The sequence below is a fragment of the Simochromis diagramma genome, unplaced genomic scaffold (genome assembly GCF_900408965.1).
Source record: "Simochromis diagramma unplaced genomic scaffold, fSimDia1.1 OVJJ01000640.1, whole genome shotgun sequence".
In the NCBI taxonomy this organism is placed as follows: domain Eukaryota; kingdom Metazoa; phylum Chordata; class Actinopteri; order Cichliformes; family Cichlidae; genus Simochromis; species Simochromis diagramma.
The window spans coordinates 393,491-465,579 of NW_024387439.1; the positions used below are offsets into that span (position 1 = coordinate 393,491).

Sequence of the window (72,089 nt, forward strand, 5' to 3'; positions counted from 1 at the left end):
ACTAACTTAAAAAACAAAGACAAAGAAAAAGTGGTCGGAGCAGTCGTGACGGCAGCCGACCTCACCGGCGCCATCTTTGGACATTTAGGAGGTGCGCTTGCTGCTTACTGCACATGGAGTAGACGGGCGGGATGGCGGGGGATTCTCTGGCTGGATCAGCACCTAATAACCAGGTCGCAAAATAAAAATAAATAAAAAACAAACGTACAAAGTAGGGCTGTCAACGCTAACGCCAACATCACGATTAAAATTTTTAATGCAATTAATCCATCTGGACAAAATCCCTGAACTGTCTCTGTCAACCCATTTTGGGCAGTTTGTCCAAAGTTCGTCCATTTGCTGCTCCAGATCCTAAATTTGAAAAGAATAAGTGAAAGAGAATGAATGGATTAATATTCTTTGATTTAGTGTCATTTGTGGTTCAGCTTCTCTTAGTTGTTTTCTACTCATGTTATATTTACAGATTCTAGTCTTTAGTTTCTCTTACGGTGCAGTGTGTTCAGCGTTTCTCATTTAGTTACTCTTGTCTCCATAATCCGTATTCCGTCTGTCTCCCCATTTTGTTGTCCTCATATCTCCGTCTGCATGTTTGTCATACTTCCTGCTTTATCTCTCACCCTCAACCCTGTTCATTGTGTTCAGTTTTGCTTCCTCTATATGTCTGATTCTGTGTTCCCCAGCCAAGGCTGGACTGGGACAAAAAATCGGCCCGGGCATTTTGACTAGAGACCGGCCCACCAGGATAAAGATTGAAAATGTGACGTCATTCAGGGGTAAAACCGCAAAGGATTCTGGGAACTTGTGGCAAGAGGTACTAGCGCACGCAGGCTTTCAATTGAACTCAGTTACACAGCGATAAAAAGAAAGACAAAAAATGGCAAGAAGCTGTTGTATTATTAACTGCAACAGTCGCTCGCATGACAGCCACGGGAAGCCGATCGTTTTTTTTTATCGGATTACGTCGTTGAAGAGAAATGTTTTAAGCCATGTTTCCGAAGTAAGAGCCGACGGATGGTCTGGATATACCAAATATAAGTCCCAGAACACTCCAGCTCACATGTTAGTCTGCTCCAAGCATTCCCACAAAGGTCAGTGTTTTGTAGTAGTTAATACGTCATTTTTCTTAACATAATTGGTGATATAGGTTACAAGCAAGTCTGGCGCTGAACAGGAATTGTCGCACTATGCTCCTTTGTTTATTGTGCATAAATAGTGAATTGTCCTGACACAATATTGCGTTTCGCTTCTGTTATTATGGTACATTGACAAAAACATATACTTTTATTCACAGGATAAAACAGTTGTTTTGTATCACTAATTGTCCAGTACGATTACAGCATACAATATTATTGTCACTGCTACATTTCTGTGATGAACCAGAAATTATTTCCACTACTAATTAATTACCGTTGAGCTGAAAGGTTATATTAATAAACGGTTAACAAATGTGTATTTATGACGACGATTTGTGAGACTGGTAAACTTACCTCTGTTCGTACGATGGTCTTTCGTTCTACACGGTGCATTTCAAGGTGCATTTCAAGGTCCTGTACCCATCCGTCGGTAAACTGTACCTGGGCTTGTTGCAGTGACCTGAAGTTACTAAACTTCATGAGTGTATGCACTCACTCCAAGAACCGTGTAATTATAAATATGAGCGTGGTGAAAGTTGGGCAGCACGCTAACGTCTTTTGTCCCTCTGTGTGCTCGTAAGGGTCTGACCCTTTCACTGGTTTGATTTTTTCCTCGTATCTTTTCTTTGTCTTTTCGTCGAGTCTGTCTTTGTACGGACCGGCATTGTTCTCCTTTTGTTTTGTACATTCCTTTTTTGTGCGGCAAAGAAAAAACAAGAAGGTATTGGAACCGGAGAATGAACGTTTTGCGTGCTGCAAATGCTTGCATTTGATGCGGTACTTGGATTGTTTTGCCACGAGTCCCCGGCATGCAATGCGCGAACATCACGTGATTGCTAAACAAGGGGGCGGGTGCATTCGGCCTCCTCGGCTGTAATTGGTCCAGCCCAGAGTCGATCATGACCAATTGGCCAATCCAACACCTTTCATTATATATACCCTTCCTAAAAAAAAAAAAAAAAAAAAAATCCATCGGCCCATAAAAACAAAAAATCGCCAGCGGCCCACCGGGCAAATGCCCGGTATGCCCGATGGCCAGCCCAGCTATGTCCCCAGCTGCCTGCACTTCTCTGAGTGTGAGTTTCCCTTTGTCCCTTGTTGGTTTGTCGGTTTATTTATATGCTCTTCAATATATATTGAGTTACAGCAAAATAAAATTTCTGACAATATCAGACAAGAGGGAGTTTATGATGGAATGCTAGATACACAATATCTATCAGAATTTATTGCTGTATCTCAATATGATAATAATAATAGGATCTTCGTATAGATGCTTTTGCAGCTTACTACATGAATATGATGTTAGACAGAGATCGGCTATATAGCTATATATATTATATATATATTTCACATGCCAACAAACCTCACGTTACAAAGCATCTCGCATTGTGTAGCAGTACCCACTGCTTTGGATTAGCCATACGATCAGTCAGGGGACCGACTGGTCACGCGTGTGTTTTTCTCACTGAAGCAAGGTTTGAGTGGTTCAGAAATTTTTTTACATCGAGCTTGAAGCTTGCATCTGTGTCATATCGGCCATCATTAGCCTTAAAAAAAACTTATGAAGGAATGGTGCAGATACGGCAACATTAGCCCAACCCACAACTCTATTTTGCTCACGAAATAATTTCTAATTAAACAATAGAAATTGGCATTCTGGTACGTTTTGGACCATGTGCAGTTTTAGTCCTCTAGAGGGCACAGTTACCCCATGACAGGCCATAACAAATATGTTTTCCTAAATGTGCCACCATCTGATCTTAATCTGTTACATACATGGTGGCAAAATTACAGAAACCTGTGTTTCTGGCTGACTTTTTACTAAAGGTATTTCAAAGACGTAAACAAGAAGAAAATTTGTAGGAAAGAACCTTAAAAGAATTTTTTTTTGGCATGTAAAATACTTTTTTTTAAAGTTCTGGTTTTCAAGAAGTGCTGTCTGACTAACAACCTGACTAAAGGTCAGGGCCTAAATGACAGCTGAACCTGCTAAATCACTTACACTTTCACTTACTTGCTTCCGTTAATTGCATCTCTCTCTTTTTTCCGTTTATCTCTTTGGTTCAGATTCTTTGTCTTTCCTATAGAATAGCGACATTCTTAAAAACTGTATCGATATTCTTATAATTTTCCCACTGTGCACCTCATGTAGTGGTGGGAGAAAACCACACTACACTGTAAATCTCAAAGAGGAAGGAGGTGGGCTTAACTGGTGTAAGAAATAGTCTGAACCTCATGTGACTTAACGATACGATGGGACAAACCACTCTGCTTTGCCTGCTCTGTAAGTATAGACAATTTTTTTTTGCCTATATTATAAAATAATTAATTATTAAACATTGTCTACATTATAAAAATTACGTTACTAATGTCAAAGTTGTACAAAATGGACAGTAAGCTTTTACTTATTTGCCAGACAAATTGAACCATAAAAATGTGAGCTTGTAGATCAGCATGAGGGAAACAAATGTGATGGTCAAACTTGAAAGTTAATACATGTTTAGCATTTTAATTGTTAATTAAATGTTAAAACTAAAGTCCAAATCGAATGAACCAAATCTGAGCAAGGTTTGCTCAGCAAAAGTTTCAAAAGTGTATGTCATCAAATCAAGGTCAAATGTGCAAAGAAAATAAGTGGTTTAAACGCTGGTGTATTCTATAAATTTTGTAGATACAGATGAATACATTCTTTTGTGTGTGTGTGTGTGTTTTTTTTACTGTTGTTATGTCTTTTTCACAAATTGAATGAAAGGCATAAACTTTAAGAAAGAAGAAAAGAGCTCTCAGGATAAAAACAAAGTGGAAATGTCCAGAAGAGGTCAGCTATAAAACAAAACACTAAAAATTCACTGGTTACAACTTTTTTTTGAATGTGATGATTTGAAGAAGAAATGTAACTGTGAGGATGTCCAAACTGCACAGAGATGACTTCATGGATTTGAACAGGACACACAGACAACTTCCTCTGTGTTAAAAAGAGAAAGAAGGAAAAGAGACAGATACAAATGCAAGAGGCAGGCCATGAAATGTCAAAACAATGAAATTAAATTAGAGTCGAGTGTGCAAATAAAATATGAAGTGGTTTAAAAGCTGCTATTAATTACAGCATTTGAGGTGTATTTCTGTCTTTAACCTGTTCCAAAATCCTACATGTTGTATGTTACAAGACAAAACTAGATAGAAAGGAGATGGATGCAGTTTTGTTTTGTTTAATATCCAGCTGAATGAAAAGAAAACAAAGGAATTGCATGTTGAAGTGTTTCAAGATTGTCTCCTATCTGTCTGTGAAGTTTCTCAGTCATCCAGGTCATCATAGTTAACGAGCTTGGAGAGAAAAGCGTCTGGACTTCTTTAAGTTGCTTTAAGACGTTTCGCCTCTCATCCGAGAAGCTCCTATAGAGCTTGAATCTTTGACTCTCTACTAGGGTACCGGTATCCGGTGCCATGATAGCACCGGTTCTGACATAAACGGTAGTAACCAGACCGAAAAGCAGCACACATTTCGGTGCTTTTTTTTTCCTGAGCTGTGATACACTTCTAGCCAATCATTTTACGTTTCCGAGGATAGTAGGCGGGTCCAGGTACGTACGTTCTTTTAGAGCAGAGCTACAGATTAAAAATGCCCAAGGCAAAGCGGTCAAAAGTCTGGCTGTACTTCACAGCAAAATATGCAAACTCAGCAGCCTGCAACAAGTGCTTTAAGCTGATACTGTGATACTGTGCAAAGGAGGTAACACCTCAAATCCGATGAAACACCTGGCGACGCATAGCGTTTTTTTTAAAAAGCCGAAAAATACGCCGTATTTGATAGCTTGCTGCGAGACCTCACACCGAGCACATCTACTGCGGGTGGGTTGCCTGTTATCGGATCCGGAGTTTGCAACAGTTTCCCCCAAAAACCCAAAGAGGAGAGTCCTGGCCCCTAGCCCTGCCAGTGTAGCAGAAATGATGATGCAGCAGCAGCCGTTCTTCTCTGCGTGAGTAGCTTAATGTTGTTCGTGTGTAATTTATGTTGAGTAGGCTAACCACGTTATTACATTAATGCAGGTAAGGTGAACTAGCAAACATCATCATAGCTACATGCGGCTGTCTTCTTGTTTGATGGCAGATGCTCCCTTCACCCTGGCCAAAAAGGCTAAAATGACCAAAGAAAAAGTGGAAAACAGTTAAACATGAGAGGTTTAGGACAAAGTTTGTGTTTTTTTCCATTGTTTAAGCACTGCTTCCAGCCAAGAGTGATGCCATATATGCCCTATAGCTTCAGAAAAGGCTAACATTGTTATCCTTTTACAAAAAAAACAGCTGAACATGAGAGGTTTTTGGACCAATTTTGTTTTCTCCATTCTTTAAGCACCGGTTTGAGCACCGTTTAACCACCGGCACCGTTTCAAAAGTACCGGTTTGGCACCGGTATCGGATAAAACCTAAACGATACCCATCCCTACTCTCTACCTTTTGATCCTAGAACTGAAGAAGCTTCTCGGATGAGAGGTGGAAACGTCTTTTTCTGCAATTATTTCCTGCATATAAATGGCCTTTGATGAGCTCCACTGTATCCTTAATGACCAGTTTAGACACCTCAATATATAGCATGGTTTGATAACCAAGTGTAGCCGTAGTGAAATAAAGGCACAGATGAGACTTAATCATTTTTTAATGGAAAATGAAATGTCTGAAATAAAATAGAAAGCACTCATTTCAGAAAGGAGAAATAAAGGTTATTAGACATCCAAGGGGGAAATAGCTATTGTCATTGTAATTTATGAATGCATCTTGTTAACTGAGCTACCTAGCAAATCCCACAAAAACTCATTGGTTCTACCAGCTTCTCCAAATATGCAAATTGTGGTCCAGTTTAAAGAAAGTTCTACACAAGGTGTTATCCTGTTTTTAAAATATGGTATCTGATCTTAACCAGAGTTAAAACTAACAGACTCATTTCTCTGCAGTGCAGACATCTTTGCTCATCAGCAGATCAACACAAGGTAAGTAAACCTCTTGGAAAAAACAGAAAATTTTCAGTGTATGTGAGTGTTTCTATGTTTTTCTGCTACATTATTAAGGAAATATTCACATTTAATACAAGGACTTGCACGTCCTGCACATGATGCAATAACAGTGAGTGCAATAAATTCTCCCACAGCTCGTCTGACTGTGAGTCACAGCAGCTCTCAGTTGTTTGAGAACGAGTTTGTGTCTCTGAACTGTGAGGAGGACGACAGCTCTGCTGGATGGACTCTGAGGAGAAACACAAGTCAAGACATCAGTAGTGAGTGTGGACCTGGGTGGGGAAAACCAGCTGGTTCTTCCTGTAACATCAGCTACACTGACACAGTTGACAGTGGAGTTTACTGGTGTGAGTCCAGAGAGGGTCCCATCAGTAACATGGTTAACCTGACAGTCACTGGTAAGCTGAGTGTGTGGAGTTAGTGTTGATGAAGCTGTGTGTAAATGGATGAAATGCTGTAGTTTGTCTCTGTGTTGAGGTGGATCAGTGATCCTGCAGAGTCCTGTCCTCCCTGTGATGGAGGGAGATGACGTCACTCTGCTCTGTAAAACAAAGACCACTCCCTCCAACCTCCCAGCTGCTTTCTATAAAGATGGCTCCCTCATCAGGAAGCAGCCTACAGGTCACATGACCCTCCAGCATGTTTCCAGGTCTGATGAAGGCCTCTACAAGTGTGACATCAGCGGTCATGGAGAGTCTCCATCCAGCTGGATCACTGTCACAGGTGACACACTCACCTGTCTGTGTTTCTGCAGGTTTCAACATTCACAATGTGACGACAACTTAATGACTGTGTTTGCTTTATTTTAGGGGAAGACACCACCACACCTCCACCTACATCCACACCTCCACCTACATCCACACCTCCACCTCGTTCTACTTCTCTTCCTCCATCACTTGCTCCTCCAGTTCTCTTTGTGTTGTCATTTGTTGGATCAGTCTGTGTTGTGACTTTACTGGTGGTACTGGTTCTGCTGGTGAGACGACTAGTTAACAGGAAACTTAAAGGTGAGGAGATTTCAGGGTTTCTCTCTTTTCAGCTTCAAATTTTAGTCTTACTTCATTCACAGAGTAAGCATATATAGCAGCTGGATAGCGTATTCAGCTTTGGAACTTCAGGTCAGGGGTTTGACTCCCCCCCCAGGATGTCTAGATCCAGTAAGGGTCCCCAGGCTAATCAAGCCTAGCCTACCTTGAACATAAGCAAGCAAGAGCAATAACTGGTGTCATATACTGCCCTTTACTTTCAGTGACAAACAACAATGGAGCCGAAATCAAGCCAATATCAGTCACCATCTAATGCGGGATTTCCCAAGGTGCCCTGTCCACACTGCTGTTATAACTTTGTGTGATTATCAACAAGACTGGCTACAGATCCCGACTAAGGAAAGGAGCAAATCTGAACTACCTCTTCTATATGAATGGCATCAAGCCGTATGCCAAGAGTGATTGATAAAACCTCCAGTTCAGTGGAAGGCTCTAACCTATACTGCCCAAATGAAACATCTTTTGCCTGGCTTTGTATTTGACATCAGTAGTGGCTCATCCTGCAGCATTATTTGTCCTTGAGATGCTTTCAAAGAGTTGAGACATACTTCAAGATGACAAACTGATTTCAGGTCACAGACAGGAAGGCAGAGACAAGGAGACAGGGCCTGCTATTACAAGACAAAGATCAACACAGCACTAGCGTAACATCACAAAGTGTTCTGGTTATTGTAGGGACCACAGACCTGTTTTGATGATTGTGGGCCATAGATTGCAGAAGCTGCATGCTTCCACTACCCATATGGCCTACTTTTAATCCTTTGGGGGGCGGGGGTTCAGCTCTGTGTTCAGTTTCAAAACAAGACATTTCTGTATGAAAAAAACTGTCTGGTTCTTGTATCCTGTCTTATTTGTACCTGGGATAAGGTGCCTGCATCATCTGCACAGTTACGTCCTCCCTAAAGCAGCTGTTTCACTGCTAGTCGCTGATTTAAGAAATTTATTTTTTCATTATGTCCATTTGAATTTGAATACTGGAGACAAAAGAAGGGGATCAAATAATTTTGCATCATAATCAAAATATTAACAGCAGTACTTAAATGACTGTCTGCAGTGATGTCCTCTGTGTTTTATTGTGCAGAGACTGAATCAGCTGCAGGCTACTCAGCAGTGAAAACAGAAGAGCTCAGTTATGGATGAATCATCATCAAAGAGAAGAAAAGAAAATCAAAGAAAAGAGGTACAGCTGCGCTTCTTTGTCTTCATCATGGATAAAAAATGAGAAAGAGAATCCAGCAGGTGTTGAGATTACTGTCTGCATGAATGTGACACTGTTTACTAATTACTGTTGAGCAAAGCATCTTTATTTAAACAGGGCTGAAGTCAGTGTGAGATCATCACAGTTTTTTCACAGGACGCAGACACGTTTCTTTCATCAGATTCATAAAGCTGTGTGCATGCATGCCTCGGCTTTAATTACATTTCCACTCTCATCTGTAGAAGTGAAAGCTCCCGCAATACTTGAAGCAGAGACACCAAGTTAATTGTCCGTTTAGGCTTGTAAGGCCATCGCCTTCAGACTTTTTCATCTTTTCTGTGCATCATGGAAGATGCATGATGTGAAGTTATGGCAGAAGTCTTGACTAATATCTTTAATCATGTGTGGGTGTAGTCATTGCAATATTCTTTTTTTTTTCTTTGCATAGAGAATCACTATTTGCACCAAATGTTATAAGACATGTAACTATCAAAGAAGTGCAAAGAAGTGCAGCTCAGTTAAAAATATTGCAGTTAGTGTGACGTACATGCATCCTATGATTTTAGCATGTTTTCATGAAAACAGTGCTTTGATCAGTTGTTTGGTTTAATAATAACCTTCAGTTCCAGTTCTGTTTTCTTCTTTCATGACAGTAAAGAAAAGGGTCAAATACTATATAAATACATAATAAACCTATAAATGCCAGCAGTTTCAGTTTAACATTTTTGTTTGATGTTTGCTGCTGGAGCACTAAACAGATGTGTGTCTGTCTTATTCCTGTTCATACAACATAAAAAAAGAAGTGTAAATAATCTAAATAGTTTTTTGTCATATTGAATGTAATGGTAAGTGCCAGTATGAATGTAGAACTGCACTGATGTCTTCTTTGTGTGTTTTATTGTGCAGAGTGTGATCCAGCTGGAGTCTACTCATCAGTGCGAACTGGAGACGTCAGTTATGGACAAATCACCATCAGAGACAAGGAAAACAGATCAAAGACCAGAGGTACAGCTGCTCTTCTTTGTCTCCATCATGGTTCAGAACAAGTGTTTTTGTCCTTCATAAGGACGATATTTGTTGTAAATATTGAGACGCTATTTGATTATCTGTTTATCTATCATCTATCTATCTATCATTCATTACCTTTATGCTAACCATCATTTCAAAGAATTTGAAGTGTGCACTTTGTTTGGAAAACTAAAAAAATACTGTGTTAGTGCAGTTTTGCAGTTTTTTAAAAACTCAGTTTGCTTTAAAATCATTGTAACTCTCTGAGGATTTTTAGATGTGTTTGCACTTTTTTGTCTCCATAGAAATGCAGGGCTTAGTCTACCTTAGCTTACTAAAGACAGTACTATACCATGTAGGGTATATTTTGTCACAAAGTGCTGGTGTTTGGGTTTGGAGTGATAGGATCAACTTTTCTAGCTTCAGTAAGAAGGCAAGCCACAGCATTCAGAATTTAATACAATTGCACATAGCTCAACATCAGACATGACCAAAAAATGGTCAGAAATACCAGCATTGTCAGAAATACCAGCATTGTCGATGTTCATATTACAAATACCCAGAGAAAATGAGAGGACCAAATCCAAAGTATGTCCTTTTAAAAATTGTTAGGCGAAATTATAATGATGTAAATGTTTCCAGTCTCCTGGTCACATTGGTGTACAAGACAGCCCATTGACTTCAAATATATGAACACTTCAGAAAAGGAAAAACATTCCCACTATGAAGATGTCATAGTGAGTGATCCAAACAACACAGCAATGTATTAATGATTAACTGCGTTTGAGATTTTGAGATTTCCCTTATTCTTGTGTCACACTGTACTAAGCAATTTGTGGACTCAAATAGAGAACTCAGGACTACAAGGTGAAACAAAAAAGCTTTTATTGTTGGCTATTCAACAAGTTCAAAGCAAACCACAGAAAAAGACTTCTAGGGGAAACTCAGAACAAGGAGCAGACAGCTGTGAAAGTAGAACCGACGACTCAACATGAAAGCAGTGGGAGACAGACAATAAATACACAGCAGGTGATTGAACTGGTAGAAAACACAGAAGGAACAAATTAATGTGACAGAGGACGTTAAATTAAACATGATGTACATGAGTCAAGAGCCCTAACAAAATAAAACAGGAAACAGAACAGTGGGACAGAAAATAAAAATAAAACTCAGAGCAGAACAAGATGAGACAGTAGATCAATATATTATGTATGTTTTTTTTTCAGAGTGGTCGCCTAATCCTTGCTGAAGTCCAACCGCTGGAATCCAGCTGCTGTTCCACGTGACCTGAGGACATTCATTACAAATTAGATCTGTATATATTGTCTTTAATCTTTTCATTAAATTCAAGGCCACATACTGATGGACCAAAAACCCAAAGAGAAATTAATGTTTTTGGTAAAATAAAAGCTAAACTTCTTTAACGACTTTAAAGAAAAAAAAAATACATGTATATTTTCATCACCCTGTCTTTCAGCATCTCAGTATGGCCATAACAGCAAAATGTATCTGTATAATACATGTTATATGAACAATAAATAACAATACTATCTAGTATATATCTAATATATACATGTAAAGTAATATATTTAACATACTTAGTTACTTGTAGAACCCTGCTGTTGTCTCCACTGCAGTGATCTGTACTCTCTGCAGGACTTTGGTTGGACTTGTTCTTCTCGTGTTGTTCTGTGGGTTTCATGAAGATGTCTGATGGAAAATGTGAACTGTTGTTGCTAACACATGCACATGTCTTCAGTGCAGCTCAACACAAGCTTAAGAACAAAGTGTGGATGTGGTTAATGAGTTTTGATTTAAGGAAATGAATTATGTGAGACTTTAGATGCTGTTTAAACTAAAAACTTCTCCATCAGTAGATAAGCGTGTGCATGTGCATCTTAGTTACAGTGTTGTTGATATCTGTGGTTGTCCTTGCACAGGACAGTGAGGACATATGTGCTGTCTATACTCATTCAGTCTGATATGATCTCAGTTTCCATTCAGTCAAAATCGGGGTCAGATTATGCTGCAAAAACAAATGCTCAGAGAAAGACTGATATACTAAGAGATATACTCAAGTAGAGTTACCAGAACCACCAGGATCTTTCCAGCCACTTTAATTATATGCATAATTAGTCAGTTCACAGCCAACTATAGGTGCATTCCAGCAGCATCCACAGACAGCAAAAAGCACTAACCACAGTTTAAAGCACAGTCTGGTGCTGCCATCTAGTGACACTGAAGAGCTCTAACGACTGATTTTAGGATCATTCTGGGTCACTTTAACTGCTGCACGTATTTTTGATTTCTTCTATCTATGTTTACAAAATGTATAGCGCACAGGGAACACAGAAAGACACATCTATACTACAATCATTATAGTATATTGTTGTGGACATTATAGTGTGACTGATCATTTTAATCTGACATTTCATTCTTTGCTCAACTGCACTGTGAAAAGCACAGATGTTTACAGTATTTGTATAAGTTATATACATGCTGCCACTCACAGTGTCTGTGTAATGTTAATGCAAAGTTTCATCAAGCTCAGCCCACTCACCTTAGGGAGCACACAGTCACACATGCATGTCTATGCTGCAGTTAACACAGTATGATACACACAGCAGTCATGCAGTAATGCAGAGTCTTTGTCATTCTCCCAACTCCTTCAGTTCATCATCTCTCACTCACTGCCATCTACATATAGACCTGATCAGGTACCCTGCTGGGGTAATAGGCTGGCCAAAGGAGGAGATATAAGCCACTGACATAAAGACAAGAAAGCTCCTTACCATGCATGGAGGGTTTCACCCCAAGTCCAGCACCCTGAGGCTGTACGCTAAGCGGAAGGAAGGGGGCCGGGGACTGGTGAGTGTCAGCACCACAGTCCAGGATGAGACAACGAACATCCAAGAATACATTGGGAAGATGGCCCCAACTGACCGAGTGCTCAGTGAATACCTCAGGCAGCAGAAACCCAAGAAAGAGGAGGGAGACGAGGAACCATCATGGAAGGACAGGCCCCTGCACAGTATGTACCACCGGCAGATAGAGGAGGTGGCTGATATCCAGAAATCCTACCAGTGGCTGGACAAAGCTGGACTGAAAGACAGCACAGAGGCACTAATCATGGCAGCACAAGAACAAGCTCTGAGTACAAGATCCATAGAGGCTGGGGTCTATCACACCAGGCAAGACCCCAGGTGCAGGCTGTGTAAAGATGCCCCAGAGACAATCCAGCACATAACAGCAGGGTGCAAGATGCTAGCAGGCAAGGCATACATGGAACGCCATAACCAAGTGGCCGGCATAGTGTACAGGAACATCTGTGCCGAGTATAACCTGGAAGTTCCGAGGTCAAAATGGGAGACGCCCCCGAGGGTGGTGGAGAATGACCGAGCTAAGATCCTGTGGGACTTCCAGATACAGACGGACAAAATGGTGGTGGCTAACCAACCGGACATAGTGGTGGTAGACAAACAGAAGAAGACGGCCGTAGTGATCGATGTAGCGGTTCCGAATGACAGCAATATCAGGAAGAAGGAACACGAGAAGCATATGATCTGTTTCTTAATGTATTTTCTTTAAAATACGGTGTGTTTTTAATATCTTAATTATATTAATCCATAATTATGTGATATGGATATTAAATACTTTTAGTGGAACATAAGCCCTCCAGAAAGGCAGGAAAAGCCCTGTAACTTACTTTAAAACTAAATATGTTCCCTAAAACGGTGGACAGAGCTACAGACCCATGACACCGTTACCCAGTTAGCTAGCAGCTAATGACCACCACTATTTGTGCAGTTATTGAAAATATAGGTGATGTTTGTTGTGGTGTCGCCAACACAGCACACTCATTTGTTTCAATTCGTCAGTCTAACACGCACACACATTGGGGTATAATCTTGGCCAAAGATATTTGCCACGCATGCTGGAATTTAACCACCAACATTGCCACTTTATTGGGTACACCTGTTCAACTGCTTGTTAATGGAAATATTTAATCAACCAATCACATGGCATTAAGTCAATGTATTTAGACATGTATCATTTTATGATGCTTCATGCTACATGTTGATTCCTAAGTGCTTAGTTTCAATTTGATCCCGGTTATAATATAATATAATATTATTTGTAAACTTTTCATGGGAATCATTCAACACAACAAAGACAACAAAGACAATAAAAACCTGGCCTGAAGGAGCCCTTTCTCAACTGCAAGACTGCTTCTCAACCACTGTATGGGATTTATTCTACAGCCACAACCTCCAGGAGTACACGGACACTGTACTCTCGTACATCAGGAACTGTGTTGACAAAGTCGCCGTCAACAAAAGGGTCAGGGTGTTTCCAAATCAAAAACCCTGGATGAATAGCGAAGTGCAATCCCTCCTAAAAAGCCACAACACTGCCTTCAAGTCAGGGGACAGGGCTGCGTATAGGGCGGCCAGGGCAGACCTGAGTAGAGGCATCAGGAAAGCTAAGGCTGCCTATAGGAGGAGGATTGAAGATCACTTTGCTGACGACCCCAGAAAAATGTGGCAGGGGATCAATCACATTACCAACTACAGAAGCAATAACCAGGCAACATCTAGGACTGATGCCTCACTGGCTGAGGATCTAAACCGTTTCTTCGCCCGCTTTGAGACGACCAGGCCCCCAGCTGCCACACCACTTCCACCCGCCCCCAGCACTGGCACACTAACACTCAGGGAGCATCAAGTGAGGTGTGTTCTAAGGTCAGTGAATCCCAGGAAGGCGGCAGGTCCTGATGGAATACATGGAAAGGTTCTCAGAGCATGTGCTGACGAACTGACCGGAGTCTTCACTAAAATCTTCAACCTTTCCTTGTCATCAAACACCGTCCCGCCCTGCCTCAAAACCTCCACCATCATCCCCATCGCCAAGAAGACAGCTGTGGCCAGCCCAAATGACTACAGGCCTGTTGTACTTACGCCTGTAGTGATGAAGTGCTTTGAGAGACTGGTCTGTCAGCACATCAGGGCCGGTCTGCCTCCCACTCTGGACCCCCACCAATTTGCCTACAGGATAAATCGTTCCACCGAGGACGCTATCACCATAGCGCTCCACACTGCGCTGAGTCACCTGGAGCACCGAGGAAGCTATGTGAGAATGCTCTTTCTGGACTTCAGCTCAGCATTCAATCATATCATCCCGGAGATCCTGGTCCAGAAACTGTCTCACCTGGGACTCTCCACCCCCATCTGCCTCTGGATCAAGGACTTCCTGACAAATAGACCACAGTCTGTCAGACTCGGCCCCCACCTGTCCAGCACCATCACACTCAGCACCGGGTCTCCACAAGGATGTGTTTTGAGTCCCCTCCTGTTTACGCTCTACACATCCGACTGCTCCCCTACCCATCTCTCAAACACCATCATAAAGTTCGCGGATGACACCACAGTGGTTGGACTCATCTCAAGGGGGGATGAGTCGGACTACAGAGATGAGGTCAACAGACTGACTGAGTGGTGTTCAGTTAACAACCTCCAACTGAACACCACGAAAACTAAAGAACTTATCTTGGACTTCAGGAAGGGCAGAGCAGACCCGGCCCCACTTTACATTCACGGGAACTGTGTGGAGAGGGTACACTCCATGAGGTTTCTGGGCGTGCAGATCTCTGATGACCTCTCCTGGACTGCAAATACCACGGCGGTGGTTAAAAAGGCCCAGCAGCGTCTCCACTTTCTGAGAGTGCTCAGGAGGAACAACCTGGAGGAGAGGCTGCTGGTGACATTTTACAGAGCCACCATAGAGAGCATCCTAACGTACGGCATAACAACATGGTATGCAGGGTGCTCAGCTGCGGACAGGAAAGTACTGCAGAGGGTCATCAACACAGCCCAGAAGATCACTGGCTGCTCTCTGCCCAGCCTGGAGGTCACTGCAAACTCTCGGTACCTCAGCAGAGCTGGCAATATCATCAAGGACCACTCTCACCCCAGCAACCAACTGTTTGAACTACAGGTCACATAAAACCAGGACAAACAGATTCAGGGATAGCTTCTTTCCCAGAGCTATCACCGTAGTAAATAAGCACAAAAACAATTGAACCTATTCTATACCGTCACTGTCATTATATTATGCTGCTATTCATACTGTCATTATATTAATGCTGCTATCCTGTATATATTGTACATACTATTGTTTGAGTACTTACGATTGTTTTTTTGTACTTTTTATATTTTACATTTATATTTATTATTGAAACTTGCACCAAGGGAGTGGCACTCCAATTTCGTTGTACTCTGTACAATGACAATAAAGGCTTTTCTATTCTATTCAGTCTAAGTCATCAGTCATGCAGGTCTTTCCACACAGCAGCTGTTTCTATGCAGTTTGTTTTCCTTAAATGGAAAGAACTGCTGACCTCCCTGGGGACATAATTAGACAGTGTTTACAAATTTCAGTTGTTCATTGAGTCATCAAGTGTGATCTGTCAGGGGAGTGTGAGACAGTCCAGGTGGAGAAAATCACAATCATGCTCAGTATGTTTGTGATGTCATGAGTATGACTAAAATACTTATTGATCATTATTGATGTAGGTCATTCATTTTTTTAGGAAAAAAGTATTTATTTTGCTGCTTCTTGGCAAAAGAAGAAGACTTTGTTCATGGATGAAGATTAGATATGATATGAAGGATAACCTGAGACAGGTCTGTAGTCTTAAAAACATCTTCAGCACAGAGGATCATTGGCTGTGCTCTTCTCTCCCTGGAGGTGCTGTAGGGGTCCTGCTGCCACAGGAAAGCCTGCAGCATCCTGAAGGACACATCCCACCCATCACCTGTCAGAGCTGTTACCATCAGGAAGGTGGTACAGGACCATTAAAGCCAAAACAAACAGACTGAGAAACAGCACATACGCCAGGGCCGTTGCATTAATAAATACAACCGGGGGATAAATCGCTGTGAAAACACAACATTCAACTGTGCAATATTTTCTTTTTAACTGTGCAACATTCTAAGGACTAAATCACAGTGCTCCAACCGTATCCCCACTTGTTTGTATTCTCACTTGTTCATATATAGTCTTGTATATACTATATTTATTTATTTTATTTATTTATTTATATTTATTTTTAATTTTTTGTACATTTATGTTTCCTCCTCTTAAAAGTGCCCTCTTTCAAATGTATTGAATGGGTCTGCATACAATTTTGGTTGATTCTGATTCTGATTTAACAAATATCCAGTTAATCACCACACAGACCCGTGAAACTTAAGAGTCTGTCAGAGTCCTGCGTTCAGATTCAAAAGAGGTGATTTTTTTTTCTGATGCAGAATCACCGTATGTCTGTGCCTGCAGGTCTTATCTCTGAAAACAAACAAATGTTTAATCTCTTTCACAGATCAGAACTGTTTTGTTGTGACAGCTTTGTCACAGTGATGATGATGAAAATAAACTGCAAACAAAGAACACACATTTTATCTAAGAGCAGCATTTAGCTGCGTGTCATACCACAGTTTTCTTTTCTGAAAAAGCGGCTCACAGAAAGTGAAAACTGCACGCAATGAAAAGGTAAATATTTATTTCAGTTTTAAGTGCTTTCATAAAACTTTATATTTGCTGCTCATCTCAGTGTCGTCTTCACACTCTTTAAGATGAATCGACAGACAAGAATACATGAAAATATGAAGCCCATCACATTCAATCTCAGTAGTAATAATTCATGTGACGTTACTTCCTACTCAATTAATGAACATTTTTAGAAGAAAAAAATCAAATGTCCCTTCTGTGCAGCTTCTTTGCAACATATACAAACCTGGTCATGAAAGGAGGCTCTGTGTTTGAGCATTGTGAGGGGGGATGTTACTCAGGTAAAGGGACCAGGTGAGCTACAATGAGGCCCTCAGGTATTCTTCCGTTTTCTGGTATGTTATTATTCCCGATGAGTCAACACACATCCAGACATGATGCAATCGTGTTGTGTTAGTCTGAGTCCAGAACTCAGAGTCAGAGAGTAACAGATGGCATCTCAGTCTGACATCAGGTTTGTTTCTTTGAATATGCATGCTCACCTGGTCATCAGTGGATTTCTGTCTCCCTGCTGGACTTGACACCTGAGGTGTGTTTCAGCGAGATCTCTGCTCATATCCTTGTTCTGATAAGCTTAAAGAAATCTTGTTCATCTTGGATGTGTTATTAAATCTACTGAGTTACTGAGGCAGCATCACCTGAAGCAAATATGTGTGACATCAGAGGTATGAGTTCACATCACCTCTGAAACTGATACTGTCAGCCTGCAGTATCACAGAGACAAAATGCATGACGAATACATCATAGAAGATCATAGAAGACCCACTGTTTTAAAAAAAATAAAGACACGCCTGTGTCCCATTGTTGGCTTTTAGAATACAACAGGTTTTCAGTAACTTGTCTGATTCTTTTGTAAGAGAAAAATGCATGACGTTGAACCACCGGATGAAACTGAAATACGTATAATACACAAACAGGTTAAAAATGAACAAAATACATCACAGAGCTTCAGATTCTGCCCACATGTCAAGTGTACAGCACTTTGTGTTCAGCTGGTGGCTGATCTGAAAGCGCTATATAAATAAATTGCTTGCTTGCTTGCACATGATGTCAGCAGTAATAACTTTCCATTCAGTAAAACAAGTCCTTGACATCTTTCAAACCCCTTTCATATTCATGTAGGAGTTTTGTTTTGTTTTTCTGTTGTGTGTGTGTGTGTGTGTAGTTTACGTCATCAAGGTTATAATTTAATAACATGCTTATAGTGATTGGTGTATGAAGCCCTCTGACAGTTCTTCACCAGCAGGTGGCAGCACAGGAGATTCTGTCAACCCAACAACACATGGAGGCTTTCACTGTGACCTCTGACCTTTAAGCCTGAAAACTTTTGAATTAACGAAGCGTGGTGCTGCTCTCTGTTTTCCTCCATGTTCCTCCAGCGGAGCGGACGGAGGCAGCTACACCCCGCTGCCTCCGTCCGCTCTGCTGAGAGGGAAAAAAGAGAAAAGAAAACGAGGAAAACTGTAAATATGAGCTGATAGAGAGCAAAAAAATCTTCACTCAAAAAAATGAATTTGGGTGGTTGTTACATGTACAAGATTCAAACTTGTAATTTGAACGAAATAATTTCATGTTTCTATGGCGAACGTAATTAAATCATGTAGCATCTGCATGAAATTCGGCAACTTAATTTGTTCTTGTTGAGATGACATGATACAGTCTAGTGAGAGTGGTTAGTTGCCTGGACCCACGAAATTCACAAGATCACATTAGATGTCAAACTGCAGAAAATCACTGGAGTTTTAAGAGGCAGACAATTACACCCACATCATGTGTTTGCTATTTATTGTGGTTTAACCTGTCAAGGATAAAAACGCACAAAAAATGCTGCATCAAGGCTTGTAAGCATAGCTTTCATAGTTTTGTTAAGCCTGGATTGACAGCTTGGTGGCGTGTTGGTTAGCGCTGTTTCCTCACAGTAAGAAGGGTAAAACAGATAATATAAAACAGGCAAAAACAGTTTAAAAAGGTGAGTTTTGAGTTGTTTTTTAAAAACAAAACTGATTCCACAGTTCTTAATGTATGAGGGAGCGAGTTCCACAGTCTCGGAGCCACAGTGGCAAAAGCTCTGTAACCCTTAGTTCTCATCTTAGTCTGTTTTATAGCAAGTAAGCCCTGATCAGATGACTTCAGGGACCTGCTAGGGACTTAGGGCTGTAGCAAATAACTGCAACATGAAAATTATTGTCAGATTTATAAAATGTGTACCAACCTGTTTTGTTCTTTCCTTGGTGCATGTTAATGAATCCAAATGAGTGAAAATCAGTGGGCACGTGGTCACCATCTGTAACCTGCACACTGTCACACACTGTTATAAATTCTTTATTCTCCAAATAAAGAATCATGCTTACCTCATGGTAAGATGGGTACATGGTGAGGATACCGTAAGAGAGCGTGGTTAAGAGAGGGAAAATGAATGAGTAAATAATAAGCTAGGCTTGGCTTCAAATAACATCGGTCTAAATATTGTTTTCCCTGAGACACGCTGGCTCAATTAAACTAGCAAATAAATAAAAAAGAAAAAAAAAATCATTTCAATTCAATGTTATTTATATAGCACCAAATCAAAACAGCAGCTGCCTCAAGGTGCTTTATATTGTAAGGTAAAGACTGTACAACAATACTGGGAAACAGAGAAAACTCCAACTATCATATGACCCCCTATGAGCAAGCACTTTGGCAAGAGTGGGAAGGAAAAACTCCCTTTTAACAGGAAGAAACCTCCAGCATAACCAGGCTTATGGAGGGAAAACCATCTAACAGTCAAATGTTTGATCATTTCTGAGACAGTCCTACACTGTACGGACAAATTCAGGTATGAAAGTATGAATGTTTTGTGTGTGAAATTCACTGTTCACGAACGAGGCACTTAGACTGTAAACAGCATTTTAATGTCACAGTTATTTGAGCTGAGGGTAACTCTATCAGATGGAAGCAAATACTATTTTTATAATGGGTCCATCTGATGATTATTTATTCATCTTTCAACAGTCCAATACTAGAAAACATTAAAACTATTACAAATACACAAAGAAAATGGTGATCACAGTTGTGGAGAGAGAATCGTGTGAATGGGGGAAATTTTGGTTGTGTTGTTCTGGATGTTCTTCAGTTTATTTCATATAAAGGATGAATAATAAAGAAAAACAATCTAGATTTTTGCATTTTTATTGTTAAAAACTGCTCAAGATGTTGCTCAGTCACATTTCCATAACAGATGATGTCAAATCTTTATGCAGTGTCGGTGAGACGATCTTGCAACAGATCAGTCAGGCAAAACACTCCTGCGGACACTCCTCTGTAGAAGGAAAAATGGAAAGTGTAAGGTAATCAGTGCACATCAATTTGTATTTCAGGCTATTTTTATATAGAACTTCACCACCAATGTAAAAGTACCAGTTTTAGGAAGATGAACAATATTTTCAGGAAGGATGCCGGACTGCAAGCAGAGCTGGTTGAACTTCTCCTTCACCTCAGCGCTGAGGTCCAGACTACGTCCTGTGAAACCACATGATGTAAATCTGCTGCAGTGGCTGCAACTTTACTTCACAGTTTACTGAACACAGCTAAATGCAACTTTACCATATAAGTTGTTTTCAACATAGGTTTCATTCCGTCCGGTGTTGATGTAATGATTCAAGGAGTACTCGTCAGGCTTCTCATCGACCACACGCATTTCAGTCGTTAACCCCGTGACTGACAAAAAGGGAAACAGCAGAAGAAAAGATGTGGGGGAAAAAGTAATACTCAATGATGATGATGATGGAGCATTAACCGTGGTGGTTAAAATGTTTCCTGGCCTTGTGGGCGTACTCACAGGGAATGCTGTATGTGAATTTTCCAGGCACGTCAGTCTTGGATGCCACCACGTCTATTTTCCAACACGTATCGCTACGGGTGCAAAGACATAACATTAATCATCAGTGTAAATATTTTAATGCTCTCCAAATGGCATTTGCTTTGTCTGTCCTCTCGCACTCACGTAGGAAATGAGAAAGCCGCCTTAAAACCCCCATCTTCAGTTGGCTCAACCGTGGCCGTGCCAGACTTCATATTGGCTTTGCGACAGACGAACCACTTGGAGTTAGAGCACATTCCAGTCAAGTACCACTTACCTGCAGTCTGTGGACACACAAATGGAAAGCATTGAGAATTATAGAGAAGCACAAGAGCTGTTTATTGTAACACTTTGTGGTGTGTGTGTGTGTGTGTGTGTGTGTGTGTGTGCGCGCATTTGTAATACACTGATGTATATTAGCTTTATTCATGCTATATCTTGAGAAAACATTTGCAGAATTTTACATCAAAGTTTGCAATGCTTATGTTTTGTTGTTCACACTCTGTTTTATATTTATATAGTTTTTTTTGTTTGTTTGTTTTTAAAGCAATGGACAAAATAAATATTATCACGCAAAATCCAGGGTGAAAAATAACCAATTAACTTAAATGGTGAAGTCATTATAGAAGTAAATTTTGCAAAGGTCAGCCTCCTGTAAAGACTGCTAAACTGTCTGGGGGGTGCCCTGCCTATCCTTGTTGGATAAGCTCCAGCACCCCTTTTCCATAAGATGGAGATATTTGTATGAAAACAGATGGGCGGTGAAATAAAAAATAAAAAGTATTATGGATGACTCTTACCGCCTGTAAATCAAAGTCCGCCTGAGGTAGGATTTCAGAAGCAGAAACCATGAGGGAGCACAGTACCACTCCCAGAAGGGCGCGAAGTGAAGCCATAGCTGCTGAAGAGTGAAGAAATGATGATGGGGGAGTTCACAAATGAAGATCTGGAAGTTGCTGCCTGGTGACTCTTTATATAGAAGAGTGAGATTATCTCCCCGCCAACCGGTTCACAGTTTTTTTCTAAAGCTGACTGATTAGGAATCTCAAAGTTGGCTTTCCTTATAAGTAATACATGGTCTCAGTCAGACTGGACATGATCACTCCTACAGGAAGCAAAGTAAATGTACTATGATTTTATTTCACCCGTGAAATGATGAAAAACAGCAGAGTAGCTTACGCTAACAAAAGCGTGTTGAAATGTTTCATTTTCTGCTGTTTCATAGGTCAAAAGGGCGTAGAACCAAACTGAACCTGAACTGCTGCTACTGTTGTCGTGCAGCATCTGCTGTGTGGTTAATCATATAACATTTTGTACACAGCAGACAGAGGCTACTGGCACTTAAGTCCATCTGCTAAAATTGGTTAGGGAAGTGGCTTTGATAATACTGATACACGTCCTTTGCTACTGTGACAGGACAGGGATCCACCAGGGAATAGTTGTGAGGATAAAGAGCCTTCAGTTCTCTAAATATAAACTGGGTACTTGTAGGAAACTTTGGGAAGCGGCATTTTTCCTCATATCGTCTAAATTTAAGTTAGCTCAGGTACTTCTTACATACTTGCTCTACAGAAAGCCCAAATAAAGCCAAGGAGATATGTGAAAATAGCAATAGTAAAATATGCATCATAATCAGTTGTATGTGTCAACTATGTGGGCACCTCAGTCTTGTTGGCATGAAGAAAAGTTGTGTAATGTGTGCCATAAGAGCTGCAAAGACATCATTTAAACAGTAGTCGTCTATTAGTCATAACGTATCTCCTGTTAAATAGTTAAATGTCCGTTCTCCATCTCTGTCCTCTCACAGCTCGGCGTATACCAACTCCAGGTCCCCACCAGCAACTGTGGTAATGATGGCTGTGCCCATCAACACACTGAAGCTGAGAAGCCACCGGTTACTATTGGCGGCTCAGAAGTTAAACAGAAACACAAGACAAGTTTACTGGAACATTTCCTATTGATAGCTTTATGGAAAAGTGTGTTTAAACAATTTTCTATTTTTTATTTTGTTTATGATTAGATTTATTGTGAAAGGAATTTCAAACTTTTACATTTAATTTGACCTTTCCCCTGTTTTTCATACAGAGTGAAGACGAATGGATGGTGCTTTCTTTGTTTGTTTAAAGATAATGAATAAAACTCTAAAGACGTCTTAAACCACCCCTCGTTTCTATATATTTTGTTATATAAATGGAAATACAGTATATAAGACAAAAACTGAGCTTATATGATACTAAGGACCCTGTAAGTCAGTCCACCTTTATTATTCAGCACAGCCTTAAGTCTCTTAGTCAAGCTTTTTTGTATTTTCTGTAAAGAAGTATTCAGGAGCAGTTCTTTTCTTGGATGTTGGTTCCCTTTTATTCCATTCTCTGTTAAGATGTTTCAGTTATGTTGAGGTCTGGGGAGGCTAATCCATGACTGAAGTCCTGTGACGCTTCATACTGCATTAGCAGTTTGTTGTCATAGTGAAAAATGAAGCCACTGCCAATCAGACATTTGCATAGTGGATCAACTTCTGATGGTACTTTCCTGAATTCCATACCTATGATATGTTTGCACATGCTGATGAATATTTGCAACTGATTTTCCCGTCCAGTTCCTGTGTAATGTGACATACGCCAGTCTTTCTCCCTGTGTCCCTTCCTTAAGAATAGAGCCATCCTTCCATTGAGACTGTTTCTGATGAGGCTTCATTGAGCAGTAGATGGATCCCTCAGCTCATCTAATCGTCCTATTTCTTAACACGTGACTTTCAGACACTGTTAATCTGCTGTAGCTCGTTAACTCTTCCACTTCTTTTTTTTGTAATCTCTTAGTTTCCTCATTTTGTTAAGGTGGCACTGCACACCAAATCCAAAGTCAACATACTTTTATGTAATGGAGTTGAACCTGTAACTGAGTTTGATTTAAACCAACCTAAGCAATTAAGTGAATGATGATGAGTAAAGGCGGAGGTCGTGGATGAAGACAGCTGTTGGCTTCTCGTATATTGCAGAGTGAGGTTGTGTTTGCGCATTATTATAAAACCATGTTCACTATATATTTTAGCTGCAGACAATAACATTATTTGTTCTGCTGTGCTGATGTTATTCCACTTTTTATTCCAAGACCCTCAACACAAGCCTTGTAGTCCAACCATATACAGACAAATAAATGGTTGTGGTTGTAACAGCTCATGAACATGAATCATTCCACATTACTTTAAAAATCATTGTAAACTAAAATGGAATAAATGAGTGTTTATATATAGTTTTGTCTCAGCTGTTTATACACAGTGTTTCAGTTCTTATCAGAGAGTCCCACCGTCTCACATGTGATGAACCTTTAGCTCTGTTGTAAGCGTTTTCTTAGACCAGGTTTCCCTCATTTAAAAAATAATCTCTCATTAGAAATGGATATGATGTCTAAGACATAGAAATGCTTATTATGGGTTCACTTGATGCCATTGAAAAGAGAGATGCACATAGGTAACGCGCAGGCCATCCAGTTTCGAGGTTTATCTTCTCACCTCGAGTTTGCGACACTCTCAGATAAGGGCGCGCACTTTTCTGCGTGATCTTCTAAATTAGAAAAAGCATTTCACAAAACAGAAGCTGACCATCACAAAACACTCATCACAAACCAAATATGGCTCCACTGAGTGTCAAATTATCACCAGAATTTACTGATAATCTAAAGACTCACAGAACTAATTTTGTCTCATTTTGTCTTAGTTTGAGACATAGGTGCATGATTATAATACTGTGTAGTTAGATGAGACAGAACTGATGGTTCCTCTTAATTATCCTCTTCATTTTTCCTGAGCCTCAGTAGTGGTAGCTACCATGGGTAGAAAAACAATGACTCATCTTGAATCTACCCACAGACTCCAAATCTAAACAAACAAACAAACGGTGAAAGAAAACAGGGACTTTAACCAGAGAAGTACTCACTCAGACACTGTTGACTTAATGGTATTCCTTATCTGCAGCTGGACTTTAGTCTGAATTACACTGAAACTGGCAATTTCACTTACGTTTACTGTTTTTAAAGCTATTAGGCTGCTTTGTGGCTCACTTAATACTAAACTAAGATACTTTCAGTGTGAATCATTTGCATGAAGCAGGATTTAAAGTGGCCTGCAGAACTTTACAGTCTCTGTGTCAAAACATGCTAACAGGTCTTTGTTTGTTTTGTTTTCAATTTTCACTGGTTTGATGTAATAAAAGAAATTTTAAAGAAGCAGACAATTTTTGTTATTTTAGTTAGCATTTTAGTTTAGTATTTTATAATTTCATAAATCACGGTATGGATCTAAGTCAACATTAAAAAGAAATGAGATAATACAGCACTTTTGATGTTTGCCTTTTTATTTTCCCAGCAGTACTCAAGTTGGTTCTCGGCTACGTTTACATAACAGATTTTAATGTCTTCAGCAGCTGGACACTCATCTGAGGAAGGAACATTGGAAAGGTGGTCAGTGCACAACTGCATTACAAATTTTATGTACGACCCTGTATTTTATTGCATTTATATATTTTTAACATTTTACTTAATAGCTAACCTAGTATTGTGGATAGATGATCTCAGATGTTCTCCTGACTGAAGTTTAGTCCGTTTACAGCATCCTGCCATGAAATTGCATTGCATTACATTACAGTACCACTTTTGGGAAGGATGAAAATATTTTCAGGAAGGAAGTCAGTCTGCAAGGAGAACTGCCTGAACTTCTCCTGCACATCAGCACTGAGGTCCACACTGCACCCTGTGAAAACATTAGATGTTTCAGCTAGACGTTTTAATAATAATAATGGACTGGATTCATATAGCACTTTTCTAGGCACCCAAAGCGCTTCACAATACCACTATTCATTCACTCTCACATTCACACACTGGTGGAGGCAGCTACAGGTGTAGCCACAGCTGCCCTGGGGCAGACTGACTGAAGCGAGGCTGCCATATTAAGATAAGATAAGATAAGATAAGATAGAACTTTATTAATCCCTCGGGTGGGTTCCTCTGGGAAATTCGATTTCCAAAAAGCACAGCACCGACAGAAGTTACAGGGTTACAGAATATTATATATATATATACACACACACACATACACACACACACATTTCACTTCATCACTTAAATCACTTTAAGCATATTTGCACTGCACAAGACATAATGTGGATTGCACAACACTGGACATTATATTCTTCATTTCCAGTTAATATTTGTACAGCTGCTGTTATTGTGTATATATTTATTTATATTTCTTCATACATTCTTATATAGTTCTATATTGTGTATTTTGTTGTACAGTTATTTTATTTTCAACTTTAATTTATATATTTTATCTTATTCCTTCCTAGTTAAATTTACCCTTTTTAATTTTTCATATTTATTTCCTATCTTATTCATAGCCTTTTCCTTTTTTGTTTTCTTTAGGTCACGAGCAGTTGTCCAAGCAATTCACTGCATATCGTACTGTGTATGACTGTGTACGTGACAAATAAAATTTGAATTTGAATTTGAATTTGAAACATACACACACATATATAAATACAGAGACAAATATAAATAAAATATACGAAGGGGATAAACAGAATAAATAGGAATAAAAATAAAAATAAAAATACAAGTGAATTGCACATTTCAAGTATTGAGGTCTATTGCACCATTGACTATTTACAAAAAGTATTGCACAAGGTATTGTACAGTGAGGTGAAGAGGCACTACAGCTTAGTTGTTATATTGCGCCATCGGCCCCTCTGGCCAACACCCGTAGGCGGTAGGTGAAGTGTCTTGACCAAGGACACAACGACCAGGACAGAGAGAGCAGGGGGATCAAACCGGCAACCTTCCTCCCCTGAGCCACGGTCGCCCGAACCCTTAAAAAAAAGGGTTCGTCAGAGTGTGAAATTATGCCTAAATACTGTTACTGTCTAGTTTGTTAACAGATAGGTTTCATTCCCCTTGGTGTTGATGGAGTAAGTCAGGGTGTATTCATCATACTTCACATCAACAATGAGCAACTCGCTCAAATGCCCAAAGCCTGACAGAAGAATATAACTGAAATAATGACAATTCTAAAAGGTGAAACTATTAATATCTTTCTCCCAGTGTGGGCGCACCCACTCTGACTTATGTGTCTCAACTTTCCAGGAACGTCGGTCTTATTGGCCACTTTTTCCATTCTCCGACATGTGCCATTATAGCTGAAAAGACATCATTGAAACCTGATTAATCTTCATTTTAAATTATTTATTTATATGTAAATGCCCATTCTCTCTGCCTGTCCACTCAGACTTACACACTGGTGTATGATAAATCCAAATTCCCATTGAGTAGCAGGGTAATCACATACGTGCCCATGTTGATTCTGTCTTTGCGTCAATAATCCGCTCAGCATTCGTGGCAAGTCCAATGTGATATCACTTACCAGCAATCTGAGGGCACGCACAAGGAAAGCAGCAGGTAATTATGCAGAAACACAAGAGCAGCTTTATTTAAAAAAAAAAAAAAAAAACTATTTTAAAACTCCCGTTAGGCTTTGGAAGACTACCAGTTTAACTTCACATAATTATATGTTAATTGTTACACTGAAAAATGCTGTAGCTGGCATTTGTAACCAGTTCTGTTTAGAAACTCGTGGGTTGTTTTTGCAGTGTGCTATGGGTCACTATTCATTTGAAATGGGAAGTGCTGTTCAGTTTTGTGATGGCTGCTGAAGGTGGCTGCTGTGAAGGCCTAGCAGAGCATCTCAAGGGAGGAAACACAGCATTTGGCAATGTCCATGAATTCTGTGCTTCAGAATTTCACCCAAGCAATATAATCAGTTGTTAAAAATGGCACATTATGTGCAAAATTGCTGTAATTAATAACTTGTTAGTGAATATAGTCAGGGGCGAGTCTAGGATCAGAGCTTTGGGGGTGCTGAGCACCAGGAGAGCTGCCCAGTCAGGCAGGGTAAACTTTACTCGTCACGATGAGACTTCTTCCCCGTCTCTGTCAGTCCCTGCATCCTTAAATGTCTCCAGTTGTGCCGGGTTCTCTCTGACTGTCTCCTTGGTGCATTTAAACCCCTGTTCCTCCCTGTCCCCATCGTCTGTTGTCTTCGTCTCCGTTATCAGTCATCATAATTTTACCATCTCTGTGCAAGTCTGCAAATTTCTTTATTAAATCATAAGATTCTTAAATTCATCAAGTCTCAAAACATGACATCATTGTTTTGTACATTTTGACACAATTTAATAAGCACATGCTTCAGCCAGTACCTTTTGATTAGCCTTGTCTCGGTTTCTTGCTTTGTGGTAGATCTTTATTCTGTTTTCACTGAGATATTTGAATGCTAATGAATAAATCAATATTCAATTCTAAAAAAAAATAGAATCCCCACATTTGTGAAAGAAAAGCAAAACACTTTTTTTGAAAAGTCTGTAACAAAACCATCAAATCTGATAAAGGTTATTTAAATGCTGCCAAAGAAGAATGGATTGGAATAAAAAAAAAAAAAAGACATATCCTAACCTTACTTACTGTGGGAGAATAATCAATGATGCTCACTGTGAGTAAAAAGTAAACTGAGTGCAGTTTTTGGACAGAGATTCACTTTTAAATGTGTATGTATAATATAATACAGATACATAGATAATAAACTGCAAAAATAGAAGAGCCCTTGAAATGTACAAATGTACAAAATCTTAATTAAAAAAATTATAAAAATGTGCCTATGGTACGATGTATGAAAGGATCTTTACTGCAGATGCTGCTACCATGGCTCTGCAGAATCTTTCTTTTATTTTAACCTATGTCACCTCACCTTGAGGTTGGCAAATCTGTCACTGTTTGGTGATCAACTCTCTCAAGCAGTTTAACAGTTTGTGTTGTGCCTGTCACTGTTCCCTGTCTGTTTCCTTACCTGATTCTTCCTGATCTTGCACTTTCCTCTCTTTCCTCTCTCCCTCTTTGGACTGACAATCATATGCAAATAGATTGTATTAGATGAAAAAATTAAATTAATATGAAAAAAATTACTATTGAAATCACTAATAATAAAGTCCTCTCTCAGTGTACTTTCAACCAGAAGGCAAATAACCAAAGATTAAATATTGAAACACTGATCCAACATTATGCTTTATTGACGGATCATCTGATCTTACAATTTTACCTGAATGTGGCTCCTGTTTTTGAAAAAACGTCCTTATATCCATTATGAACCTGGCTGTCTCTCTGTACACACACAGACACACACAGACACACACACACACACACAGTAACAGGACGGTCAAATATCGCTGATTTTACTACAGAACAGGACGGATTGTAGGGTAGCAAACATGGTTGGAAAACACGTTTTCAACACTGCAGGTTACCTGGTGTAATGTTTTTCAGCTAAAAAGAAACATGGTCTGACTCCTACTAACTATATAAAGAGTAACTGAAGGTTAAATGCAGCTATTATGTCCTGTTTTAAGCCAGGCACTTACACCTCCGCTCCACTGGGTCTCAGCCACGATCGCTCTGGCACAAAGGGCACCAGAGCCAGAGATGGGGAGAGGCGAGCTGGAACAAACCATTTTGGGACTGGGGGTAACTATGCTTTTGTTGTTAAAATATTACATCTCAACCAAGTACTATATGCTTTCTATATTTTTTGTAGTGTGTCACACAAACACCAAATATTGTCAAAAAAGTAAGAAATCTTTGGGGGTGCTTTGATTTACCCCCAACAAATGGGCTAAAAACGGCCCTTCTTACTAAGAAGGGCCTGGGTTCAAATCCACAATCTGGCTGGTTTGCAGTGTGTAATTAGAGTTAGGTTAATTGGTGATTCTAAATTACCCATGAATGTAAGTGAAAATGGGTGTTTGTCTCTATAAAACCATCAACCCCCATATTGGTTCATTAAGGAAGACTAGCAGTAATTGCCTCGATTAACAAAGTAGTTCTTCAAACAACAAGATTTCATTGTGTTTTCTAAAGTTTTTAACTTGTGTAGAATGAATTAAAACAAATTTTACTCTACACACTTAAATAAATCACTTCAAGTCAATGTATGTATACTACGTTGATCCAACGTAATCTGATTACATTAAACCACCAAATGCCAAATGTGTTGGTTTGATACTGTCAAAAATAGGTTGTACTTGGTTAAATCACGTGGAAAAAGGTGCCATGATTAAATTGTGTTCATCCAACAACAGATTTTTTTGAGTGTACGTTACAGTAGATCAGAGAAGTTAAACAATCAGTGAATATTAAACAGAAAATGGGCTTCTTCTGCCACCACCAGACACTAAATATTCTAAACAGCCAATTATATAATAATAATAATCCAGATTAGCAGTAATGTGGGGGATAAGAGTTTCTCAGTTCTTTGAATTCCAGCTAAACGCTCCCACAGTAACAGCTCAGCCAGCTTCAGCTCCTGCTGTAGATGAATCCAGGAACGTGTTTAAAGCTGTTTTTCTATATCTGCTCTGACTGTTAGGGACAAACATACAAATGAAGGTTATATATTTATATACAGAGGAGGAAGGAGGCAGTCAAAGGAGAGATCAGATGTAAACAGGACGCTCAGACTGAAGGTCAACCAGTGCCAACATGTTTTCTTTTGAAACATCATGACCTCAGAAGTTTCTAAGAAACGGCTGAACTGCATTCCAGACATGATGAGACACGATTACAGGTGTGTCAGTGCTGATGAATAAACATGTTCAGACACTCCTGTAAGTCAAAACTCTGGGTTTATAAATATGATTAAAGAGAATTTCTAACATAAATATTAGAGGTCCATGAATAAATATGTGTCATGTTCATAAGAGCAGCCTCTGTGTTTAAATCTGACCTCCAGAGGGCCCCAAAGCTCCTGCTGGCTCATCTATAATGAGGTCATTTGTTTTAAGTGATTCTTTTTTTCTGCATATTAAAAAACCTGCAGCGAAGCTTCTGTTCATCCATCTGAGTCATGCACAATGTTCCTTATATCATTAAAATGTCTAAAACGAGTAAAATCACAGAATAAATGTTGGAAACTTTCCACTGATAAACAAAATGCTGGTGGGTGTGGCCTTCTCTCTCTCTCTCACTTTCATTTCTTCTAAAACGAAGCTCAGTGCGTAACTTTCTTTTTCTCTCTTTTGGAATTTTATTTTTTATGAATTCATAATAACTGATAATAACCAGTGAAATTCCCTGACTCCCAAACAGCTTCAGTTTAACTCATTTGTTTGTTTGATTTTTGCTCAGACTTCACAGAGCCATCACACTGAGGACAGGGTACAGCGATAACGATAACAGAAACGTTGCACATTTGACATTCAAATCAGCCACAGCGCAGGGCCTGTTCTAAAAAGATATCTGTGTGCTGAGTCTGCTCTGGTGTCCGGTTTATGTCTGTGAATAGTTGCTGTTATAGCGCTGATATGACTCAATTTCCTTTAACAGCAACAGCAGATTTTCCCCCTTTATTGATTACAGAAACTTTTACTTCCCTGTTCTGACAGGAATAAAGTTTCAAACTTACAGTATGATAAACTTCCTCCTCTATCTTTGGGTTATGTTTACTCTAAATTGAAGGAAAACATCACGAGGAGAAGGAATGATGTGAAGTTTTCTTACTGTCTCCCTTCATAAAGGATGCTCCAGTGGTCAGTCATATATCAGTATATATATATATATATATGTATATATATATATATATATATATATATATATATATATATATATATATATATATATATATATATATATATATATATATATATATATATATATATATATATGTATACATTGGGTGAATGTGCAGTAGTAGCAGCAAGCAGGTGAATTCTGTACATTAATAAGAATAGACATCTGACTATTTTACAGGATAGACAATATAAACATATTTAAAATCAAAGGGATTTGAAATGTATAGTCCCATATGGAAAAGAAATAGTAAAAACATACATGGTTTACTCATGAAAGTGGCCACTTTCTCATTACTTTCATATATTTTTTTAGTAAATATATAAAACATACAAGTTTCATTATATAATTTTTCAAGGGATCTTATATCTGTTTTCACTTCTGTATGCTTTTCATACAAGTTTCACACAAGACAGATAAAAACTTTATAAGATTTATATATATCTTTTCCATATGGGTTGTGCCTGGGTTTAGAGTGTTTGGAAGAGAAATTCTCAGAGAAACAGACAAAACAGACTCCCTGACATGCGAGACTGTTGGTATTTGATCCTGGAGACAGATCCCATTGTTTGCCCATCAAACAGAAGCAGGTGAGCTGAACAGGTGACACCTTATACACACAATTCTTGTCCTGTTGTTCTCCTGCTCACCTTTAAAAGCTCACAGCAGATGACCACCCGTCCATTAATGTGATTCTAAGGTTTCTTTTTGCTAAATGGGAGTTTTTTCTTCCAACCGTCACCAAGTGCTCGCTGTGTTATTGTACGGTCTTTATCTTACAGTGTAAAGCACCTTGAGGTGACTGTTCTTGTGATCTGGGGCTATAGAAATCGAACTGTACTGACACCAAATTGTAAAATAACTGAAGAATTATGAATAACCTTTAGACACATGGTTGAAATAGACACACCTCACTTCCGATGTTTCCGGCTGTCTGTGGACCGAAGCCCTCAGAGTCTGTGTTTTGTACACACACACACAGTCAGGGTTACTGTACACTTTGTCCTTCTGAGGTATTAACACACACTCACATTCTACCAAGCTGAACCTTCTTCTCCTAATTATACACCATTTAATATTAAAAACATTGTTAGAAATTATAAATCTCATCTCTCTTTATGTCTTGTGTCACCAGCTTCTCCTGCTATGCTGAGCAGAAAGATGAGTGATGCATGAGCTGAGGCTCTTTTAACAGACAGACTTTGATGTAAGGAAAGGATGGAGGCGCCCGGGTGTGCGACTGTTTCAGAGGACTCCACAAAGAGCATCCCACAATCCTACAACACAGTCCAACACGAGTTCCACATCATCAGTGATGTGACACAACTGCAACCTCAACTCTCTCTATCAAATATTTTTATTTGTTTTTGCCAATAGAGCGCACAGAGTGTTTGCAGAAATTACACAGACCTCACTGCAGGAAACAGGAAACTGTTCATCCCCCTGAACACAGGATCCTGATATTGTTTTGAGTTGAACCTATGAAAAAGTTCATAAGGCAGGGCTGTATTCGTTTTTGGGTTTCTGGTCTATTGTTTACATCACTTCGGCTTTCCCGCACTTTAAAACTCATTTCTGTTGTCATCAGTCTGACTCTGGTCCAATCATCTCACAGCCCTCCTTCAGTGAGCCAATCAGCCTCTGCTCTGTGCACTTCAAATGCCAATAAAGTCTGTCCCTCATAACACCGCTTCATTAAACCCACCCTGTGACTCAGAATAAACATAAACACTATTACACAACCGTATATAAACACTCTTCATGTGAGCCTTGGTCACACAGACCTGAGGGCGGGATTCGCCACAGAGTGTGACATGTGTGAAGGAGGAAATGTGACACTCTGGATTTTTTTGTGAGTCAGCTTAAGCAAAAGGCTCTCTGAATGTGTGGGACGAGTTTCTCCATTACGTGGAGTTCACTTTGTCTGACATGAATAAAATATTTCCTTTATGGAAGCAAAAAAAAAAAAAATGTTGACGTGTCATGTGGGCAAGCTGAGCTTTTATGCAGACTATTTAACAGTGAAACATAGTAAAACTGTGTTTCTCTAACCCAGTTTTATGAACTATAAAAATAGTTTAACTCTTGCAGCTGTTTAAAGCCTAAAGTCTGTGAGAAACATGTTCTTTGTCATGTGCATGAAGCAACTTCCTGATTCAGTCTGCAAGCTCGAAACCACAGTGCAACAGCTTCAACCACAAACACTGTGCACATGTGTGTGTACACCCATTTTGTTATGTCTGCTGTCTCTCAGGGACGGCCCCCTAACTGACATTTAGAGACAAACACATTCAGTTTTGATTCTTACACAGTAAAAACTACCTTTAATACTTGTATTTTCCAAGGAAATTTTTTAAAGCAGATTTTTTCCCCCAGAGCAACATTTATGTTTCATCTTTCTGAGTCACAGAGTGACTAACCACACACACCAGACGGCACATGTGGAACTTAACCTGGCCCACATTAAGACCTTTATAGCAGAGGAGCTGACGAGGAGGTCTAAAATGAGTGCTGTGTGGGCCACATGTGGCAGAAATGCCAGAACACAGCGTACGTCTGACTATAAGAGATGAAGCCGTGGCTGAGTTGAGACAGTCCGACTCACTCAGCTTGTCACTTTCACATACGTTCCCCTTCAGGTTCATGTCCATATTTGACATTTAAAACCATCTTATCAAATTACTGCATCCCACAAATATCACAGTGTCACATGACCTCCAGCTTTAACTTCCTCTGATCCAGATGAATGATCTCTGCTGTGATGATGACCTGGATGACTGAGAACCTTCACAAACAGATCTAACCACACGATGCAAACCACACGGGGCCATTTTGAGCTCTGTTTACAGTCGCAGGCTCATTAGGAGCTGTGCAGGTTACATTTTAACTTCAGTTTCTTTGTTGCACACTGCAGTTAAAGCAGGTCAATGATCAGCTTTAGTATCAGCCTCTGCATAAAGAAATACCAAACAAATATGTTTAGTTATTCAGTGTTGCAGTTGCTCTCCGAGTGTTTTTCACCTGGTGATGCCTGAAGCTGAGCTCAGGTGCTGTGTTTGACTCTGGAACTGGATCAGCAGGTTTCCAGTAAAACTAGACCTGCATGAACACGCCCACTCGCAGCACTGAACACATCAACAGAAAATAAAACAAGCATAAATCCTTTTTAAATACAGAAATACATCACAGTACAATACAGAATCAGAAAAACTGTTTTCATAGTGTCTTTTTTGAGTATGTATTAAGAACATCGTAATAGAAAGTTTTAATACAGCCCTTGTTATTATTTAAACCACTGTTTTCTCTTTTAGGATCATATATTAATACTTACAGTCAGACGATTAAACAACCTTTCGGTTCTTAAAGATTTCAAGCATTTTACAGTAAAAAGATACTCTGCAAATAAGTTCATGGCATCAGGAATAGGCACCAAATTAATTTTGTGCAAACGCTTTTAAAAAGCATGTTTAAACATGCAAAATATTTTAAGGACGATGGCTAAGCCTTTAAGAGGGAGCCTGCTCTTATCCAGGAGTTGCTGAGCTGATAAATGTGCAGATTAAATCATAACCATAACCTGAAGCAGCTGAATCAAAGATCAGCAGTGTTTACACATCAGGCTTCGTTTGCACTTTATTAGACTCACAGAAGAAGAACGGAAACCTTCTTCCTGCCTCAAGCTGAGAAACAGCTGAAGCTGAACTTCAGACAACAGCATGAACCTTTTTGTTTCTAGTTACAGTCACAGGCTCATCAGGAGCTTTGGCTGAATTTAAGTTTAATCCAAAGTATTTTTGCTACATACTGTAGTTAATGAAAGTCAGTCCAATCACTTTATCACCAGCTTTTATTGAGTATAATCAGTGTGTGTTCTACACAGAGAACTTTGTTCAAGGAATAGCTGATAAGCAGCCTTTATATCAGGTATAAAGAGCTTTAGACTCAAATGTGTCTTGAGGGAAAAGATTATTGACTTTTAAATCTTCAGTGCTGCAGCTTCTCTCTCTGAGCTGAGATCAGGTGGTTCCCAGTGAGATTAGACCTGCATGAACATGATATTAGCCAGTTGTTGCTTTTTTTTCATATTCACCAGTAAAGGAAAGAACCTGAGCACGAAACAACAGAAAAAAACAAAAACAATATAAACTGATAGTTTTCCCTTTAATTTCATTTCACACTAGTACTTCAAAAGGAACATTAAAGCATCAGCAGGTAATCATACAGGTAATATCACCAAAATAGGATTTTGTTTAACAAGCTGATGCTCAATAAAATGCAAGAAACAGTAAAGAAACAGTAAAATGCATACTATGTTTAACTGTAGCTTATGAGGGGACAAAATGCTTCAAACAAGACATTGATATTAAACAGAGAATCATTTCAATTGGCTCACAGTGACTGATCTACTTATATACATCATTACCAGACAGACCCTCAATCCAAACACCAGAACAGCAAATCTTTAGTTCATGTTCTGACAGACAGAGACAGAATGCATTCAATTTACAATTTATATAAAACTGTGGAAGTTTTAGTTTTTGTTATTTTTTATTCTTGCATTTTTCTTGTTGTTTTATATTTATTTGCCCTTAACAGACATTTTATTGCTAGACCAGCAATAAAAGGCTTAACATTCAGAATAAGTGTTTCATTTTCTCTTTGCTCTCTGTTTTGAGGTGAGGATGAAGAGGCAATTATTCCTCAGATGATGAATGTTTATTAACTGCCCTGTACAAAGAAACTGAAGATGAAAGGCCTATTGGGAGAATTTTTCTTATCCAGGTAACTTCAAACTGCAGGGTTCAATCTGTACTATGAAGGTGGTTCACTTTTTCCTGGGGTTCCCTGTTAATCTATGACCTAACCTGTTCAATAGCAGGTTAGGTCATAGATTAGAGATCTGTAGGTATGAAATGAGGTGTGAGATCACTTCCTACTGACAAACTAAGTCTGTGGCAAACAGCATCACCATTCCTGGAAGATCCTTCAGACCAGTGCGTGGATAGTAGTAGTTGTCCAAACTCTTTATATTATATTATTATTATATTATAAGACTTTACATCAGTTCCAGGTGGACAGAGCATACATTGGAATCCTGTTATTGTATTTATTATTTACTTATTTACACAATCAGTGCTGCAGCTGAAAGAACAAACAATAAAACAGTTTTTTGCAAATCTGAACATTAACTTTGTAGAATGTTTGGAGAATACGCAAATGTATGTAACATCAGATTCTTCAAAACATTTAAAGCTCATACATAGAGCGCTTTTAAGAATAAACTACTCTGCTCTACTTTTACTCCCAGGGTGCTGATTGATCTGCAGCAGCTGTGTTGCTTTTATTCAATATTATGTTTAACCTTTTTCACGTTTTTCCAATTTTCCAATTTACTCTTTCATTGCAAAACCAGCCACTCATCTGCCAGTACAATTCTCAACATGATTGCCCAGATGCTGCCAGTGCCACCTCTTTTATTCACTCATACCTAGATTGGAAAACTCTGGGTTAACCAAGCAACTACATGACAAGCTTCTTGTGATCACCAATGTAAGGAAAGATATTCTGGGTATGTTGAACTGGCTACATAGTACAGGGCCCGGATTCGGACCTATATTATTTTTCCACATGTTGAATGTCAGAACTGAGAAGCAGGAAACTCACAGTAAAGCTGAAAGAAACTCTGAAAATTTTCAGACAGGCTGTTGTTCAGATGGAGGCTGATATGAATCCTGACTCTGTTGTTGTTTATGTTTTCTGTAGATCAAAAAGCCAATAACAGCAGAAACAAGAAGCACAGCGAAAACTGACAGACCAACTGCAGGTCCAACAGATCCACTCTTCTCTCCTCCTGCCTCCTTCTCTCCATCCTCTGTGTGTCCTCCTGTCTGACCTGCAGGTGAGAAACAGGTGTGAAGTGTCAGCTGTCAGGTAGGTGATGAGTGAAGAACAGAACAGAATCCATTTCCTCTTCAAACTGCTGTCAGACATTATCTACTGCACTCTGATCACATCACTCAGACCAGCTGCTTTCTACAAAGTCTCATCAACAACATCTTTAGAAACAAACATCAACAACCAGGAAGCAGCTTCACCTCTGATCACACACACACTCAACTCTACTCACTCACCTGGAGGATCAACAACACTCAGGTTTATGCTGCTGATGGTTTTCACAGCTCTCTTTCTCCGTTCTCCCCCATGCGTGAGGATACGGCACTCGTATGTTCCATTATCTGCAGCTTTCACTTTCTCCAGAATCAAAGACACGTCTCCATTTCTCATCTGTTGGTCCTGGAGTTCCACCCGGTCTTTAAAAGATGGTTGCTGGTCTTCTGGAACAATGTGCCCGTCTCGGAGCAAAAGAACATATTCTGGCTCCAGGTCTTGTCTGCTCCACTCCACACCTGCGAGGTTGTTGCTGTTTGGAGCTCGACATGGCAGAGTGACTTTCTCCCCAAGCCTAGCTGTGATGGTTTTTATGTCTGAAAGAGGAAACAACAAAGATCAGAGAGGTTAAAGGGGTCAGAGTATAGGTCTTTACTTCTATAGCAGCCAATAGGAACAAGTAACTTTAGAGAGGAACTGCAAAGCTCTGATGAACTGGGCAAGAGATAAAACAACAGACCTGCACTGATGTGTGTTCCCAGACCTTGACCTTAAATGACTTTAACCTGAACATTAAAATCAGGAAAATCATATCAGTGTCTTCTGTACTATAGTTTTAGACTAAACCATGAAAACACACACACAAACCTTCTGTTGGCTGTTCCCTTTGATATGAATCTCCACAGCCACTGAGTTTGCTCCTTTGTATCCTTTTGATCCACATATTTGATAGGAGTGAGGAAAAAAATTGAAGCAGCCAAAGTACCACAATATTATGATTGGCTATACTGTATTAATACCTTAGTTGCATCTATTATTGTAGGGTCTTTTCCTTACAATATAGAGAACCTTGAAACAACTGTTGTTGGGATTTGATGCTAAATAAATAAAACTGAACTGAAATTATAAACAAGGAGAACACCTTAAGTCTTTTCATTTAAAGAGATAAATTAGAATTAACTACAAATTAAAACTAAGGCGATGGCAGCTTCTAGCTTTGCTTGCCAGTGTCTAGAAAAAAAAAACAGATGGTGCAAACTAGTCTTAGAAGCTTAGAAGTCAACAAAAAACACATCACAGTTACTGACAGTTTGATAATAATAAGTTTGTTTGCAGGTTTGCAGGGCTTGTCTGCGTTATCTCACAGAAAAGCGTCATCAAAATGGGGCGATTTCCAATACGCCAGCAGATGTCGCTGTTTGAAATAGCAGGAAACAAATGCGTCAGCGTTTCCGTGTTTTACGAAGCCTTTTCTTTCCACATCACTATCGATACTGTTTTTAAAATAGACATATTTATACGTTTATGTCATACGAATCTTACAGGCACTTTGTACTGTCGCATTAACTTCCCATGTAAAGGTTTTAATGAAAAACAAAAAGACTAAATATAGACTACAATAAAAAAGCAACAAATTAAACTCACATAAAATGTATTAACCTGTTATTTAATCGTTTTTCACACATTCACATTGATCTACTAATACAATGCTCACCTTGTGCGGCAGAAATCAGTGGGTTTAGAAACAGAAGAATCAGGAAGGGCAGCATTTTCTCTCTCTTTTCATTATGTACACGTCCAGTTTTGTGTACTCCAGACGTAGCAAACAACTGAAGTTTAATATTAAATTTGTAATATTACGCCTCTAATATTAAACTTCAGTTGTTCGCTGTAGAATCTTACAGCAAGAAGTGTTGTTAATTTTCGTTTTCCTTTCCACACAAAGGGAACATCCACGCCCTGTAAACCACACCACGTGATTACCGATAACGCATAGGTTTCATGCATTCTTACTTCTGTTCCCTTCCTAGCTCAGACGCCATATATGTATGTATATATATATGTAGATAGATAGATAGATATGGCGTCTGAACATTTTATACAGATAAAAAAATATAAAATATAAATAAATAATATGTATGTACCCTTACATAACAGGAAACAGTTTTATGCTGTTTAAGTTGTGTTGTGGTGAGAGTGCCGTTGTCATTAATGGGTGTGTATAGTCTAAGAATATCTCACAGTTAAAATTGTTTAACCAGGTTTGACCTGTTAAACTGTTAAAAACCAGGAAGCTCAGAGCAGCAGTTTTTACGCGCTTTTACGTTACATTACAAAGTTTGACTGAAACAACAGACCGCGCACATATTTGAACTCTCTGATTGGCTCTTCTTCAATTTATTGACCAATAGCTGTTCTCGTACAGCAGCGCACACTGTTGTCAGGTGTGTGTGGTGTAGCCGATTCTGTGCTGAGTGTTTTTAAATCCACTCACGTTCGTTAGCTGTGAACATTCGTGGATAACACTTTTTAACTGTAAACTATTAGACCAGTTAGTCTGGGTGGTAAGGACAATAGTATCGGTCAGGTTAATGTGTAAGAATATTTATGTACTCTAAGGAGCTTGGAAAGGAAAATTACTGGACTTCTTTAAGTTTCTTGAAGAAGTTTCATCCACAAATACTGCTCATGTGTGTTTTCTGACAAATAACAAAGCAGTGTTGTAGGTACGAAGTGAAAACAGAACTGCACGAAACTAGGATGTATTTGTATTATGTGGAGGGTTGTAGTTTTTTTTCTTTTGTATGGCACTTTGCTGCTCTCTAGTGACAGACACAAAATAAAGTAGTCAACTGAGTGATTACTGTTACGTAATATTTTTGGGATATTTTTACGTGTAGACAACAATCAGCCAACACGTAAATAAAGACTTGAAGTCCATTTGAAACAGAGGCCATCTGACAACAGAACGAGCACAGGCAGCTCCTGGTGTGATGGTTTCTTTTCTTCCTTCCATTCTTTCTCTCTCACCTCTCAGATGGAACTGTAATCTGGTTTTACAAGTTTTTGGGTGGCTTCTGTTCATTATCAATTCATAAAGCCTGCAGTATTCAAAGACACAAGTCCTGTACTATGAAGCAGGGTTGTGGCTTATTCAAGTAACTTCACATTCACAGTACTATGAAGGTGTGTCTGTGAAGATGCTCAGTCATCAAGGTCAATTGTAGAACCACCTTCTCTACTATGAAGGTGGTTCAGTTCTCATATCTCTCGTATTAGCCAGTAGAATGTTCTTGGATTATTCCTGCAAACTCAACCCACTTTGGTCCTGTACTACAAAGCAAATCCACCATAACCTGGATGTCTTTTCTTTGATTTCATTAAAAACTGAAATTGAACATTAGTAACAAATACAGATTAGTAGACATAATTATTCGTTGGTCTTTCGTTATTCATTGATGTACATAAAAGAACTGAAGAAGCTTCTCAGGTGAGAGGTTAAACATCTTCAAGAAACTTAAAGTCCAGTCACTTTTCTTTTCAAGCTCTTTAGAATATATAAATATTCTTCAACAATGTACACATTAACCAGTCTAACCATTTACTCTTTAAGTATGATATCCATAGTTATCCATTACAGTCAAGCTGTGTGATGTAACAAAGCACAGTGTGGTGCTCTGATACAGCTTCAGAGTTTTAAACAATTGATGGGTTAAAGTTCCTTAATCAATTTTATATTTGACATATTTTACTCAGCTGAGTGTTGTTACAGACACACACACCCATTAATGACAGTGATAGTCTTGCACAAAGCAAGGTCCATAAGGTCAGGTAACTTTTCATGTCTACAGATCTTTACTCATAAAGTGCAGTATAAGCTTGAGTAAGGAAGTAAATGTGTTCTTTCGCTCCTTTTTGCTCTGGCTGTGCAGAATTGTCCAGTATGAGCGATATGGGGTTCTGACGTTGGTCAACACCACTGGTGCAGACACGGGGGAGTACACATGCTACCCAATGTACTGTGAAGACACTGACTGCAGGAAGGAATACAGCAAAGCTGTTAAAGTCTTCGTCTTTTTTCCAGGTGTGATTAATACATTTTATTGATGCTCAGGCTTGCATTTCTCTGAACTGCAGACTTGACAGGAATCTTTTTTACATTCTAATAATCTTATCATAAATCTGCCATATCTCCTCTCTGTACGGACCAGATCCACAAGAACTATTTGTTCCATCGTCTGACTATTACAAGGTGATTCAGCTGAGGAGCAACTGGCCTACAGTCCTACCCTGTCAGGTGACGTCACCTGAGGCTAAAGTAACTCTGCACCGTGAGTACCCACCTGTGGAGCTGGACGTGGACAGGAGGGAGATCTCCTTTGATGTCAAGAAGGGCTTCACAATCCATCGACCTCGGCCATATCATGCCGGAGCTTTGTACTGTGTTGCCAGTCTGGAAAAACCTGCGGCAGAGCTCTATGAAGTACATGCTCATCTATGTTAACACAATGCTGAGCTCCACTCTCTTGACTGCCCAGCACAGAGTCCTGACATCGACTCATTAGAACACCTTTGGGAGGAATTGGAGCGGAGACTACAACCCGGGCCTTTTTGTCAAACATTAGTGTCTAACCTTACAAATGGAAAAATTAAGAAAAATTCCTATAAACATGCTCCTAAACCTTGTGGAAAGAGTTCCCAGAAGAGATGAAACTGCAATAGCTGTAAATCATATTACACCAATATGAATTAAGAATGGGATTTCACTCAAGTTCACATGTGTGTGAGCGCACACAAAACAATACTTTTGGCAATATAGTGTAGCTTTGTGTGACAGTACAGGATGTAAAGCCTATTTGCACTCACTTGATGTATTCATAAGGTGGCATCCAATGTCACCAGTGGATAGGAGTCGTGGCTTGGCAGTGTCTGGCACAGGAATGGCATGTGCAAAGTAGCTCTGTTATATTGCAGGACATGGTATCAAAAAGAGAAGTCGACAATAACACAAGACTGCTTGTTGTGTAGTGTTTCAACACAGTAAACATCAGTATGTATCTGAGTGAATACTGTGTTCATCCAGTGTGTTATAGATATAGTAAATTAAGCAAAAAGAAATCATTCAAAAACACTGGACATGCTAGGGATGTCATGCTCAATATTGACGTGTGGCTCAAAAAACCCATGTCAGGTGACCACGGGTAACTGAGGTTTTGGTGCATGTTGAGTCATGGCTTGCCCGCTGGTTTGGTTGCTATAGTATTGAAAAATATTTGTGATGCCACAAACTCCCAGACACACACACACACAAACTACAAGCACTTTTTCTAGGTCCAAGTGCTTTCTGTCTCACATTTGCACATGTTCAAACGCCAGTGACAATGTGTGACAATAGCAAAAGTGGCCATTGGGTGTCGCTGTTCAGATGGTTTTGAAACCTTGACTGACCAATAGAAGAACAATGTTTGGTCTGGGGGACAGAGGCACTCTCCCGTCCCTAATGACAGAGCAATCATTATTTATTCCCATCTGGCAGACCTGATAGGGGGAAAAAATTAGTGAAGGAGGACAAAGAGAGAGAGAGCGTAAGAGAGAGGAAGCAAACGCAGGGGAGGGCCTACATACAGTTAGGGGAAGGGGCGGGCTTTAGTTGGTGTCATTTAAAAATAAGAAAAAGAAATCTAATTACCGAGAAGAGAAATAAAGAACACAACCATGCCAAGTAAGTAAAAAAAAAAACATATATATATATACATCTTTGTACTCTGATTGTATGCTTTGGTTGGTAACTGAGGGCTGGGTTTAGGATAATGACAGAGAGCAGAGTCTAAACTTTGATTTAGAAGTTGTGGCTTTATTATGTGCATCCCATGTCACAAGCATAGCAAAGGAAGAAGGTGTAAAAGGAACATTAATGGCATCAAATTTGAGCTAAAACCTTACACAAACAGTGGAGCATGAACAATAATTATAGAGAAGAATTTGAATTTAAGTGTTAGAGAGCGCACACCTGTGTGGGTGGGGAATAGTTATGATTATTAGTTAATTGTTTAAATTCTGTTGATCTACTGGACGGTTGGCCATGTTGTTTCATAACCAAGAACTGAAGCCAAACCTGAAAATCTTCAAATTATGTTTAGTTTTCGGTTCAGTTTCAGTGACACCAGTTTCTCTATGATCGTGTTCAACAAAAGGCACAGGGGTCCTAAATGTCCTAAAACTGCTTGAAATTTTGAAAATTTCGATTGTGGATTTTTGAATGCTGATGTTTTAAGATTCAAAGCAAAAATAACTTTAAGACATGAATGATCTAAAAATGTTTGTGCATTATTCTTAAATCAACCAAATGCATTTACAGTCATGGCTCTAATTTGACAAATAAATCTTTTTGACAAATAAAGTGGGATTTCTCCCACTGATAACATTACGTCCAGATGAACAGAATCAACTTTTTGGGATTGAAAAATAAACGTTTTAATGATTATTGTTTGTTTTTAAATTTTGCCTCAACATGTTCCAGACTTTGACATTAATTTAATGGGTTTAGGTTATTAATAATTAATAAAAGTATTGCATTAGCTTTTTAGAATAACAGCAATATTTATAGACAGTCCCTCATTTTCAGAGGTTTTAAAATGACTGGTCAGTTCCTGTGTTATTCTATTATAAATTAAGCAGATAAGGAGTGGTGGAGGTGGAATCTTCTGGTGCCACCTTCATTACTTCTTGATGCATGCTCAATAAGGTAAGTGAATCCCCACAAGTTGATTCTGCTCATCTGGACGTAGCATTTTCCACCCCAGAAAAACAAAAACAAACAAAAAAACCCAACATCCGGATGAACAGAATCAACTTTTGGGCACCTTCACCAGTATTTCTCCATTGCGCTCTCTCTTTTGCTTTCTTGGTATCATGGTATTATTTGCTTTATCAACAAGTAATGAGGATTTTAACCCTCACAGCTCGTCTGACTGTGAGTCCCAGCAGCTCTCAGTTCTTTAAATATGACTCTGTGTCTCTGAGCTGTGAGAAGGACGACAGCTCTGCTGGATGGACTCTGAGGAGAAACACAAGCAAACAACAGAGGACTCAGTGTGGAGATGGGTGGGGAAAACCTGCTGGTTCTTCCTGTAAGATCAGTAACACATATCAAGTGGACAGTGGAGTTTACTGGTGTGAGTCCAGAGAGGGTCCCATCAGTAACATGGTTAACCTGACAGTCACTGGTAAGCTGAGTGTGTGGAGTTAGTGTTGATGAAGCTGTGTGTAAATGGATGAAATGCTGTAGTTTGTCTCTGTGTTGAGGTGGATCAGTGATCCTGCAGAGTCCTGTCCTCCCTGTGATGGAGGGAGATGACGTCACTCTGCTCTGTAAAACAAAGACCACTCCCTCCAACCTCCCAGCTGCTTTCTATAAAGATGGCTCCCTCATCAGGAAGCAGCCTACAGGTCACATGACCATCCAGCATGTTTCCAGGTCTGATGAAGGCCTCTACAAGTGTGACATCAGCGGTCATGGAGAGTCTCCATCCAGCTGGATCACTGTCACAGGTGACACACTCACCTGTCTGTGTTTCTGCAGGTTTCAACATTCACAATGTGACGACAACTTAATGACTGTGTTTGCTTTGTTTTAGAGAAGCACACCACCACACCTCCACCTACATCCACTCTTCCTGGTTCTACCTCCGTCACTCTTCCTGCATCCCTTTCTCCTGCTGTTGTCTGCGTTTTTTCAGTTTTTGGATCAGTCTGTGTTATGGTCATGCTGGTTTTACTAACTCTACTGGTGAGGCGATTTGTTCACAGAAAGCCTGAAGGTGAGCAGATTTCATATATACGTATATATACGTGTGTTTGTGTGTGTGTAATTTTGTTTATTTATATGTTGTTTATTTTTTATTTTGGCTCATGTCATCATAACTTGAAGAAGACGACATCAGAGATGATATCAGATACAGTGAAATCAAAATCTCAAATCCTCATCAACAGCCAATGAGGCGGCGTAAAGGTAGTGTGTGACTGTGTCTCTGTGTGTGTGTTTTCTAACAACATTCAAAAGAAGGAGAAAACTTGTTTTGATGGTTAATGTAAAGTGGCTAAAGTATAATCTTATGTTGCATTTTTCAGGAGAAATATCTAAATAAGTGCTTCAGAGCAAAAATACTAAAACATTGAAACAGTAAATTTACCAAGAGCACTTTTAAAAAGATGATTTTTAAACTGCAGTTTAAAAGAGACCGCAGATTTCAGGCTTAGAGCGAGAGCACTACAGAATTGGGGGTTCTTGGTTTATTCTGGAATATTTTATTCATAGCGAATAGTGATGTGTTGGTCGCAAACGAAACGATTCTTAGAGTCGGCTCTTTGAAGTGAACAAAGGAGACGTTCTTTTTTTCTTTCTCTCTCCCTCTCTCACACTTTTTTTTTGCTTCACGCCGCACGTGAGTCTTGTGTTTGCACTGAACACAGGGCGGAGAGGCGGTAGTTACACTCCCAGTAGCACAGGAACAGGTAGGAGAGGGAGAAAGAGAGCCAGAGACAACAACGTCACATTAGAGAGGTATAGTAATCATCCACAACTATTTTCAGTTGCAGATGATAAAGGATTCAGAAAGTTTATTCATGCAGTGAATCCTACGTATGCAATTCCAAGCAGGAAAACTCTCTCCCAAAAAATCATCCCAGACCTTTATGACAGAGAATATGCATCTTCTTGTTGTTTTGCATATTTTAATTTATATTTTATTGTGTTCTGGTTTGAAGTGTTTTGTGTTGTTTCACTTTAAATTTGTTTAAATTTAAATACTTAAAAATTGAAATGTAAATAGTTGGTTTTTGTATTTTATATTTTATTTTTTACATTTTATGTGCAGTGACCGGTCAGAGCGAGCACACTCTGTTTTGTGTAATTCTTTTTAAACCCCTGTAGAACTGCAACCACATAAGCTAGCGCAACAATTTTTTGTTTTGCACATGAAACCGGAGGAGTTGTACTTAGATTTTATGCCATCAGCTTGTCCTAAGTCACGGTTTCCGTCCACGTAACATAGGCCTTGCAAAAATTTTGTAAAAAGTATTTGCGGGAACAAAAACATAATATTCCAGAAACACAGTTTGCCAATCTGATCAGCTGTTTGTAACACTTCCTAACTGGAATAGACGTCAGCGCGAACTATCGCATGTCCGCCATTATCTGCCCGAAACTGGAAGCAACATAATTTATGGAGAAAATGTAGTTTTTTACCTTCAGGGCCATATAAGTTATACTGGTGTTTTTTAAAGTCATGTTTGACTTTATGGTTTTCTGTATCGTTTCTGGGATGCTTAGAACTCAAATCACACTGCTGGAACACACATGTTTTGTTTTGTTTTTTTGCAAATTTGCATTATATTAATTTTCCGGTTTTCCTTCAGTATTCAAGAGTGTCTATGAAGACACTCTAAAAAAAATTCCAGAGGTGGGAAACTATGTTGTCCAACTTTTTTGTATTTACAGTTTTGAGGGATAAATCTCTGAAATTTCTCTAACTAGAAATTATATGTAAAAAAAAAAAAATAATAATAATAATAGCGTAAGGTAAGGAATTTCAGAAAAATGATGCATAGCTATAAAATATAAAATATAGTGTTTGTATTGGTGTTGTGCTTTTTTAAATGTAAACTTATCATATTTTACAAAAAAAACTGTATGTGGTGGAGCGAAATGGAGATCAAACATATAATTTACTAAAAATATCCCATGGAGCTGAATTTTTACTTATTATATTTTTTTGCAGACCTGTGTAATTAAAAGACTCTCTCTCTCTCTCTTTGTGCTCTATTGATAATATAGGAAGAAAGCTTTTGTGTGGTGGTAAAATCCTAGGTTATCCTGATCTTAAAAACACATTAAAAACCTTTAGCCTTGGCAAATGTTGAAGACTAGTTTCAGAAAGTCTTATTAGTGAAGGCCTTGGAAATACCTTTAATTTCTGTGACATATGCCTCTAGGTTTAATCTCTTTGATTGAGGGGACACAATAAAGCTCTTCTCTGTAGATGTTATCTTCATCAACAAACACAGTGATGGTTTCTTAGAACCTGAACCCCAAATATTGTGTAATAAGAGGACAAAACTCCACCAAGGCACATCACTTGGGAATAGTATTATATTCTGTTTATATATTTATTTTATTTTATTTGTTGTTTTTAAACATCCTATAAGACATTGTTAGTGCAGTAAAAATCAGACAAGGGTAGGTATGAAAAAAAAAAAGCATCTATTAATAGAAAAAATGGATTATTCAGTGTATTCAGATACACAGCTGTCGTCATTTTTTAGGCACGTAACATTTCTGGACCCAAAACTTCATTTTACTGCTACTTGGTCACGTTTTTTCTGCTGGCTGTGTATTTGTCATCAGTGACATTAGTAGTGGCTCATCCTGCAGCATTCTTTGTTCTTGAGACGCTTTTAAAGAATTGAGACATACTTCAAGATGACAAACTGATTGTTTTTCAGGTCACAGACAGGAAGGCAGAGATAAAGAGACAGGACCTGAGATTACAAAACCAGATCAACACATTGTGTAATAGCAGAGGCCTAATACTAGAGGTGTAACATCGTAAAGTGTTCTGGTTATTGTAGGGACCAGACTTGTTTTGATGGTTGTGGACCATAGATTGCAGAAACTGCACCTTTCCACTACACACATGGTCTATAATTAATATCTAATGGTTTAATTTCACATTAGCATGCAAATGAAATAATTCACTTTATTTATCTTAGATTAGATTTGTTTAAGTGACGCAACCAAAACTTAGTCAGTCTATAAATGTTCACACTGCTCACCTGCTGAACTGTTCACACGCTTGTTTTTTACATGCTGGACTGCCTGTTTGTCAGCCTGTGGTTAGTCTGTTAACATAACACAGCAGCTCTGTGGTTGTCCAGTTTCCTGTTTCTAATGAAACACCTCAACTGCTCAGGTTTCGCTGCAGGGCTGTAAAAGGGATTTTTAAACTCTGTGTAGGTACAATACATTGACTAAAATATTCATTTTTAAAATATTAATTTTATGTATTAAAAAATAAAAATGTACAGTTCTGTTAATCATACCTATCATCTGTCTTACTTGCACCTCAGATAAGGTGCCTGCACCATCAGCACAAAGCAGCTGTTTCACTGCTAATTTGAATACTGGACACAAAAGCAGTAGCTGAAATGGTTTTGCATCATATTTAAAATATTAAAAGTAGTATAAAAATGACCGTACTGTCTGCAGTGATGTCCTCTGTGTGTGTTTTATTGTGCAGAGACTGATCCAGCTGCAGTCTACTCAGCAGTGAGAACTGAAGACGTCAGTTATGGGCAAATCACCATCAAAGAGAAGCAAAGAAAGTCAAAGAAAAGAGGTACAGCTGCTCTTCTTTGTCTTCATCATGGATAAGAATGCGAGGAAGAGTCCAGCAGGTGTTGAGACTCCTGTCTGGTTCAGTCTGACACTGTTTACTAATTACTCTTAAGCTAAACATCTTTATTTAAACAGGGCTGAAGTCATGAAATAATTAACAGGGAAATGCATTAAAGTGCGAGGTCATCACAGTTTTTCCACCCCCAGAAACAAGTGATGCTGACACTTATCCCTTATGAGTTTCACAAAGCTATGTGCATGTATGCTTCAGCTTTATGCAACTTGTGGTTACTGTACACACATGCACAAGTGTGATTTCCACTCTCATCTATAGAACAGAAAGCTCCAGCAACACTTGAAGCACAGACACCAAATTTATTGTCTGTTCAGACTTGTAAGGCCATCGCCTTGTACTTTTTAATCTCTTCTGTTCATCATGAAAGATGCATAATGTGAAGTTATGGCAGAAGCATAGAAAATCACTATTTGCACCAAAAGTTATAAAACCTGTAAATATCTGCAAAGAAGAAGCGCAGCACAGTTTTTGCACTTAGTGTGACGTACACGCATCCCGTGATTTTAGCATGTTTTCATTAAAACAGTGCTGTGATCAGTTGTCTGCTTTAAATATAACCTTTAGTATCACTTCTGTTCTCTTCTTTCTTGGCAGTGAAAGTGTTATTCCTATTTACACAATTTAAAAAAGTAAATAATCTAAATAGTTTTTTGTGTTGTTTCTAATGTAATGTTAAGTACCAGTATGACTACTGCACTGATGTCTTCTTTGTGTGTTTTATTGTGCAGAGTGTGATCCAGCTGGAGTCTACTCATCAGTGCGAACTGGAGACGTCAGTTATGGACAAATCACCATCAGAGACAAGGAAAACAGATCAAAGACCAGAGGTACAGCTGCTCTTCTTTGTCTCCATCATGTGTTTTTGTCCTTCATAAGGATGATATTTGTTGTAAATATTGAGACGCTATTTGATTATCTGTAGTGGATCCTCTCAGCTGTTACTAACATGTTGCAGCCTGTGTTGGAGGATGGTGAGAGGTCAAGCAAGAAATCCTTCTTTATACATACAGGACAGACGTTACGAATTTCTTTTAGGGACACTAGAGGAGATCCTGCCAAAATGAAGACAGTCAGGGATTTTTTGTTGGGATAAATGAGCTGCAGGCTGTATGAGTACCTCAGAAACACCTCTGCTCATATGCATCCAGGCTTGTGTGACACATCCTTGCAACCATTCATGGGGTTTGATAATTTACTGATTGATTTACCATCCATCTGTTTTAAAAGTTGAAGGTTTTGAGAGCTTATTGCAGGGCAAACACAGGAAGACAAACTCAAATTCTCATGTATGACCAAGTTAAAATCAACATCTAATTTAACATGCATGTCAGAGGCCACGTGGCAAAACTAAGTAACAGTTCCCTCTAAGCTGAGCGCGTGAGCAATCGCACACTGCTGACACAGTCTCCACACAGAAAACCAGCGGAATTAAAATAAGTACATGTACTTACTTCAATTTCAATTCAGGCTGGATTTTTTTGTGCGCAGTGCAGATTTTCTGTGTCAGCAGTGTGCGATTGCTCACGCGCTCAGCTTAGAGGGAACACTGGAACATTTAACATGTAAGAACTGTGATGAATTGTCCATATCATCATATTTAAAGCAACCCTGCTTTAAAAATGACATCATTAAGTCCTGACACTGAATCAAACTAACAGTGTCTTAGATAAAATGTTTAAATTAACATCATTTCTCACACAAATGCAATGAATTAAATTTATCATTTATGTGTTATTGTATAAAAAAGTCTGAGCATTAAATATATTTGATGGCTCTGAGGTGATTCACAATAACAGGTAACTGGAACCTGGATTGTAGCTCCATCAGAATCAGAATCAGAAAGACCTGAAATATACGAGAGAGCAGCATGACGTTGAAGATAAGCACAGGGCACAAACAGGCAGTAAGAGTGACATAAGAACCTGCAGAGCTGCTCTGTGTTGTTCATATGGATGTGTTCTGATAAAGTTAGAAGTTAGAAGTTCTTCTTTTTTTAGCAGAGTATCACAAAAAAAGGTTGGTCTATATGTCTGAGAGTAAGCTTAAGCATTATACTACAGACTATTACAGTTACAATCTTCATAAAAGCAACATTTTGCATTAACACCTGAATTATAAACATCTATATTTACATATCTATAGCCTCCTCTTTCTGAAATGCTTTTTGAGCCGTGAACGCAGTTAAAGTGTTTCATCAGAAACAGGAAACTGGATGACCACAGAGCTGCAGTAGAGTTTAGCTTAAAAAGTTTTAAAGATTGACTTCTCATCATAGTCCTGATGATAGTGTGTATATATAGTGATAACGTATTGGTCTATACAGTACTCTCTGGTAAAATGAAACAGGAAAGATGACCACAAGGCCTCTGAAACCTGCTGGCAGTTTCTAAGAAATCTGATCATGATGCTTACTGGGAAATAACTTCTTTTAACACATCCTGTATACTGACAGCACTTTCTATGTTTCACTTCCAGCACTCATGTCCTGTTAGACATTGTTGCTCATTATGCAATGACATTACATACCTTTTAATTTTTGTAACCTGGCGCATACAGATGCACTCAGGTTGAAGACATGAGATTTATTTTTGTTTTCTTCTGGCTCACCTGAAGCACCAGTAGTGCACCAGTGACAGGCCTGTGGTAACGTCATCGTTAGTGCATGCAACAACAAATATGGTGACTATAAAGTAGAGTTAATAGATTATTGATCCTTATGCAGCCATGAGAAGACCACAGCCAACAAATTCTAAAGTCTGAAGATAAACTGATAGAACTGGATGCATTTACTTTTTTCCAGCACAACTTTTTTTAAAGAAGAATTTCTTGCCAACTGTTGTTTTCACGTGGACACATTTTAATCACATTCAAAGTGACATCACAATGACGTGAATGTTTCTAGCTCTAGGTTTGAGTCTTGGGTCACCTTTCAGCCTGGACATTAAGCTCAGCACCAGGACTTTTTCTTAATTAGAAATCCGAGGGCTAAATTTGGTCTGTTTTTATTCTTCATCTGGTCATACGATGGTTATTTGCGCCCATCAGGGAATCACAACTTGAACTTTTACTGAGAAATGTTTATCTCTCATCAGGCTCATCAGGTCAGTAGCAGCAGAGGTTTATAGTGAAACCATTGTGAGACGTTACCTGTGATGAGGCACATGATCAATAGTGGGTCAGTGAGACAACTCCCACTAGGGATTAAATACTTGGGACTCTCCACAATTTGACTTTAGAACTGAAGAAGAAGAGACGTGAAATGTCCAGAAACGTGATGAAGTCCAGTCGCCTTCTTTCCGAGCTCCTTTACAGACACAGAACCACACAGATGGTGTTTTTGGAGCTGTAAGAATTTGGACTGTTTTAACTGGGAACTGAAGGAGCGTTGAATGGGCTAATTGTGTATTTTATCACTTTAACAAGTGTTTTTAAGATAACATGGAACAAAAACAAAGCCTTAATTACAACCTTAAAAAAATTGTAGACCCTGAACAACCAAGACATCAACAATATAGAATTATTTTTCTTATATAGTTTTTGTAGGAGCAACTTCTTGAGCCACGCCTCTTTTTTAACATTTCATATGAAAGGAGATAGAAAATAAGAAGTGATTTTCTTGTAATGCATTAAAGTCTTGAGCAATAGTTCTCCAGCATCTCTGAAGACTTAAAGTTTTGTTTTGGCTGCTTTTTCACTCGTTTTCATCTTTCTAGTTTCCATTTTCAGAGGTACATTTCTCTTTTTGTTAATTTCTTAAGCCACTTAACAATCATTGAAGTACAAAAAAATCACCTAACTTAAGAAATGAACCAGTGTTGTGTTTACACATAAAAGAAACCAAAGCAAAACTATTTTTTTCTATTCGTCTATATGTGCACCAAAAAGCACACAAACACACAGCTTGTGTCCCATTGCAGACAAGAAAAAGAAGGAAGACCAACTTTCTTAAATGTCCAGTGAGATTTATTATGCAGTCATCTATATTTATCTATATGTTTATTTTGGTTCATTTCAGCCAGTGGAGGGAAATCTGGAGGTGATGACATCACATACAGTGACCTCAAAATATTACATCATCACCAGCAGCAGCAGCCAACCAACCGGAGCAGAGGTATTGTTTTGTGTGCTGTGTGTCTGTCAGAATAAGGAAGGTCGAGTCAATAAAAAATATCAATAAAAACTAAGGTTAAAGTGATCTCTCTGCTTTCAGCTCAGACAAGCTTCTCATGTATTTGCATCCATCCTTTACATTAATGCCATCTTATGCTATCAACAATTGCTTGTTGTCAAGTTTGCCTCCCATAGAGACTGTAGCATCTTCATTTCACAGGCGTTACTGTTAACAGTGGCTGGAGCTAAGATGCCAGCAGCTTTTACTGATTGTTTGCACGTTGTGGATAAGCCTCTAGTCTTTGGGAGAAGATTATCATGCTAGACAAGCTTCCACTGGATCTACTTTCACTTGTCCTGAGATCAGCTTGCTTTGTGTGGAAACACAGCTAGGATCAGCAAAAAGAGGAGTTTCTATGTTTATCACAGATATTCTTTTTTTGAAAAACTGAAGGGGAACATTAATCTCTAGAATGATCATTTTTAAGGGCAGGGACTTAAACATTTAAGGAATCATTTCCCTTCTACACTAAAGTGACATTGTGTGGTTGTTACATTTACAAGAGACAAACATGTAACTTGAACACAATGACTTTATGTTTCTATGGTGAACGTAATTAAATCATGTAGGATCTGCTTTCAACAACTTAAAACTAGATAAATTTATTCATGTATAGCAAGAGTGCGTAACTGCCTGGATTTGCGATATCACAATATCACGATATATCACAATATCACATGCAATATCACGATATATCACATGCAATTTCAAACACAGAAGACAGAACACACACACACCACATGTATGCTATCTCTAATTATTGTGGCTTAACCTGTCAAGGACAGAAAAGTAAAGAAAATTCGGTATCAATCAGCTTTCCCACTTTTTTTTTTAGTTTGGATTAACAGTTTGATTTTGCAGTGTTTAGCACTGTTGCCTCAAAGCAAGAAGTTCCTAAGCTCAAATCCATCATCAGGCTAGGCCATTTCTGTGTGGAGTTTAAATAAACATTAAAAAAATCATTGAGTGAATTTCCACGCGGTTAAATTGCTTTATTTGAGCATTATGCAATTCTTTTATTCCAACTTTATGAACCAACTTCATTAACTCATGATGAGTGAACTTGTTTACTGCAGTTGAGTCCAACTGAATTCAGTTGAGTTGATCCAGCCCGTGCAAATTGTGTTAGTCCAATAAAAGTACTTAATAGAAAGGCATTTATTAATGTGGAAATCCTTTCCATGATTATTCTAACTTCATTTAAAGAGTCTCGATGCATGCTCAATCATGCAGATAAGTAAAAAGAGTTTAAAGAGTTATTCTTTGGAGTGATCAACAAAGTCAAATTCTGGTTGACATAAAATTGTCATGTGCGTCTTTTTTTCCTCCAGTTTAATGGATTTAGGACACAGCTGTCATCTGTCCATCTCTACATCAGGGTTGCAGGAGGCAGGAGTCAATTCCAGCTGTCGTAGGGCCAGAAACACCCTGGTCACCAGTCTAATGCAGAGAGACAGACAACCTTTCACACTCACACATGTGGGCAACTTAGAATCATTAACCTAATCCCACCAACTTGCATGTACCCATGGAGACACAAAGTCCACACAGAAATGGCCTTGTCTGTTTTGCTGTACGCCAGGGACGACAAGGTTGCTTCTCTGCAACTTTGAGCAGGGGAATGGGTCCTTACTGTCGTCTACTGTTTGGCATTTCGCGGTAAAATGTGTGTTCTTCTTTTAATATTAATCACAAATAACCAGATATAATGGGCGGGTCCTTGTTCTTACTCAGTTAAACTATATCATGGACGTCTGGGTGCTGAACTTTATTGTAACACCCGGGCAAACAGCTGAAAGAATTTGGCCCCAGGAATCAGTCTATAATACTACAAATGATACAGTTTATTATAGTGATTGAATCTTTTGCTGTGGGTCTTGGGCAAATTACTTTGCCAAAGAATAATGTTGAAGTTTGGATTTATGCTCATATTTAATGATTTATGAGTCCCATGTTAACGTTCAGTGTGAGCACAGGATGTGGTTTGAACTTAGTGAAGAATTTAAGGGAGGTGAAACTCTAAAGGTTCAGGCAGTCAGGAAGGAAACCACTGCCTGGTTGTTTTGCACTCTTTGGTCAGTTGCAGCCTTTTTGTTGTTATCCACAGAATTCAAGTTTCTGAGCCGCCTGCTGGAAGTTCAGATTCAGTCTTTCTTTGAGTTTGGATAGAACACCTAATAAAAAGATTACCTATATATGTGAATATGTTTCCAATTTGGATCCTCCAACTTAAATTTTCGTGGCGCTAATCGGTATGTTTTTTTGAAACAGGGAGGCTCTGAGTCGCACTTCCTGGTTGGTCTATTTCACAGTTTGGCTCCAAGACTATTAATGTGAAAATGTGGCACCACTGGTGTGGATTTTTTTAAATAAATGAGTGAGTTATTTTAACTGTGACTGGTCTCATATTGTTTGAACTGTGTGTTCTTGTGTTTTCAGAGCTTCCATCAAATCCAAATGTTGTCTATTCCTCACTGAAGAAATCTGCTAGTCCAACCTGACAACCAGCTGCTGGTCCACACAGGCCCTCAGACCAGAGGGCTTTCGTTATAAAACAGATGTGTATGTATTCTGTTTGATCTCTTCATTAAATGCACTCACAGAACTGCAGATGGACAAAGAGAAACTTAATGTGGTGATGAGACGTTTTTGTAAAGAAGCTCAAGTAAATGTATTTTTGTCACACTGCCTCTCTATGTCTCTCAGGCCAAAACAGAAACATTATACTGTATGTATATGCTATGCATTATATAGTCTATAACTGATAAATAAACACAACGCAATGTATTTAAAATAATCAGTAACTTGTGGGACCCTGCTGTCGTCTCCACAGCAGAAACCTTTTTTTTTGTGCAGGATCAATAAACTTTGGTCGGACTTGTTGTTCTTCTCGTGTGGTTCTGTGGGTTTCATGAAGCTCTCTGATGGAAAACATGAGTTGCTGTGGCTAACCCATGCACACGTCTCCACAGAGCAGATAGAAAACAACAAATATCAATAAAACCACAACCTCAGACTGAGAGCAGCACTAACATCGCTCAGTGGCTGGAAACTTCACACAAAGGCTTGAGAAGCTCGTATGTGTCTGTGTACAGTAAGTTTAGATTCAAGGAAATGAAATATGTGAGACTTTAGATGCTGTTTGAAATAAATACGTCTCCATCAACAGATATTTTTCAGACGCATCTTAGTTACTGTGTTGTTGATATCTGTGGTTGTGTTTGCACAGGACACATAGTGACGACATCTGTCCTCATTCAGTGTGATGATGATGATGATCTCGGTGTCGATTCAGCCAAAATCGGGGTCAGATTATGCGGCCACAACAAATGCACACTAACATGAATCATGTGTTTCTGAAAGAGAGTAACTTCTACTGATGAAATTATGAAAGAAATTAATTAGCGTTCATCAAGGTGACGTGTTGTATTAACAATCAGTGCTGCAGTGCATTTAATTGATTTCGTTTTAATTTATTTTGAATTTCTGCAATATCAAATACCACTGGGACCCACCATTTTATTATCAAAAAGGTGAAGTAAACCATTCATTCATAATTTAGAATAATCTGGAATGAATCAGGAGAGAAAATCTAAGATTAGACTCTGGTTCAGGTGGAAAAGTGAGACTTGCATTTAGCAGCAGTCTGTGTGGAAGTTTTCTTGCATCGCTTGTTGTTGCTTTTTTGTTTGCTTCATTTTTCAAAGCAGCGCCTCATGTTTGTGTTAGAGTGATTTTTATACAGTGTCTCTCTGGTTTACTTCAATCCATGCTTACACGCTCCTCAGTAAAAACATGAATTTAACTTTGTTCTCAGAGAGGTAGGAAGAGGTTTGAGCTCTACATGTTTGTTACTATAGGTACGAAGATGAATATCATCTGTTCAAATCCAAACAATTATCTGTCTGTAGATGTAATCGAATCATTTTTGTTCCTAAACTGTCACCACGGTCTTTCCGGCCACTTTAATTATATACAATCAATAACTGGTCAGTTTACAGCTGACTGTACGTAGCTGATTCCAGCAGCATCCACAGACAGTAAAAAGCACTAACGACTGCTTAAAGCACGGTCTGGTGCTGCCATCTAGTGACACTGAAGAGCTCCAACCACTGATTTTAGGATCATTCTGAGTCACTTTAACTGCCTCGTGTAATTTCGACTTCTTTTTATCTATGTTTAAAAAAACTTATAGTACACAGACAGACACATCTATACTACAATCATTGTAATATGATGGTATGGACATTATAGTGTGACTCATTTTAATCTAACATTTCATTCTTTGCTCAACTAGACTGTGAAAAGCACAGATGTTTACAGCATCTGTATAAGATATTTGTGTAAGTCAAATAGATGCTGCCACTCACAGTGTCCTATATAATGTTAATGCAAAGTTTCTTTTCTGCATGTCGATGCTGCAGAAAATTCTTCATCTATGTTTCATGTGATGAAGAATTTTCTGCTCCAACTGAGCATTCAAAGCCGCTTTTGGCATATTTGCCATGCAGACTGGAATCGAACCACCGACCTCCACGATTAGCAGTTGACTCTGCTCTACCAGGTCTGGATTGGTTTCAAATTTGCAGTGATGTACATTTAGGTCAATGTTACTGGCCACTTTATTGGGTACACCCCTTCAACTGCATGTTACTAGAAATATTTAATCAGCCAATCACATGGCAGCAAGTCAATGTATTTTGACATGTAGCAGCTTCTTCTCATGCTTTGTGGACTCCTCAGTACTCAGTCTGAGTGAATTTTAACCTGAGTGTTTGTGAAACTTTTTTCCTCTGTTGGATTTAAGGTGTCGGTCACTGTTTACACTGACCTCAGTGTATTTTAAGTTCTTTTCTGGTTTGAGAAAAGCATTGCTTTAACTCTACTTTGACAATGGTGGGAACTAAACAAAACCTTTGTAATTCAATACTTTGTGTTCTTGTGCAACATTTGTATTATTGTAAAAATCGCTGTAACATCAACAGACGAACAAATTACCAACTACTGACCAAAACAGGGTCTTGTGCTGCCAGTGTAGTGAGACTGAAGCGCTGACAACTAAGTGAGTCGACTGCAGTTCTCTGTAGAAGTTGGACTCTGACAGAAGAGTAAACAGTAAACAAGTATTAGAATATAAAGCTATTACAGTTACTTTCAACAAAAAGAACATCGTGGGGGTGAAAAGCCTTTTTTTTTATCATAAACACGTGTCTAACATTTGCACCAAACCTTGAAAATCCAGTGCAGCACTTTAGTGACGTGTGCGATTCACATCATCAAATGTGCTGAAGCTGTGCGATGCTATCATCTCTATACGGACCTCTGAGGAATATTTCCAGCACCTTGTTGAGTCCATGCCAGGAGGGATTATGTCAGTTCTGAAAGCAAAAAGACGGTTCAATCCAGGACTAACAAAGTGTACCTAAAAATGTGGCCAATGAGTATTTTTCGAAGTCGCAAAAGTATGACGTCACAAGAAGGTGATTGGTTACTTGTAATGTGGACCCTGGAACAACATTAATTATGATGATGTGGGAACAACGCCAACACGAGGATATCAGATCATCCAAAGACATCAGTCATAGGGCCAGTAGGTGGCAGCAGAGGAGCTTCAGAATGCTCAACAAATGGTGGTTTTCATCTGACCTTTGACCTGTCTCTTGATAATAATGATAACTTAATAATAATTTAAAAACTGTCTCACTGTCAACAGCAGATGAGTCTGTTTCTTTTGCATTTTCAGTTCCTGATCCAAAGAGATGAATTGGCTCAGACTGATGATCCAACAGTTTTATTCGTATTCTTTATTCTTTTAATTACGATTGCATTTGTGGAACTTTTAGTTTGTTTAATTTTGGCTTTGCTCATCTCTGCTATCTGTTCTGAGGCGAGGGTGATGAGGCATTTGCTCCTCAGGTGGTAGAAGTTTAGAAACTGCTCTTCACAAAGACGCTGAAGACCAAAGGCCTGCACTATGAAGCAGAATTCTGTCTTATGCAGGTAACTTCAGGATTAACCCTGGATTTTTCTGTACTGAATGTTGGTTCATTTTACTCACCTAACCTAACCTTTTCCACAGCAGGTGGTAAAATCAAAACAAACAAAAGGCGAGAAAGAGAAAGAGAGAGAACACACCTCGGCAGAAAGTCAGTGAAAACGGAATGACAGAAGCTGGAGTCTTTTATGTGTTTGTTTTTTCATAATGACTTGTTAACAGTGACCAGAGAGAGACTGACAGAGATAGACACACAGACATGTCACCAGTTGCTACTGACAACTGGTGACAGTTGTCAGTTCTCTAATTCTTGACTGATGGATGTTCATCTTTTTAGAAAAATAAAGTGAAATAATCTCAATAGTTTGTTGGAACTTTTTAAATAATACACTTACCATTCATGGCAGCGTACTGTTACATGCATACATACAGAGATATAATCATTAAAATATAAGAATGGTCCCTGATGAGTTTGTGACATTTTGTTTTGATTCAGGCATGACATCATCATGTTTTTCGAAAAAATAAATATTCAGATGTCAGTTTCTTTAATTTGTGCTGGCCAGACATTGAACTTTGTAAAGATTTGTATATGTGAATTTATATCTGTTTATGATTCATGTACAAGAAATCAGGCACCAGGTGTATTGAGTCACTCAGGTATTCTCCACTTTGCTCATATGGGGTTATCCCATTAGAGTCAGAGTCATGATTGAAGACTGAAGATTTAGTTTTTGTCATTATGTTGCTAGAACATAATAAAAATTGCAGTGTTGCTCTCAGTGAAAAAGAAAATGCAGAAAAAGATAAATAAATGAATAAAAAGACTTAAAAAAAGATAAATGCTTAGCATTCTTTAGAGTACAGTAACAGGATGTGAGTGTACGTACAGGGGGTCAATGGGTCTATGTGACGGTGTTTCCACAGGAGCAGAGGGAAGGGTGGGTGGACAGATGGCTTTCACAGATCTTGGGGAAAAGCTGTCCGTCAGCTGGGTGCTGGTGGTCTTTATCACTGTGATTCACCGTGTTAGGTAATGTCTTTGTTTCCATGATGAGTAACACGATACAGACTCTTGCATACAGTTTTACACTTATTGTTCCATATTTATCGATGTGATCATAAAATAGGACACTGTGGACTTTATGTCAAATTTAAATAATAAAACTGAACTGAATATTAAAACCTGCTCTGACACCGTCACACTACTGACTAGTGTTTTGTGTCACCTCTCACATCTGTACCATATGGAGTGAAGGTAAGGGGAGGCAGTTACACTCCCACTAAAAGTCCATTTAAACATCTGTATTGTGAAGTGTTTACAAAGCGTTTTCTTTATGTTATGTAATGTCTGTGAAGTCTTAAGTCTCTAATCAGAGCAGCTCTGCTCTCATCCAGACTCTGTGATACAGAGATAAGCATGAAAGTTGTATTGATCACAGCTTTTACACATGTACATCTCTTATAGAGACAGATTAGACATAAACTTGATGGTAGCTTTATACAGATCATGTGACTTCACCTTAAATCACAGCAGAGAAACCTGGCAGATAAACTGCACTTCAGTCATACAAAAAATATGTTCACTGTGTGTGTGTGTGTGTGTGTGTGTGTGTGTGTGTGTGTGTGTGTGTGTGTGTGTGTGTGTGTGTGTGTCAGAGGTAATGAATGCTTGTGTTTTTCTTTACATTTGCACCTGGTATCTTTGTGACACTCGCCCTGTCAATCAACATTCTTCGCTTGTTAAACACAAGTTAAGATAATATTCCATAAATGTTAGGCATCAATGGCATCTCTACTTTCATAACTTGTTAGCAATAACCAATGAAATGCTTTGGATGCCACTCAGTCTGGTTTTCCTGCCACATTGTTTGATGATTGTGAAGAAGGTCTTTAATCTTTTGGGCAGTAGCAGATCACAGAACAAGCCTGGAACTGAAGAAGCTTCTCGGAAACATCTTCAAGTAACTTAAAGAAGTCCAGACACTTTTCTTTGCAAGCTCCTTTGACTACGATGACCTGGATGACTGAGAACCTTCACAGACATTGTTATATAGCAAAGATAAGACTACAATATGAATAACATACTGTATACTGTCCAATGTACACTCTGTCCACCTGGAACTGATGTAAAATCTTATAAGATAATAATAATATAATATAAAGAGTTTGGACAACTACTACTATCCACGCGCTGGTCTGAAGGCTCTTCCAGGAATGGTGATGCTGTTTGCCACAGACTTAGTTTGTCAGTAGGAAGTGATCTCACACCTCATTTCATACCTACAGATCTCTAATCTATGACCTAACCTGTATTGAACAGGTTAGGTCATAGATTAACAGGGAACCCCAGGAAAAAGTGAACCACCTTCATAGTACAGATTGAACCCTGCAGTTTGAAGTTACCTGGATAAGAAAAATTCTCCCAATAGGCCTTTCATCTTCAGTTTCTTTGTACAGGGCAGTTAATAAACATTCATCATCTGAGGAATAATTGCCTCTTCATCCTCACCTCAAAACAGAGAGCAAAGAGAAAATGAAATCACTTATTCTAAATGTTAAGCCTTTTATTGCTATACCTGACAGCTGACACCTCACACCTGTTTCTCACCTGCAGGTCAGACAGGAGGACACACAGAGGATGAAGGAGAGAAGATTGGATCTGTTGGACCTGCAGCTGGTGTGACAGTTCCTGCTGTGCTTATTGTTATTGTTGTTTTTATCTACAGTCAATATAAACAACAACACAGTCGAGGTCCACACCAGCCTCCAGCTGAACTGCAAGATATTTGAAATGTCTAAGAGCTTTTTCCAGCTTAACTACGAGTCTCCTGTTATTGCTCTAACTTCTTAGTGCTGACATTCAGCACATGGGAATTTGATGAAAATGAGTCTTTGAATTCATCTGCTTGTAAGTAATGCTAGTATTGTAAAACAACCTATCCCCACAAGCTGCATGTCTTTGGACTGCGGGAGGAAGCCGGAGTACCCGGAGGGAACCCATGCAAACACGGGGGAGAACATGCAAACTCCACACAGAAAGACCCCGGCCTGATGGTGGAATTGAACTCAGGACCATCTTGCTGTGCAGCAACAGTGTGAACCACCGTGCCACCGTGCTGTGGGGATAGGTTAATTCATTAATCCAAATTGTCCATAGGTGTGAATGTGGGAGTGAATGTGAGCGCGAATGGTTGTCTGTCTCTGTGTGTTGGCCCTGCGACAGACGGGCGAGCTGTCCATGGTGCACCCCGCCTCTCGCCCTATGACAGCTGGGATAGGCTCCAGCTCCATTGTTTTTTCTGCTCTCAAACTGATCTCCCTGTTGGCGCTCAGTCTGGGGGGAGTTATTTTTTTCTCCTTATCTTTCCTCGTGTGGTGCATTTTTCCATTGTTATACCTCTCTGACCTGTCTTCCCCATGTGCCAAACAAATAGGTGGGCAGGACCTCTCTCTCTTTCTCTTTCCTGCTTTCATGTCATGTATAACAAAACTTACTGCTTTACTGTTTTAATCTCTTCTAGTTTTATTTTTAAATAAATAATGGAATTTTAAAGAAAACATCATGAGGTGCAGGAATGATGCAAGGTCTTTTTTTTTTTTTTTTTTTACTGCTTTATTGTCATAAAGGATGCTCCATTATTTACTCTGCTAAAAGAAGTCGTAAGGGAAGCACTGATGCATGTTTCCCTATTATTTAAAAAAATCGAACCAGCTCTGATTGCAATTAATCGACTGAAATCTGAGTTGTATTTGTACCTCATGGTTGCAGTTTGTAAGAAATTCTTAGAGCAACACAGTGTGGTGGCAGATTTCTTTTCTCATGTATTAATCACATATTTAATCATATCACGTTAGTTATAGTAATATCACTTTCTCACTTTACTATAGTAAGAGCAGTCCTGCCACCACTTTACATGCATGTGGAAAGTTAACACAGTGAGGCCATTGTAATGGGAGACATTAAACAGATAGTGAGGCTCCTTCTACTAATCAGGGATGTAAATCCTTAGGTGAAGGCTAAGCAGAAAACAAGGTCCTAATTCTCTCTGTGAGGGAGGAGGTATAGCCCCCCCCCATCCCACCCCATTAGAGGGGCCAACATGTAAGAGTTTGAGGAATGTTCTTTGTCTGTGTGTCTGTAAGGGCGGTGGCAACAATTCAGAGATGGTCCTGGTGTTTCACTGGGATGCTCTCTCCACATTGCAATGTGTTTATTAAACCCACATCAAATCAAGCTCACTGGGTGTGTGGCAGGTTATTGTTAAAATTTCCATAACAACAGAAAACAGCAGACTCTCTGATACATGAGACTGCTGGGAGTATTTGACCTTAAGACAATACGGTAAATAGAGCCAGGTGACACCTTATACAGTTCAATTCAATTTTATTTATACAGACCCTATAAAGACCCTGCAATAACAATAATAGCAGCATGCACTTGGTGACAGTTGGTAGGAACTCCCTTTTAGCAGAAAGAAATCTTAGAATCAGGTTTGGGGAGCGACAACCTTCTGCTGTGAACAATTGAAGGTGAGGGGAGGAAACCAGAACAACCACTGTGTGTAGGCTTTTAGGCAAACACTAACAACCCTTTCCCGCGCTGTGAAACGCCTTTGTGTTGTCAGCAGTCTGGTCCAATCATTTCTTAGCTTTCTTGTAATGAGCCAATCAGCCTCTTTTCTGTGCACTTCAAATGTCAATAGTCGTGACATGTTTGAAAAAGGAAAGGTGACACTCAGGACTTTTTATGTGAGTCAGTCTAAACCAGGGGTCGGCAATCTGCGGCTCCGGAGCCGCATGCGGCTCTTTAGTCCTTGTACTGCGGCTCCGCGTGGTTTTGGAAAATAAATTAGAAGTATTTAGCTGAAGTGTATTTTATTTATGTTAGGTCTTTTTTAACTTGTAGTTCTAAATTGGAAGATTATTGTGATATTGAAATATAAAAATAAAATTATATTCTATTATTTTTTGCCTGTGAACTTAACAAACTGCTGACTGTTTAAAATGTATCAGCATAGGATCAAGCTCTGCTGTAAAATACATCCTGCACCTCTGTGCAGCATATGTTATTTATTTAATTACATGCTGTGTGTGTGTTTGCAGTTTTACAGTTGCACTGAAATAAATGACTTGAATGTACAGTTGAGGGTGTGGTGGATTTTTTTTTTCAGTTGGCCAATCATTGCAAACAGTCATGCAGCTTCAGCCAATCAGAGACTCTCCCCTAAGGCAATGTCAACGGACCTAAGCGTGCACGTCCATGCCTGCAGAGATTGTCTTTGAAAACAGTCACTGCATGTTATCCAGCTCGACCTACTCCACACATACTGGGTTGTTTTTCTAGCACATAGACAGATGTTGCATCACCTCCAGCGGTCTCGCAGGGTCATAGCTGTTTGCTGTTTCAGAGGGAGTAATGATGAAAAGAAACGGCACACAAAGTGCAGCATTTATCTGTTTGTTTGTTTTTACCACAAAATAAAAGTTCACAGAAAGTGCAAATGTGCAATGCACACAACGTGGACAGTGACACACAACCAGGTTCATGCAGAGAAAGTGAGTTTTCTCTAAAACATGTTTACTTTTCATGATAATAAGAGAAGCTGCTTAATGGACAGAGGTTGGTTTTTACAGTTGTATAGACGACGCCATCAACATGGCCCTACACTTCATCCTGCAGCATCTGGACTCCCCAGGAACCTACGCCAGGATCCTGTTTGTGGACTTCAGCTCTGCCTTCAACACCATCCTTCCAGACCATCTCCGAGGCAAGCTTTCCCAGATGAATGTGCCTGATTCCATCTGCCGGTGGATCACTGACTTCCTGACGGACAGGAAGCAGCATGTGAGGCTGGGAAAGAATGTCTCGGACTCCCGGACCATCAGCACCGGCTCCCCTCAGGGCTGTGTTCTTTCTCCTCTGCTCTTCTCCCTGTACACCAACTGCTGCACCTCCACCCACCAGTCTGTCAAGCTAATCAAGTTTGCAGATGACACCACCGTTATTGGGCTCATCTCGGACGGGGATGAGTCTGCCTCAGAGGGAGGGAGGGAGGTTGAACGTCTGGTGTCTTGGTGCAGCCACAACAACCTGGTGCTGAATGCCCAGAAGACAGTGGAGATTATTGTGGACTTCAGGAAGCACACAGCCCCACTCCCCCCCATCATCCTGACTGACACCCCCATCACCTCTGTGGACTCATTCCGCTTCCTGGGTACCACCATCACCCAGGACCTGAAGTGGGAGCCCACCATCACCTCCGTCATCAAGAAAGCCCAGCAGAGGATGTACTTCCTGAGGCAGCTGAAGAAATTCAACCTGCCAACACGGACGATGATGCAGTTCTACACTGCAATCATCGAGTCCATCCTCACCTCCTCCATCACCGTGTGGTACGCTGGAGCCACTATCAGGGACAAACAGAGACTGCAGCGTGTTGTGCGCTCTGCTGAGAAGCTGATTGGCTGCAGACTCCCATCTCTGCAGGACCTGTACACCTCCAGGACACTGCGGCGTGCAGCTCGGATCTCAGCTGACCCTTCTCACCCTGGACACAGTCTGTTTGACCTGCTCCCCTCAGGCAGGAGGCTCCGGTCCATTCGCACCAGAACCTCCCGCCATAAGAACAGTTTCTTCCCCTCTGCTGTTGGACACATGAACAATAACCACATGACTGTCCCCGCCACTAACACATGACCCTACACTGTGTCACTGCATCATTCCATGTTTGGCACTGATCACCACCTGCACTCATGTATATATCTTTCTACGTAGCACTCTTAATTCTTATTCTCATGTATATATCTCATGTATATTTCATGCACATATCTTTCTACGTAGCACTTTTAATTCTTATCCCTACTTTTATTTTTTCATGTCTATTTAAGTGCTATTTATGACACTATGTTTGCACTGAAGCACCGCAGCAATTTCCTAATGTTGTAAACCTGCTCAACATTTGGCAATAAAACCCTTTCTGATTCTGATTCTGATTGTATAGGACACATCAAACAGAGTTCAACACTGAATTTTTATGTAACTATTTGTGCTGATTTATTTCAGTTCATGGTGAACATTATTGCCCTTTGCCCCTTCTTCACTGCCTAAGAAATGAAAAAAATGTCCAAACCTAAATCCAATAAATCTCAGATTTCAGCCTGCAGCTGGCACAACCACACAGCATTTGAACTGTAGATGGAGTAATGTGCTTTACATCAGCAAGTTAAACAGGTGTACTGTAAACTAAATTAAACTAGAACATTAAATACATAAAACAAAATGCACCTCATCCTCCTGTGAGATGTGAGGAAGCCTATATTTGCTGCTCAACTGAGTGTCGTCTTCAAATTCTTTACGATGAATCCACATACAGGAGTAGAAAAATATGACAATATGAATATGACATTCTTACTTTCAACCAGTCATTACTAACACTTTCATCAAAAAGTAATTTCAATAATTTTACAAATCATCAGTTAACAAAAATAATCACACAAACTGAGTATAAATAAGTCATGTGATATGTCTCCCATTCACACTCAGGTAATTCCTAATCGATCAATGGTCATGTTTTTAGAGGGGAAAAAAAGTCAAATGTTGCTTCTGTGCAGCTTGGTCCAAAATAAGAACCCGGTTCATGAAAGGAGGCTCTGTGTTTGAGCATTGTGAGAGACCCATTCAGCAGAGGGTCAGACGATGAATCTTTATGCACCAATCTTACCATTTTACATCAGTTTATGGGGGATGTTACTCAGGTAAAGGGACCAGGTGAGCTAGAATGAGGCCCTCAGGTATTCTTCAGTTTTCTGGCATGTTATTATTCCTGATGATTCAGCACACATCCAGATATGATGCAATCTTTTTGTCTTTGGCTACGTTCACACTGCAGGCGAAAGCGCATCAAATCCAATTTTTTTGACCCTATGCGACCCATATCCGATCATGTCATGACAGTGTGAACGGCACAAATCCGATATTTTCACATCCGATCTGGGTCACTTTCATATGTGGTCCTGAATCCGATACATATCCGATGTTTTAGAAAGCGACTGCTGTTTGAATGGTCATGTCGCATTAAATCCGTCTTTTACATCACTGACACAAGACAGACGCCAATTATCAGCTCCGGAGAAGACATCGCGAACGCTTCCTGGCCAATAAGTGTAGATGTTAGTGAAACTGTTGGGAAGACAACGTTGGGGAAACGTGAACATTTTATTTTCACGTATATTTTATGTACTGTATAATCTGCAGATTCTGACAGAAATCTGCAACTATCCTATGAAGCACCGCTCCTCTAAAACAGCGATAAGGATCATTATTAGGTTATCTACATTATTATGTAAATAACAAAACTTAAAGCACAAAATTGGGAAACGTGAAGTCCGAAGTCTTTATATTAAGGGCCATCAGTCAAACATTATTGTTTGCTCTGGGTCTAAACAGAGCGCGTTGTGTGTGACGTCTTCTTTTGCGCATGCGGGCCGCTTTGAGCGTTCACACTAGAGCACTTTTGCTGTCGCATTTTATTTGTAGTGTGAACGAGCAGACAAAAAAATCAGATTTGATCAAAAAATCGGAATTGAGCATCAACACCTGCAGTGTGAACGTAGCCTTAGTGTGAGTCCAGAACTCAGCGTCAGAGTAACAGATGCATCTCAGTCTGACATCAGGTTTCTTTTGTTTCTTTAAATATGCATGCTCACCTGTTCAGTGGATTTCTCTCCCTCTGCTGGTCACCTGAGGTGTGTTTCAGCGAGATCTCTGCTCATATCCTTTTTCTGATAAGCTTAAAGAAATCTTGTTCTTCTTGGACGTGTTATTGAGTCTACTTAGTTACTGAGGCAGCATCACCTGAAGCAAATATGTGAGACATCAAACGTATGAGTTCACGTCACCTCTGAGTCAGCCTGCAGTATCACGGAGACAAAATACATCATAGAAGGTCATAGAAAACCCATTGTTGAAAAAGAAAGATACATCTGTTTCCCATTGTTGGCTTAGAGTACAACAGCTTTTCAGTAACTCGTCTGATCCTGTTATTAGAGGAGAAAAATGCATGATGTTGAAACAAAATGAAATACTTATAATACACAAACAGGTCAAACATGAACAAAATATATCACTGAGCTTCAGATTCTGTTCACACGATGTGAATAGTAATAAGTTTCCATTCAGTAGTAAAAAAAAAAGTCCTTGACATCTTTCAGACCCCTTTCATATTCATGTAGGTTTTTTTGTTTTTGTTTTTCTGTTTTGTGTGTGTGTGTGTAGTTTACGTCATTAAGGTTATAACTGAATAACATGCTTATAGTGATTGGTGTATGAAGCCCTCTGACAGTTCATCACCAGCAGGTGGCAGCACAGGAGATTCTGTCCGACCAATAACACATGAAGGTGTTCACTGTGACCTCTGACCTTTAATGAGAGGGAAAAAACCGAAAATGATAAAAATTGTAAATATGAGCTGATAGAGAGCAAAAAATCTACATTACAGTGGATCAATAAACATCAGAGAAGTTAAACAATCAGTGAATATTAAACAGAAAATGGGCTTCTTCTGCTGTGCCCTCTGCAAAGAGCCAGCAGACACTAAATATTATAAGCAGTCACACCAATTATATAAATGAAAATTATCCAGATTAACAGTAACATGTGCAGGACACGTGTTTCTCAGTTCTTTGAATTCCAGTAACAGCTCAGCCAGCTTCAGCTGTGCTGTAGATGAATCCAGGAACGTGTTTAAAGCTGTTTTTCTATATTTGCTCCGACTGTTAGGGACAAACATACAAATGAAGGTTATACGTTTCCACGGAAGGGCTGAACCGAATTCAGGTTATGATAAGACAGGGTGTATGTGTGAGTCAGCGCTGATTAATGCTTCTTGATATTTCATACACACATTCAAACACTCCACTTGTCAGTCAACACTCTGGTTTATAAATATTATTAAAGACATAACATAAATATTAGAAGTCCATGAATAGATACGTGTCGTGTTCATAAGAGCAGCCTCTGTGTTTAAATCAGACCTCCAGAGGGCCCCAAAGCTCCAGCTGGTTCATTTGTAATGAGGTCATTTGTTTTAAGTGATTCACTTTTATCTGCATATTAAACAGAGAAAAACCTGTTTATCCATCTGATTCATGGACAGTGATCTTTATATCATTAAGATGCCTCGAACAAGTAAAATACCAGGACAAATTGTGAAAACTTTCCACTGATAAACAAACTGCTAGTGGGCGTGGTCTTCTCTCTCGCTCTCTCTCTCTCGATTCTTGTGAAACAAAACTTACTGCATAACTTTCTTTTTCCCTCTCTTGGAGTTTTATTTCATAATAACTGACAATAACCAGTGAAGTCCCCTGACTCTCAAACAGCTTCAGTTAAACTCATTTGGTGTTTTTGATATGACTTCACAGAGCCACCAGAGGAAACATGAGAGCGGAAACTTTGCACGTTTGACATTCAAAGTTTCCACTCTCACGGCCAGTTTTATCAGAGATCTGTGTGCTGCGTCTGCTCAGGGGTTTCAGTCTCTGAGTAGCTGCTGTTATAGCACTAATATGACTAAAGTTCCTTTAATAGCAACAGCAGATTTCCCCCTTTATTGATTACAGAAAATTTTACTTCCCTGAATGACAGGAACAAATACTTTCAAAGTTACAGTATGGTAAACGTCCCTCCTCTATCCTCTATCCAACAGTGGGAAGAAAAAACTCCCGTTTAACCTCCAGCAGAATCAGGCTCAGGGAGAGGCGCGATCAATTATCTTTAAACCTTTAGTGCTGCAGCTTCTCTCTCTTAGACCCACATGAACATGCTGAACATGTCAAATTCACTTCTAGAGTAAAGAACCAAAGCAGGAAAACAGACAACAAACATCAGGAACTGTGTTATATTATTATTTATTTATTTATTTAGGTTTTCTTTTGCAGGATAGAAGTCAAAAATAAGCAGGATACTTTATTCGTTTTACATTAATCCTATTCAGTCTTAATGGGGGAAATTTATATTTTAAACAAATCTGGAACGAGCTTCATTAAATTTTAAGGCTGTAGCAGTTGTTCACAAATCCTTCATTGTCTGCCAAAAGTCCTTGCTTCATCCTTATTTGGTTTAAGCCAATGTTATTTTCTTTAAACAGTGGTGCACTGTTACTGAAACAATGTGCATTTGAGCCTCCTGCCCTATGACAGCTGGGATAGGCTCCAGGCCCCCTCCCTCACAACCCTGAGAGAGGGTTGGAAGAAGACTGATTTTAAAAAAAAAAAAAAAAAAAAAAAAAAAGAGATTGCTAATCTCCTCCATTATTTATGATAACATCTACAGAGACAGCCAATGAACCAAAATATAGGTACAAGCATAGTACCTATCCATATCACACCTTGGAAAACTCCAACCCCTGAGCAACACTGACTTGGACAAGTGGAAGAAGGAAGATGGATATTGGATTTTTTTTTTTTTTTTTTTTAAATCAGGATGCACTTTTGCTAATCTTCTCCATTATCCAAGATAACATCTACAAAGACAGCCAATGAACATGAAATATATGAACAACCATAAAAAAAGAAAGAAAGAGCACGTGGAGCCTATCCCATATCTCAAAGGGATCTCAGTACTTTGGGTTATTGTTTTTAATTTATTTTAGTTTTAATTTCAATACATGTTACTTTTTAATATTTATTATTTTTACGGTTTTTAATTGGTTTTCTTCATAAGCATAGTTGGTATGTGTTAACTTTTGAGACAGCGGGAGATAACATTGTTAAACCTATGAATAACTGTGAGCCACTGCTAAATAATGTCAAGAATGTCAACGAGTCAGAACGTTGTATATATAGTATACGTTGTATGTATAGTACGTTTAGCTGAGAAACCTGCTTTAGCTTCAAACATGGCATTCATATTGAAAAGAAAATAATCGTTTTATGTATATTTCTCTTGTTTGTAATTTATTCCTTCCTATTAGCATTTATATTTTATTCCCAGTTGGCGTGGAACACTTACAATTTAATTGTACAATGACAACAAAGGGCTATTGTATTCTAATTGACTCAGTGTGACAGATCCAGGTTTCTGGATCATTATCAGACAACACTCTGATTCAAACATCACATCTGTAGATCTCTAGTGGATTTTCAGCTCCTCACACAAAGTGATGAATTGCATCGTTCAGGCTGATGCATGATTATGTTGATATATTTTACTGTTTATTTTTTTAAATTTATATCTAATTTCTATAAGTTTTTATTATATTTATTTATTTTTCATTTCATTTTTTGCCTAACACACCCTTATTGCACCAATAGTATGGAAATGCTTAAATTCATGGATCCAAAATCTAATTCATTTTCATTTTTTATCACCTCTGCTGTTTGTTTGTCAGATGAGGATGATTAGGTAGATGGTAAAAGTTCATGAAGTGCTTTATTCTACATAGCAGAAGAAGAATTTTGTGCTATCCAGGTAACTTTATGATTAAACCTGTTTTTTTTCTATACTAAAAAAATGGTTCACGTCTTACTGGTACATCGTTAATCTGGGGGGACAAAATGAATAGCTGCATCTAAAAATCTGTATTTATTACTGATGCTCATCAGAAAAACAAACGCTAGATAAATTTCTCCTAGTACCAGTGCAGAGATTAGAGGGGTCCTCCAGGAACGGTGATGTTATTTCATAGAGAATTGATTGCTCAGAAAGCAGTGATTTCATACCTGCGGATCAGGTTAAGATCCAGATTGGAGATCAGCAGGGATGAAATCACTGGCTTCTGACCAATAAGTCTTCAGAAATTACCATCATCATTCCTGGAGGATCCCTCTGACCTGTGCAAGTGGATAGAAGGTTTCACAAGTCTGTGTTTCTGCAATGAGCATCAGCAATATATACAGATTCTTCGATGCAGCTTTTTTTTTTATGTAATCAAAAAAAATTATTCTAACCTTCTGCCTGCAAACATTTTGTACTTCTGGGCTTTACAATGCCTGCTAGTACTAAAACTACATCTTCTTCCACTTGCTCACACACACTCACCATTTTCCTGTCTTTACTTCCTGCCTTTAAGGGTCAGTCTTACTGACCAATACTGTTCAAG

At 39.1% G+C, this 72,089-nt stretch overlaps 4 protein-coding genes and 3 long non-coding RNA genes across 10 annotated transcripts in view; 3 read left to right on the forward strand and 4 right to left on the reverse strand.

Annotated features, from left to right (window-relative positions):
- The first annotated feature begins 7,161 nt into the window (after window positions 1-7,161).
- LOC120722491 lies at window positions 7,162-10,942 on the forward strand. Its single transcript, XR_005693489.1, has 3 exons — window positions 7,162-8,368; window positions 9,293-9,391; window positions 10,621-10,942. It is a non-coding gene; the product is annotated as an uncharacterized LOC120722491 (long non-coding RNA).
- A 9,170-nt stretch (window positions 10,943-20,112) lies between these two features.
- On the reverse strand, window positions 20,113-21,875 carry LOC120722472 (lipocalin-like). Its single transcript, XM_040013500.1, has 6 exons — window positions 21,599-21,875; window positions 20,943-21,082; window positions 20,778-20,851; window positions 20,543-20,656; window positions 20,357-20,458; window positions 20,113-20,258 (listed from the first exon to the last, which is right to left on the reverse strand). Exons 1-6 carry the CDS (start codon window positions 21,692-21,694, stop codon window positions 20,230-20,232), a joined length of 555 nt encoding a protein of 184 aa, XP_039869434.1. The 5' UTR covers window positions 21,695-21,875; the 3' UTR covers window positions 20,113-20,229.
- Window positions 21,876-25,132: 3,257 nt separating this feature from the next.
- LOC120722487 lies at window positions 25,133-28,986 on the reverse strand. Of its 4 annotated transcripts, XR_005693485.1 has the most exons (4): window positions 27,082-27,856; window positions 26,907-26,986; window positions 25,345-25,408; window positions 25,133-25,231 (listed from the first exon to the last, which is right to left on the reverse strand). It is a non-coding gene; the product is annotated as an uncharacterized LOC120722487 (long non-coding RNA). The 4 variants fall into 4 exon arrangements; XR_005693483.1 differs by lacking the exons at window positions 26,907-26,986; window positions 27,082-27,856 and adding an exon at window positions 28,939-28,986 and having other exon boundaries at window positions 25,345-25,545; XR_005693484.1 differs by having other exon boundaries at window positions 26,907-27,856.
- A 188-nt stretch (window positions 28,987-29,174) lies between these two features.
- LOC120722492 lies at window positions 29,175-33,491 on the forward strand. The gene is made up of 2 exons (XR_005693490.1): window positions 29,175-29,360; window positions 32,596-33,491. It is a non-coding gene; the product is annotated as an uncharacterized LOC120722492 (long non-coding RNA).
- Window positions 33,492-35,289: 1,798 nt separating this feature from the next.
- LOC120722469 (CD276 antigen homolog) lies at window positions 35,290-39,286 on the reverse strand. The gene is made up of 3 exons (XM_040013497.1): window positions 39,064-39,286; window positions 37,592-37,945; window positions 35,290-37,353 (listed from the first exon to the last, which is right to left on the reverse strand). The coding sequence occupies exons 1-3, from the start codon at window positions 39,116-39,118 to the stop codon at window positions 37,154-37,156; spliced, it is 609 nt and encodes a 202-aa protein (XP_039869431.1). The 5' UTR covers window positions 39,119-39,286; the 3' UTR covers window positions 35,290-37,153.
- A 1,642-nt stretch (window positions 39,287-40,928) lies between these two features.
- Window positions 40,929-41,916, forward strand: LOC120722478 (platelet-derived growth factor receptor-like protein). Its single transcript, XM_040013506.1, has 2 exons — window positions 40,929-41,433; window positions 41,561-41,916. Exons 1-2 carry the CDS (start codon window positions 41,364-41,366, stop codon window positions 41,851-41,853), a joined length of 363 nt encoding a protein of 120 aa, XP_039869440.1. The 5' UTR covers window positions 40,929-41,363; the 3' UTR covers window positions 41,854-41,916.
- Window positions 41,917-69,881: 27,965 nt separating this feature from the next.
- Window positions 69,882-72,089, reverse strand: part of LOC120722470 — a 5,000-nt gene continuing 2,792 nt past the window's right edge. Inside the window, exon 3 of the mRNA XM_040013498.1 lies at window positions 69,882-72,089. This exon is cut by the window's right edge and continues 599 nt beyond it. The gene's annotated coding sequence lies outside the window, so the exon portion shown is untranslated.

Excerpts from the sequence above, each read along its gene's own strand:
- LOC120722472 (XM_040013500.1), bottom strand. The coding sequence starts at position 21,694 with ATGGCTTCACTTCGCGCCCTTCTGGGAGTGGTACTGTGCTCCCTCATG. Across the intron at positions 21,083-21,598 it reads CGGACTTTGATTTACAGGCG|ACTGCAGGTAAGTGGTACTT; the intron begins GTAAGAGTCATC and ends GTGTGTCCACAG. Across the intron at positions 20,259-20,356 it reads TGTTCATCTTCCTAAAACTG|AGGAGTGTCCGCAGGAGTGT; the intron begins GTACTTTTACAT and ends TTCCTTCTACAG.
- LOC120722469 (XM_040013497.1), bottom strand. The coding sequence starts at position 39,118 with ATGCTGCCCTTCCTGATTCTTCTGTTTCTAAACCCACTGATTTCTGCC. Across the intron at positions 37,946-39,063 it reads ACTGATTTCTGCCGCACAAG|ACATAAAAACCATCACAGCT; the intron begins GTGAGCATTGTA and ends TTCCTCTTTCAG. Across the intron at positions 37,354-37,591 it reads GAGTGTTGTTGATCCTCCAG|GTCAGACAGGAGGACACACA; the intron begins GTGAGTGAGTAG and ends TCTCACCTGCAG.
- LOC120722478 (XM_040013506.1), top strand. The coding sequence starts at position 41,364 with ATGTACTGTGAAGACACTGACTGCAGGAAGGAATACAGCAAAGCTGTT. Across the intron at positions 41,434-41,560 it reads AGTCTTCGTCTTTTTTCCAG|ATCCACAAGAACTATTTGTT; the intron begins GTGTGATTAATA and ends TGTACGGACCAG.